The sequence below is a fragment of the Haplochromis burtoni genome, unplaced genomic scaffold (assembly GCF_018398535.1).
Source record: "Haplochromis burtoni strain Fernald_Lab_line unplaced genomic scaffold, NCSU_Asbu1 Contig_676, whole genome shotgun sequence".
Lineage (NCBI taxonomy): Eukaryota > Metazoa > Chordata > Actinopteri > Cichliformes > Cichlidae > Haplochromis > Haplochromis burtoni.
Window position 1 is genome coordinate 74,413 of NW_024583037.1, and position 71,701 is coordinate 146,113.

A 71,701-nucleotide genomic window follows, 5' to 3' on the forward strand; every position below is an offset into this window, starting at 1 on the left:
TGTAATAAACCTTTTCAATAGAATCTTGTTTTATTCATTGATTTGCTTGTTTTGGAAAACACAACATGACTCACTTCTATTCTCTGTCTATCCTTTTTATAGAAATAACAATCTTGAATATTGAATTTATTATGGAGATGCAATATGAAGAGATAATATTTCTTCATGCAAATTCAAATTGGATTCGAGCAATTAGCTTGTTTCCAGAAAAGAGCACTTGCACAGGTTATGCAAGGCAATGATTTCAGCATCTGGCAGAGTGAGTGATAAACCACTGGCACTGACTGTCTCTTTCAAGATGCATGATACAAACTCCTACTGGAGCACGGAAAAACAACACACATGGCTTGCATCAGCTAGGTTCAGCAACTTCAGATCCCAAGTCTTCCTGAAAAACTGCGCAGTGGAAGTGAAAAAGTATAATTGTCTTTCTCTCTTTCTCTCTCTACCTTTGAGTAAAACAGTTAAGAGGCCATCCCTGGACAAGTATGTTAGCCACTGCTCCCAGATGTGATGATGTTTTTGTGTAAAGTTACTTTGAATCAAGCAATCAAGGTCAAGTGGTCAAGATCTGTGATTTAAGTCAGGAGCTTGAATCCATTCATGCCTGCCACCTCTTGAATTCGTCCTGTTTTGGGTTTTTTTGAAAATGCTCAACTTTTTCTCAGTTTTGCTTCCACTGTTTGTTTGCTTTCCCTCTTTTTTTATAATTATTTGCCGTACTCCAACTAGAATCTTCTGTGTTCAGCAGTTCAGTCTCTTTTGTTTATGTACTCCTCTGCGTCCTTTTGTTCTCTGCCCAATTATCTGTTTACTCTGTCTAGTCAAGCATTCCAGCTGTGAGTGTTTCACTTGTGTTCTTTTGTTTCTAGTTTCTGTTTTCTTCGTGAATTTTTGTCAGCTGCCCTCTTGAATGGCCTTGAGATTTTTTTCCCCTTTGTGCTTGCCCCTTGCTCATCATCATGTGTTTGACCATAGCTTCGTAAGACCTGAATTTGGATATTTATGCTTCTCGTGTGCTTTGTTTGAATCAGTGCGTGCACACCGCATTCAGGCTCATATGACAATGAAGGAACCTGCCAAACTAATGCATGTTTTAGCCACTTGCGGTCAGCTGAAAAAAATCAATAATAGTGGTAGCTGTTTTGAAGTTGTTATTGTAAAACATGTGAGTAAAAATGCATGTTCCCAACATAACATATCTAACCTGGAAGAGTATATGTAATGGGGTGAGTGTTACTCAGGTTACACACAGGAGAGCAACTGTCAGATCACAACACAGTCTGCACTAACGAGGGCAAAGCAGACAACTGACAATTAAAGGGAGAGTAAAAAGTAACTACCAACAGAAACTTTATTTTTCCCTTAATTAATTTTACTTCCCTCTGTCTTCGTTTGGGGTTTTTTGGGGGTTTTTTGCCCTTTTTTATTCACCCACTATGTTAAATTGGCCAGTCACGCACCAGTATGTATGCCCATTGTCCATTTCATTAGTTACACATTTCGAGTACTAAGTTGGACCCCCTTTAGCTTCTGCAACTGCGTTAATTCTTCATGGCACAGATTCAGCAAAGTGCTGAAAAGATTGCTAGAATGATTCCAGATTTTTGTCATTATTCACATGACAGCATCACACAGTTGCTGCGGGTTTCTTGGCTGCTCATTTATGATGCGATGCTGCCATAAAGGGTTGGACATGGTAAAGAACAATACTGAGGTAGGTGGTAGTGTTCAAACGGTGGTTCCCTGGTGCTAAGGGTCCGAAGTGAGAAAACCAGCATCACTAGTCTGAACCTTTGATATGAGGCGAGATAATTCCATGCTTTCATTTTGTTTACCCCAAATTCTGACTCTACTATCCAAAGATTCTAGCAAAAATTGAGATTTTTTTCAGTTTTCTTTTGTCCAATTTTGGTGAGCCAGTGTGAATTGTAGCCTCAGTTTATTGTTTTTGGCCAGCAGGACTGGCACATATTGTCATCTTCTGCTGCTGTAGCCCATTTGCTTGTTCAGAGATACATTCTGCATAACTTAATTGCATTGAGCAGCTGTTTAAGTTACTATTGCCTTTCTTTCAGCTCAAAGCTGTTCTCCTCTGACCTCGGGCATCAACAAGGCATTCTGTCCTTTTCAGATCATCACCTGTAAAGCCTAGAGATGGTTATGTGTAGCGCAATACATCAGCATCTTTTGAAATGCTCAGACCAGCCCGTCTGGGGCCAATAATATTACCACATTCAAAGTGACTTAAATTGCCTTTTTTCCCGATTCTGATGCTCAGTTTGAACTTCAGCAGGTCGTCTTGATTATGACCAGTGTTGGGCAAGTTAGTTTGAAAAAGTAACTAATTATAGTTACTAGTTACTACTTCAAAAAAGTAACTGAGTTAGTAACTGAGTTACAAGATTCTAAAAGTAATTAACTACTTTTTTTTGTGATCAACATTTTATTGATTTAAAACAGGGTTTGGGGGAGGGGGGTACAGACATATACAGCACAACTGTAAACTGCAGTAGCAAAGCAAACATTAGCAAACAAGGCATAGGGACAGCAAAGAAAAGACACAAAAACACAAAGTTAAAACCAATTATTGCCTCTTCCAGGAGATAACTCTGGATGAGAAGATTTTCCAAGCGTCAACAGTCGCGGGTCGAGCTTTATTTAATTTTGCTGTGGTATGTTCAAAACCAATAACACGGATGAGACATCGTCTCCAGAATGATTCCATACAAATGTCAGGACAGAACCATTGCTTCGTAAAGTAATTAACTACTTGAAAAGTGACTATTGCGTTACTTTAAAAAAAAAAGTTTAACCCTCTGGGGTCCAGGGTATTATTGGCCATTTTTAACTACTTTTGATGTTTCTACATTTCACCTTTAAAAACTGTTTGTTTGCTTTGTTTGGTATCATTCTTTTCAGCACAACCTCACATGTCTGAATTTACAGTTATGTTTTCATTTTGACATACTGTATTTACACAATTGATCTAAAATTAGACAAAAAACTTAAAATCCGAGTAGAAAAAGTTATATATTTTACTGTAACAACCACAAACATTAATTAACCATATTTCATAACTTTAAATGCAAATATAAATTGCCAATTTTAAAATCATATGCACAGGTTTTGCAAACAAAGTTGTTTTCAGCCATTTCCTTTTTACCCCCTTTTTTAATAACCATTTCAAACTGTTTGCATAACAATCAGCTGTTCTGCATTCAATAAGATGCCACACAAATTATTTGTGCCACTCCAAAAAAATAATTTCTGTCCACTATAAAGGAGAACATCACAGCCTGATACCTGCAGCTCTGACTCCTGTTCTCTACCCGGAGACAGCAGTCACCTCATTGTTCTTACATAAAAAAAAACATAAAACTATCCACAACACTACACACTAACTACACACTCCAAACACGCTAAACGTCACAAATCTCTCACATCTCAAAACTCGCTCTCTCTCTTTTTCTGCTCTCTCTCTCTCTCTTGCTCTCTCTCTTTTTCTGCTCTCTCTCTCTCTCTCTCGCTCTCTCTCTCTCTCTCTCTCTCTCTAAAACTCCCCCCTTTTCCTAAACATCCAAATGTCATGTTGCCATATCGTTTTTGATTGGTCGACATGGTGCATTTTTCCACCAACACGAAAGGGGTGTTTTTTGTTTAGTTTTTTCTTTTTTTGGTCATAAGCAGAGAGTGCTTGCTAGTGCTGTCCTTAGACAGTAAACGTGACAAAACTATTCAGGAAAAAACACCACGTATATATTGTTTATCATGGCTCTGGTTTTACACGGCCTATCAACACAATTTAAAAACTGGTAAATATCACCTTGTTGGTTTGTCATCTTGAAGGAGTCATGTGATTGGCTTACCACGACTACTTTATTCTTCCTCAGTCAAACAGCAGCACTCATGCGATTGTTTTGCCCCCCTAGCTGCAGGTGTTGTGCCAAAAAGTGATCGTCACGCAGAAACTGATTGTCTGCTAGAAAGTGATTGCCGCCCGTGGGAGAGTGCGCAGGTGCTTAAAGCTAGCGCCCAGATTACCAGGTGTGCACGTAAGTGGTCAGCAGGTACACTGGCGCTGTCAAAATAAAAGATGCGCACCAGATAAGAAGTTGCAACGCACGCTTCCTTTGGAGGACAGACATTTGTTTAGAACTCTTAAAGATGTCGAAGAAGCAAGCTCCTTTAAGCAATTACTGTGATGTTCCTCCACCTCCAAAGAAATGTCAGAAGGAGTCCGAACCGCAAAAGAAGCACGTATTCTCGGAAAAGTGGTTGCAGGAGGTGAGCTGGCTTCATACAAATGCCAGCTCACTTTTCCCACTTTTCCAAGTGGGATGCGCACCTGTGGACCACTTATGTGCACCCCTGCAGATTACTTACAGCTACTTCCGTGCAACTGATATAAGGTGCGGTAAACTGAACACAGCTTCAGCCGTCTGTTTGTTGAAAAATAGTAACACGACCACACCGCATTTTCTTGTTAGTAACGGTAACGGCGTTGTAACGATAGAAATAGTAATCAGTTAGATTACTCGTTACTGAAAAAAGTAACACCGTTAGTATCGCCGTTACTTGTAACGCCGTTATTCCCATCACTGAACATGACTACATGTGATGACTTGCTGCCATGACTTGGTTAGTCTGGCTGATTGGATATTTGCATTAACAGTTAAACACGTGTACCTAATATAGTTGCTGGTGAGTACCACCTGTTGTTCCATTCCAGCCTCCCTTTGGTATTTATTCTTAATTCCTCCACGTATGACCTCAGGCTCCACCTTCTCTTTTTTTTTTTCTTTTTGTGCATGTTTATTTTTGTATTCTGTATGTTATTCATGATACATTTTGGGGTTTTGGGACTGGTTTTCTGATCAATTTCTGGTCAAGTTAATAAAGAAATACTAGAACCTGGATGCTGAGGTACGGAGTATCTGGCTCTGCATGTCACTAAACAATCTGAACACAAGCAAAGACCACAGTCAGACCTCTCCTCTTCGATTTCACCTTAAAACAAAACGGCATGCTGATTTTGTATAATTCTTTCAGGTTTCTGTATCCGCAAATCACACGCTTGACTGATTATTTCTTCCTTGTTTATTGTAACTGTTGGTTTAGCTGTGAGGCCCGCAGATCTTTCTCCCTGTTGGTTATATATCTGTTTATGACCACATCTGTGAAGTCAGTTCTGTATGCAGGCTATTTGCAGTGTAAACAAAAGGGTTCCGGTGTAAATAGAGGAATTAGATATGCCTCATAGTAAAAAACCTGGTGGTCATAAACCATGAGCATCTCAGAGTTCCAGTTTTGGAAGTCATCTGTTGTTGTTATCAGTACCGATACTACAATTTTTTAACCAATGTGAAGAACTGAAGAGGAATGTCACCAGTCTCCTTATTGAGCATCATGTGAGGTGAACGAAGGCAGAAACACACAGGCTTCGACTTAACTCCCTGACGATATAAGCACGTTTTTACTGTTTTGTTTTCACTTGAGCTTTTAGCATGAAGAAGCTGTTGAATGAGTTTTTGATGACAGCGGCAGTGCGCACACATACACACACACACTTTGGAGGGAGCCTTTTAGTGATTTTAGCGAGTTATTTAAGTTTAGGCTTTTGTGTGAATGCATGAATCTGTGTCTGTATCTCATTGTACAACTGTATAGTGACAATAAAGGTATTCTATTCGAACACTGAATCTCCTCAGATTTTATGATTTGATGATGATGAGGGGTAGATGTTGTCCAGGCAATGAGAGAAAGCCATGCTGTTAAGAGAAGGTTAGTGGTTTTCAACAGCCACAAGTGTGGTTTTTTTTCTTGAAAGAAAATCACAACAGTCACCTCAAGGCGCTTCATATTGTAAGGTAGACAGAGAAAAACCCAACAATCATACGACCCCCTATGAGCAAGCACTTTGGCGACAGTAGGGAGGAAAAACTCCCTTTTAACAGGAAGAAACCGGCAGAACTAGGCTCAGGGAGGGGTGGCCATCTGCTGCGACCGGTTGGGGTGAGAGAAGGAAAACAGGATAAAGATATGCTGTGGAAGAGAGACAGAGAAAAATAAAAAGTATGATTCAATGCAAAGAGGTCTATTAACACATAGTGAGTGAAAAAGGCTGAGGTATGCTAAATTACCCAAGAACTGGACAGGAAATCTGTGACAACAGGCCTGATGGGGTGATGAATCTACATTAGACATTTCTGGTTCAAATCATTGTCAGTATGTACAAAGGACGTCATAAGAGAGGTACAGCTGTGAGTGGCTACAGCCATCTGTAAAGTACTGTGGAGGCTCTGTCATGGATTGGGCTGCATTTCAGTCAGTGGCATTGGAGATCTTGTCAAAATTGGTGAATTATAAACAACATGATCCACCACGCATTTTTCAGCATGACAACGATTTCAAACACACTGCCAATAAAAGCACACCTGGATAGAAAAAGACACAGTGGAGCACTATCAGTCATGGATTGGCCTCCACAGAGTAAACCTCAAGATTATTGAAGCAGTGTGGGATTATCTTGACAGAGAACAGAACAAAGTGCAGAAACATCCAAAGAGAAACTTTAAATTTCCTTCAAGAAGCCTGGAGAACTATTCCTAATGTCTGTCTGTGTAGGTTCTCAGTCAAGCATGTCATGGTACCCTTAAGAGCTTGAATAAAGAAGGAAACCAGACTTCAGGCCACCAAAACTTTGAAAAAAACCTCTTGGGTGAGACATCTTCACAAACTTGTGTTTTTCTTTCTTTTTTCAAACTCTTATTTCTAAAGACTACTTAAAGAAAAAACAAGAAAGCTGAGCATTCAGGCTAAGCTGAAGGAAAAGGGTGGACATACCAAGTGTTGACTTTCAGACTTGTTAGAATTGTACAGACTCTGATTTTACCTTAGGTACTGTATTTCCAGTGTGCTTGCATGTTCCAATATACTGCTGTGCTTATTTTGCATCTTCCCAGAAAATATCAAGAAAATAGATCCAACTCAGACTTTTCGGAGTACTGTACATTAAATATACTATAATGTCACCTAAAATATCAAACTACTGAATTTCAGTTCACTGAATAGCAAGCCACCAGCTTCTCCTGACCTCTTTTGTGAAGTACACATTCAGACAAAACCAGCAGCAGTGTGTAGCTGTCATTGAAGCAGACCCCTGAGTAACATCTCTCTCACACACCTCTGCAGGCAGACCTGCCTCCACAGCTTTCCACCAAAACAACACGGTCTAGCCTCATCCATCACTGTGACACTGAGTGTTCTCCTTTTGACTGCACAGAATGTCCTTTCCTCACAGTTTGCGGGTAGTGTCAAGGGAATAATGGCTATTTATGATGCATTTATGTACAATACGATGGGATGTTGTCAGGGGCCCCAGCTTTCAAGGTTCAGTTGTAAACTGACAGTTTTGAAGGGCTTCAGGAACTAAATACCCGTCTGAAAGCTTTTATTGTTCAGCACAAAAATATGCTTCTGCTACCACGAATCATGCATCATATTCTCAGCAAGTATTAGCAAAGGAGCCCCTGAGATTTTATCATCACATCTCTGTGGTTCTTGACCTTGGAAGGGCTTCCTACAACAAAATGTAACATCTTGAGTGTAATGAATGCAATTTCCCTCGTCCTCCCGCGCTGTTTTGCAGGGTTGAGATGGTGTTATGCATATTAAGAAACTCGCAGCCCTCCCACACAACCATCTGCTATCACGCTGTGTGTTGGAAAGTATTTATCACGCACTTTTGCAATTAGATTCCTCTGATCCGGCAGAAGTTTGTTCTGATAACTTTTCTTTTAGCAGACTGTGAAAGTTGTAAACTACAACAGGGAAAACAGCAAAATCCCTTTTACATCCTGCTTTCGTATCGGTTCAGAATTCAAGGACTGACGCTCAAATGGGCATTATGATGCTGCAGCAGGCATGATAACAACACCCCCACCCCCCATCCCTCTGATCTGCTGTAAGAGGATCTGCGGGCCTGGATATGGCATGGCAACTGTACAAGGCACCAAGCTTCCAAGCACACCGTATCTGTTTGCTTTGGATACTGGTGTTGTTGCAAACCTCCCGCAAGAGGATAATATTTCTTTGTAATTAATAGCAGCCTGTTCTGTCTTTTGGCAGAGGAAGGAAGCTGGTTTGCAAACAGAGAGAGACGGAAACTTTGCTTCTTTGCCGGTCGTGGTTGATTTGGATCAGCTGGATGGAAGAGCTTCTCTCGACTGCAAGAACTGGTTGTGAAGATTTGTCCTGCTGGAATACCCTTGTGCAAAAGACTGATCTGCAATCTCACTTACCTGTAGGGAAACATAATGAATTCCAGTAATCCTTTGGAAACCAGCTCTCAATTTTACTAAACTGTTATACAGAGTGTCCAGATCCTGGCAGCTAAAAGGCCTTAAAAGTAAAGCCCAATTTGATTCATGTGGTTAATTGAAGAAAGTCTCTGTGAAAAAAGAATTCTGATTTAGGCTTAAAGAGTGTTAAGAATGGAAAATGACTCTTGCATTCGTGTCTGCAGTCTTATCTAATGTCATCGGGTTCACAGACTTGGCTTGAGTGCAACATAAATTGGCATCAAGAAGCTGTAGATGCAGCCTAATCTCTGTGAAATGCCATAATCCTGGAAGGCTTTAAGGCTCTCGACTTGCAAATACACTAAAACAAAAAGATTCAAGTTTAGCCCTAAATGCCTACATCTCACAAGCATTTGCAGGCTCATTTGAAGCTGTTTCATACATTTTATCGATGTATGGCTTTACTAGTGCAGAATACAGATTTAAACCTATTTAAAGCTTACATGTTCAAGGTTCAAGGGTCTTTATCTGTCACATGCATAGTTATACAAGTATAACACACAGTGAAATGTAGCCTGACACGCTCCTCGACATGTGCAAAAATGGGGGGGGGGGGTAGAGGAAGAACATTATATATATATATATGTAGTATATACACTGGGTGAATGTGCAGTAGTAGCAGCAAGCAGGTGAGTTCTGTACATTAATATGAATAGACATCTGACTATTTTACAGGATAGACAATATAAACATATTTAAAATTAAAGGAATTTGAAATGTAGATTGTGCCTTGGTTTAGTGTCTGGAAGAGTCCTGTCTCAGTCAATTATAGATGATGTGAGAGGGCGGGTGTGTGTGTTTAGGGCACGGATGGCTTGGGGATAGAAGCTCCTCTTGAGTCTCTCTGTCCTTGCCCGGAAGATGCGGAACCTTGATTGCAGAAGTTGGAACAGTTTGTTGCCAGGATGGGACGGGTCCTTCAGTATCTGCGCTGCTCTAGTCCGGCATCTCCTGGTGTAGGTGTCCTGAAGCGGGGGGAGAGCAATCCTGCAGCAGCGTTCTGCTGTACGGATCACTCTCTGGAGAGCTTTTTGGTCCTTCACACAGCTGTTCCCAAACCACGATGTCATGTTCTGTGTGAGGATGCTCTCCACAGCGCCTGTATAGAAAATCCTGAGGATCTTTGGAGAGACCCTGAACTTCCTCAGTTGTCGTAGGTGATACAGGCGCTGCCTAGCCTTTTTGGTCTGGACCTGAATGTGGGCAGCCCATGTCAGGTCTGAGGAGATGTGGACACCAAGATACTTGAAGGACTGCACCCTCTCCACTGGAGCTCCATTGATGATAATGGGCTTGTAGTCTCTGTGCTGACCCCTTCTGAAGTCCACCACCAGCTCCTTGGTCTTGCCGACGTTCAGCTGGAGGTGGTTGTCCTGGCACCACGATGCCAGATTCTTCACTCATCCATGTAGGCCGCCTCATCGTTGTTGGAGATGGCACCCATGTAACTCCTTTACGCAACACAAAGCTATCAACCTGCAGACAACACACATCCGGCTTCAGCAAAAAGCAAGAGCAGCTCTGTGTGTGCAGCGAGGAAAAAGGCACATCCCTCTGACACATTTCTATCAACTCCAGAGTGTGATTGTAAGAAGCTCGTCTCGGCCAAGAAGAGTGACTCAGGCTGCTCTCATGACATGTCATTAAATCACGGCTGTAGAGGGTATTAAGACGTGTCAGTGACAGCTTAGTGAAAGGTTTGTTTAGCATTGTTTTTCTTTTCAGACGAGTGAAGCATGCTGTAGGTCAGCACTTGACTGAGGAAGAAAAACAAAAAGAGGTTGACCAGAGAAATTTACGAATTAAAAGTGCACAAGAAGAAAGTGTGAAACCGTGTGTCCCTGTTGTTAAATCCACAAAAAAGATCAGAAATGATTTTATCAGTTTGTTTAAGACATTAACACCACTAAAAATTGAGTTCTCATCAGCTTATGCCTAACAATGTCATGTAACACTAGCACTAGTAGATTGTAAACACCATTTACAAACAATGCCATATACTCATCTATATGGCACACAAAACACAACAGAAGTAGAAAAATCTCAACATACGTTTAATAAAACTCAACAGAACTAAAAAGAAAACGGCTCACAAAACAAAACAAAGTGATTTAGGACAGACAAAAATGTGAATTAACAGCTGCAGAAGTGACTAATAGCAAGCATCTATCTACAGTATTACATAAAGTTTTTCTCCTTTGCAACTTTGATGAATCCTGCCCTTCTTTTCAGCGTGTCCCGGTGCAGTCCACAGCTGTTTCGCTACGTTATTGTCTCCCCTAAATCACTTCCATTCTGTTTTGTGAGCTTTTTCAGCAATTTCTTATTTTCTGGTGTTTTCTTAGGTTGCACAGCATTGTGATCTCTCAGAGCCAACATACATCTGTTAAAATCTGTCTATCAGGACTGTATGTTTATGGCCAAAATAATTATCACAGTTATTTTTAATCAACATTGAAATCGCCGTTATTTGTTCAGTAACAATTGTTCATTGATTTTAGAGATAAAATGGTTTTATTGCACTTTCACATCTGTACAAATCTTTGCATCGTTCTAAAATTGATGCAAAAATTCAACCAAACCTTAACACAGAATCATCAGGGCCCCGCTCTTTCACTCCATTCATTGTACCTGTACGATGACTGTGACTAAAACTTGTAGCAAAGAACTTTGAGAACTCTCTCTATTTTGCACACAACGCTTCGAGAGATAATTTTTCAACTACATGTTCAAGATAGATTTGGCAAGATTCTGCAGTCACCTTTCTTGAAAGCGTGCTCTTTAAGATGTTCATTTAAAGAAATTCATTCCCTTGTTATTCATCTCTTTCTGTCTAGATAATACAACTCCCTCATTCAAGTCTAACAAAGTCTGTTACAGTATCATGTATCCTGGAATAGACATGGCTTTGGCAGCAGCTCATAGAGAAGACATGAGAAGAAGAGTTTCAGTCCTGATGATTTTTGGAAGCGGGTGCAGTGCACATATCTGATACTTGACGGTGCAGGGCGACAGTGTTCATCATGCACATTTCCATGATTCTCATCAGTGTACTATCTCAATACCTTGGAGCCCAAAATGTTGAGCTGACAAGCTCAGCACCTCTGATAGAAATCTGCAACGCTCACGGAAAACGTTTTTTTTCCCTCTTGCCAATTGCCATGCTGGTCTCCTTTGCCGCTCACCTTGACATTATGTGCATGATTCCTAAGGACACTGGCAAAAGCAGGATTTCTTGTATCGCTGACATGACTTACCTGACGCAAACTGTGCCAAGGTTGTAAAATAAACCACTAGATTGTGCTCCACACATAATTATACACAAGTCAACATTGCTGGAGATAATTTACCTCGGAGGGTGTAAAACAAGTGTACCAGTGTTTATGAAAGCCCGCACTCACAGGAGAGCTGATAGAACATTGCTGAGTTTGAAAGACTGAAAAAATTATCTTATATCAAGCCTTAAAAAGCGTGAAACTACATAGAAAAATAATGGTTTTCTAAGAAATCGTTTTGCAGTGTTCTCAGTTTTGTGTGTACGCAGGATTTAAAAAAAACAGCAAAAAAAGTTTATGTCAAAGGTAAATTGTGCGTCAAAGCAAAATCAGGGCTTCATTTCACATCTGCCCCAAAGCATTTTTTCCTTTGACTCAAACTTAAGACTACGCCGCCTATATAATATTATACTATAGTCAAAGTAGATTAAATGAAGGGTGTTGCTTTATGAGCGTTCTAATCTGACATATTTACTGCTTGATTGAAGGTTGCAGTTAGGTGTGTTGCCATTCCCGCGTCAGCAAGTTTCAAAGGGTGATTCAATTATTTTGACTTTTTCGCAATTACCCAGGCCTAATTGAGACAGGAATCAACCTGATTAACCTGATTACACAGTTGCTTTATTGCCCCAGTTTGAAGACACAAAGTCCTGCATTGTGAAGACACAGCCTCGGGTTATTTATGTTTTTATTGGTGCAAAAGCTGAGACTCTGAGGAGGTAGAACACAGGATATGAAGGACACAAGGAGATTGTCCAAGGCGTTTTAGTTGTTTTTAGTTGAAGAGACAAACAGGCAGTTATTATAAGTCCAAGTAAGATTATGTGAGTGTAATCTAAATTCACCAATATGGTATTTTACAATTTTATACATGGGAACATGTACAAAACAGACACTGGGCAGCATAGCAAAGTCCAAGTAAAATGCAACCAGTTACTGGTACACTAGATGTAACCTAGCATTGACCATGACCAGCCTTTCCCCAGTATCTGATTATAAATGAATTAGCACATTACATGTAAAGTTTACACCTGAACTCTTGATCCAACACAGAATGGATCCATGCGTTCATGTTGTTTAAATCAGATTCAACCAAATATTTCAGTGGAAATCGAGTTCTCCATAATGAGTTTGAGTTACTATTGCCTTTCTATTATGTCAAGCAGGCTAGCCATTGCCCTCTTTCATCAACATAACATTTTCACTCAGAGAACCATCCTCTGAAAACCCTAGAGATCGTTGTGTCGGGAAGGCTACACGAGTCTCACTCATTATGCTTAAGGTTTCCTTCTGTTAAATGGTAGTTTTTCATTATCCAGTGTCTGTCCTGAATTCAGTATGTAAAGGCCATGTGGGACTTGGGATGTGATATTTTGATTTTTTTTAGACAGACAGACAGAGACTTTAATTGATTGATTTCAATAATTACTGAAACTTGGACTATGTTTTAATTTACATTCCTCCAATACAGCAAATCGATGTTGCAGTTGCATGTTGCTCATTGCAATTTAGTATTGGCCCCACAGCTATGGATGACTGCTTTATCAGTGTGCCACTCTACAAACTTATTTGTTTCTGCAAACAAGCCATCTTAAAATGAAGAGGTCATCTGGAGGAAGCACTTCATTATGTGCACACACTGACTCAAATGAAGTACAAAACGTGAGCAACACCAGAAGGAGTTAGCCTGGGCTCGCCAAATCACACTGACCATGAAAACCACAGCGGGACTTATTCTGGGAAAGACCCTTTGCTAAAACGTAACCATCACTCATTGCGTTGTACATGGACGCCTGTGGGAAAGGCCAGCGTGACCGCAGCTTCAAACTGTGCAGGCCCACAACAAGGGCTAAAACCTCAGCGCTGTAAATCAAAACAGTTCCTCGGAGAGCATCTTCCAGCCAAACTCATCGATATTTTCCTGGGAGAACTTCTGCATACCAAACTGCAGACAAATAGAAGCCGCAAATTCTGAGAAAGCATTTTCATTTCAATAATAATTCTAACAAGGGGTCCAAAAATCGTTTTATTCCAAGAAATGTTTTTATATTTTCTGATTAAACAGGTGCTAGGGCAGAATTGCAGAGCATTGTGACCCAGCCCTGAATTTAGCTGTAAATTACACTGATAAGAATGTGCACTTTCAGAGAAAACACATTAGATTTAGGAGTTTTTCATCGCGGGATACTGGAAACGCAGAAATTCCTAAAGAGAGTTTGGTATAAATTCTCTTATGGCATGTCAGCATTGGTTGTTGTGAGCCAAATCCAAGTTACCTCCCTCTGAGTGAAAGACAACCTGACACAATTTGTCTTCGCTGCAAGCCGTTTAGATGCAGCTCGTGTTACAAAAGAAACAATCTTCCGCCAGATCTGAATATTCGGGTTCCATGAATTCACAAAAAAAAAAAAAAAGGCACTTGTTCTTTAAGCAGAGTCGCCAGGGCACAGGAGAACCAAAGCTTTTCCAACATCTGGATCCAATGAGCTTCCTTTGTCCCATCCACAGTTGCCAGGGCCACACAGATGTGCTGACAGGGTTTTACCCAATCTTCCATCTCACGTACTGCTTTCTATAATCCTCCCTCACCAAACCCTGCAGCCTACGGAGCTCTTTAAACGTCTCACTTGTGCTTGTTTTTCCACCTTTTGCCTTGCTCTATAGTTCTCCATGCAGATCACAGCACCCTGCCGATTATGCGGCTTACATTTCCCAAACACACTCTATATGCGCCATGTAATTTGGCATTGGCAACTGTAATTGCCGTGTCATGGGGGCAAAGAAGTGCACTGTCATCTTAACAAGTTTGTGAATCAGAGAAACCGCAGCCAGACTCATTACGGTAAAAGGCAGAAAAAAATATGGATTGGCAGAAGAATTGTTTTCCTTTTATCGTTACTGTAGGCTGTAAACAGCACTTTATGCTGTTTTTTCTTCAGTCCAGATACTGTCACCAGTGCTGCATAGCCATTGATGTGGTGTGGCTCAGGTTTTGCTGGGAATTTCATTCAGTGATGCTTGAACTTCTGTAGGTAACACTGAGCTTAATCACCGCTCAAGGTACTTGCCCATTAATTAAAAACAGCCGCTGCTAAACACTTCCTGGTCAACAGGAAGAGATGAGTAGAGACTAAATAATGGTTCATCTGTTTGTCATCAAAGAACCATGAGGGATATTGAAGGTATAAAGTATATCTGGATTACTGTGGCATATAAACAGAGTTCTGCATCCATCAGCTCAACCTGTACTTCATCTTCAATCCACTCAAACGCACTTGCATTTCTTGGAAATTTAGCCCTTGTGTATCTAACTCTGACTCTTTTAATTCTTCTGGGAAATGATTCTGGATTACAAGCTGCCTCAGCACATTTGCAGCTGTTTACTCGGTTTTGTCGCTTACAGTAAGCTCTGACTGTGTGGTGTGGCATGCATAAGTCACGGATATTAGTCATCTTTCAAGCCACAGTCAGCTCCATACAGATTAACACCAGCAGAAGCTTTTTAGTCTTGCATTGATTATAGATGGGTTTCATACATAGGGGATTTTCACTTAAATGCATCCAAAAAGTTTGTACCGGTATGTATATTTGTTTTACACTGCATATTTTTCATCTTTTCATTGGTAAAGATGTTTGAACAACAACAATTAGTAATTAAATAATTAACCCTACCAATTCCTGCTGTCAGTTTCACGGATTACCGTGTGCTCCTTGTTCAGTTTCACAATTTGACTGTGAAAGTTCAAAATATTTATAAATTGTATGTTTTGGTTCAAGTTTGGCATCTTGGGTTTTTCTGAAGCCAAAAGTGACAATATTTAGTCAAGAAGCTGAGTGCTAAGTTTTTTGCTAATGCTAGCTGCCCTGGCTTTATCCACTGACTATATATGCACACAGGACAGACACATATACCTGCTAAATCCAAACAAATATTAACACACGAATGCTAGAATTGTACATGCCTAGTAGATAGCTGTCAAACAATCATGTGTTAAAGCAGCCAGCCTCCTAATGATAATACTGCAAAGTGTAGACTTAAATAAATTTAATCAAGTAAATAATATGAATAAAAATTCTCCTGAAGTTGTTTTTGAGCTAGATGGACACTAGCTATAGTGAAGAAAAACAATTGTGCTGTCACATTAGATATTTTAACATGAGTAGCTAAGGACATGAGACAATAACAGATCCTCTTGTTAAAATGGCCAACTTTACAGGATTAGAAAGCATATTTAGAGATTGGTGCAAAAACTAATTTGGGCTTGCTGTGTTTTTGCTTCAGTTTTTGCTGTTTTATAAGTTTATCATTTGGCACTAATTAGTCAATATGAGTCTGTAGGTTGGATCCCTGCATCCCATCTAGCTAACCAAGTTTGCTAGTATTACCTTCTAACTCAGCATGCAACCCTTTCATCCATATACGCCATGTAAGCTAAAAACAAACATGGAAGCAGCCAAAACACTACCAAAAGTCCAAAAGCATTAGATGACAGTAAATACATCTGCCTTATTTACTGTCTATGGATTCAAGAGAAAAAAATCATCCAGGTCCAATAATTTTTTAATGTTAATATGACTGTATATAACAGATGAAAGTTGCTTCGAGCTAAAAAAAAAAAAAAAAAAAAAAAAAAGCCAATCTGGAATTGCCTTAAATTGGCATTTTTTCTAATGGCCAGCAGGGTGTAACTCTGATTGCAAAAGAGTTCTAATCTGTGAGACTTCATTAAACACTTTCCTTAGGACTTTATGAGCTCAGCTAATAATTCCATATCATTCTGAATCCAACAAGAAGTTCATTCTTTGAATTGATGTTCTCATTTGAGTCTCAAAACAGGACAAACCAGGGGGCGAGCATGCAGTGACCTTTAGTTTCACATGTTTGTAATGTTGTGTTTCAAAACTGCTAAGCTTTAGGCTTTGCAAATAAACTTCATTGATGCTTGTATAACAACACAGAATGGCACATCTTCTTTGTACAGTCTGTGGTTAATACATTTATGTAAAAATGATTGACTTGATGTCAGTCTGTGCTTTGGCACCACAAAATATCTTACAGTGCAGACTCTGAAAGTATCACTTTCACAAAGATTCTTTGGCATATTTGTTTCTCCCTGGGGATAGAAAGAAATCAGACACTTAGCCATAGATTGTATCGCCTCTCCAAACTATTTTGTGCTGAGGTTGCTTCTTTTCTCTGCTTTTGATCATTTCCTCTCTTCAGACGTCGCTCAAGCTGGCTCAAGATCCATTGTCTAGTGCAGAACAAGTGCATGCAGTGTCTTTTAACAGATAATAAACTAGGTCAGACTATGAAAGCCAAACTGCAGACAGAAGACGAACAATGGTAAAGAAACCTTTCAAAGTTTTCGGGAATCCACGGAGATCCCTGTCATAGACTACCCCCACACCCTCTCACCCCCCCCAGGTCTGCAGTGGCAAATTTTACACATTGTAGTTCAGATTTGTCCCTTTTGCTCAACAATCAGTGACAGAGCCTGTCACTGTAAACATCATCATCATTAGCAATGGCTGTTCAGCTATGACATAATTTGTCACAGTGATTTAGCATCGATGTGACAGACCTGGAAGTTAGTTTTAGTAACTGCTCTAATCTTTTTCACAAGACAACCAAAGCTGATGATGTCACAGGGAAGTGACACATTTATAACAAAAACATTATTGAATGCAAAATAAATATGCTAAGCTCAGTGCAAGGATGTTTTGATGCTCTAAAATCTTCTTCCATTGGGAAATAAAAGTCTGAGAAATGAAGACATAAAAAAGCAAAAGTGAGTGGTGGAGGTTCTGAGGCCCAGGCTGTAGTGGGCGGTTGTTCTGCCATGAGTTTCTTAAGAGTATGACATGTACATACATCTCTTTCTCTACTGCACACATGACCTATTTTTCTCTCTTACTGCTGCTATAGGAGTTGGATGCAAACCAGCACTGCAGAGTTGGGAGTGTCCAAGCATGTGGAGGGTGACATCATTTGGCTGGAGGTTGTGTTTTTAATGCACACTACCTTTCTGTTCCTGACTGTGATTCAGGCGAGCATCTCCTCAGGTTATGACACATTCCCTTGATTCACAGAAACTGAGACTACAAGTTTAAATCAAACAAATTATTAAAATTAGTTTCCAATGTTGAAAATTTTTTTCTCAGGGAAGTCAAAGTACTGGTGTAGTTATAGCAGCCAGTTCAGACAACAGAGCAGCAGGAAATGAATCGTTACTTCCACACAAAATGACATGATCTGGACTCACAGAGACTTGAACTAAACTAAATGCATTTGAGGTCAAACATATTTATTGCTATAGGTTGGCCTAAAATCAAAAACAAAGTAGAAATAAGGCTAAACTTTGAGTTTAGATAAAATATTGGCAACCTGGAATAATTTGCATCAGCTTATAGGGAAATAAGTTTCATTTTTTTGTCTAGTAGCCTCTGGAAACGTGCATGGCAATACCAAACTCTATCAAAAGAGGGTCAAAGTCAACTCTTGACCTCAAAAATGACAATTCAGTCATTTCATTACATCACACAATCATGTAGTTTACCCAGCTGGTTTTTGACAGCAATTTGGCCGTCCATAAACACTAATGAGAAAAAGAAAGTTTCCACAGGACTCTATGTTCTCATATAAAAACAATTCAGTAGCTTGTAGAACAACCTTGAGCAGCAATAATTTTAAACAACTTCGGTTCAATGAAGTAAGCAGGCATTCATTTATGCACAGGTTTCTTTAGGCCCTGCCAGAATATTTCAATCAGATTCAGTTTGCTGTAGATTTGCTGCTGTGCTTGGGACCATTGTCCTCTTACATGACCCGGTTTAATCCAGACTTTAGCTGTCAGACAGATGGCCTCATATTTGACTTCATGATACATTGATATATAGAGGAGCTCATGGTCGACTCAATGGCTGCAAGGTGTCCAGGTCCTATGGCAGTAAAACAAGCCCAAATCATGACACCTCCACACCCCTATACACCCCTGCTTTCATTTAAAGCAGGGGTCTCAAACTCAAATGAGCCGTGGGCCACTTCTGGCACCGTCATCTCATTGTAGGGCCACTTTAGTGTCCAAATAGTACAAAAAAAACAAACACAAAAACACCCACTAATATTTCCTAAAATGTGGTGTTTTGTTTTTTTTATTTAATTCGAAATATTGTGTAAGAAGACAAAATTGCAAACATGAACGCAATTTATTTCTCACTCTTAACTATCTGAAGCCTTTCAGTTTCATTTGTCATATGCAAGTTAGTGCAGGGTCAACATTGCAATGAAATGTCTTTGATGAGCAGAAGACAGTCACTCAGCAGTATAGTACAGTAGTTTCATTGAACTACCAAATAAACAGCTCTTTCTGGCCAGACACGTGGCAGCACCTTTGCTACAATTTTGTTTGTATTTAACAAAATAAAAATGCAGGCATAAGCGTACACATTAGTTTTTGACTCCAAGTGAAAATTGTTTTCTTTCCAAATAAATCTCTCACTGAACTAACACAGCCAATCCCTCAACATCTTTGCACTCTCTTCTTACCTCGGCCAGGTCCGCGGCTCCGAACCGTGGTAAGGAGACCTCTGGCTAATACTTTGGGTTCCGTATCGGGCTCGTAGCCGGGAACTAGCTTTACTGTCTGGGTCAACTTTGCTAGTGAGAGACAGAGAGAGGCATTGAAAGGCTGCTCCAGCAGAACTTTATTGTTTTGTAGGAAAACACGAACACAGTGTAAAATCTAGTCTTAATAGCTTACTGGGCTCGTCAGGCACTCTTTTTGGCTGCAGTGGTTATTTTTATATTTACATGCTTCCATCTCCCGTTTCTGCTCGGTAGCACCTCGTACTTTTCACTTTCCTTTTTCTCCCTCCCTCACGCTCAAACACACACAGCGGGAGGGGAGGTCCCACGCGTTCTCCCTGCAGCAAGAACTACACCGCCCATGAGGCTACAGTCTTAAAGGGCCATGCCTGTAACATTCTGCCGTAGTATTAAATAATTTTTTGTATAATAATTTTTAAAAAATATTTCTTCACATCAATCCGCGCGGGCCGCAAGTTTGAGACCCCTGATTTAAAGGATCATCAAAATGTAAGGCAATTTGGCAGTACAATATTATAGTAAAAAAATAACAAAAATTTTGTGTCTGCTGTCACTCGTGTACATCTTCTTCAGTTTGTGTTCCTTGTGTTCCCATGTTAGTGTGTGGCTTCTTGTTAATCTTGCTATTCATGCTGTTTGTACTTACCTCATTCTCCTGTCTCCTAGTCGCTTCACGGAAGCCATCTTGCAACCTCGCCATAGCCTTGCTCACCTAGACGCTGGTCTCCTTCATCCTGCTGCTGCCGGTAAAATCCTCTCAGTTACTACCACTCTCACCTGCCTGCCTACCTGTCCAACTGCTGGGAACCTTGGACTCACCCAGACCTCAGTCTCTCGCCTTCCCCTCCTGCTTCTCCACCTGCGAACGATGCCCTTACCTGCCATAGTTTCCCCCATCAAGTTCCTGCAATGAGCCATCATGTCCCATCACATGTTATTTGTCACTTCCCTCTTAGCTCTGAGTCTCATATTTGTCTTTCAAACATTTGTTTCGGTTTTTCACTATGGGGAACACTCTCTCAGCGTTGTCCTCAGAAGCCTCTATGTCATTACTACAGCCAGCATTGGCTGGCAGTCATAATGCTTGCGTCAGAGAGGGACCACCCTCCTCCCTATAAATGGTTGTGACGCAGCGTCACCGGTCATTCAATTTCCTCTTCTCACTTCTCAGAAACCTCATCTCTCCTGACTGTCAACGTGAGTGCTAGCTTAACTGTCCACGTGAGCAAGCTAACACCTTGGTCGCTAGCACGGCTATCGGTTTCCAGTCGCCTGCTCTTCACCACAGAGTGGAGAGTGTGTTAGCTGGCACCACGCACCTAGCACAACAGCTAGCTGACCAAGCTAACTGTCTTTGCTTCACACGGTCACCAAGCCAAGTAGCACAAGCGCTAGTCATCACACTAGCTAGGTCATACTAGCTCACCATAGCTAACTGACCGATTTAAAAATAAAATAAAATAAAATCAGCATTAGCTGTCCAGCCATTCCAAGCTACCTACACCAAGCTTCCTTAATATGGCAGACTGCAAACCACTGCCCAGAATTTGCCCATGCAGTTACAAAATTTCAGCTTCAGATACACATGATGCTTGTGTGATGGGCCTCGGGCTGAAACACACCCATGTGGCTATTTCCACACCGGATTCATGTGAACCCGGTGTGCGAAGGCTTTACCCTGAAAAGCCTTCGTCGAAGGCTAGCCTGTCAGCCACACCAGGCACCAGCTGGGGCGAGATGGATATCGTCCTCCTGTTGGTGGACGATGCCGAGGTCAGCTGCGAAGCCTTGAGGCAAAGCTGCCTGATTCCCTCGAGGCTAATGACAAGCTACTCAGCGAATCCTCTGAGGGAGCGTCGGAACATCACGTTTCGGCCAAGGATGATGACGTTTTCTTTGCCCCCTCTGCTTGGAATTCTGCGACACAAGGGGCCGATTGTGATAACCCTGGGACACAGTCCCGCAGCATGGAGCTATTTGACATTGCAAAACGAGCAGCTGAAAAGCTGGCAATCCCATGGACCATGGTGACAACGGAGACCTCCACCTCACGATACCAGGGTAAAAGGCTCCCCAAAGCAAAGTGCTTGTTACTAAGCAGGTACTGCCGCTTTTCTCCGAATGCGTGGACGAGGTCACATGCTGCTGGGCAAAGCCATTTTCGTCACCCAACCCCGTGCAGGAAGCGGCGGCGTTTGACTGCACTGGAATGTAGAAGAAGGGCCTCTACCAAATTCCCACAGTGAAGAATCTGGTGGCTTCTCATCTCCACCCAAACCAGAAACTTTCCCTGTCATCTGGTGATCTGCAGTCCTCCCTGGCTAACAAGGCATATAAATCGGTTGCCACTAGATCTGCGAAGTGTGTCAGCGATATTTATGCACTGTCAATATACAAACAGTGCACCCAATTCACGCGAGATAACTCTAGAGTCACACTCTGGCCAAATCTGGCCTTTGTGCCCAAAAATCCTTATCTCCAATGCACCCCATTTGAACTAGAAGCTTTTTTTCCCTCCTCCTTTCTCCTCCTCTGAAAAGGAGTGGCTACATACTCTCTGTCCAGTTAGGACTTTATGTACCTATATAGAGAGAACAAAGGCTTTCAGGAGGACGGATCAGCTGTTTGTTTCCTGGGCTAAACCACATGTAGCCTCTCATAGTTCATGTTTATAGTCCCTGCTCACTTCATAGCCTTAGCTCTGTTTACCTTGTGAACCTCGTCATAAATAAAGTTATTTTTTCATCACTTCCTGAGTCTCTGGTTGAATCTCTCATCTTGGGCTGCTGAGCCGTGACAAGTTTACAGCAAAGGTCTGAGAGGCAACCAGTCAACCATCTTGGAAGGAGTGCAGTTCTTCTCAGACAGATTGGGAAGATTTGCAACTAGTTGCACAATTACAAACACACTGCAGTCAGTCTGGGTCTTGCTTTTTTTGCGCTGTCATGAGTGTTTCTTTTTGCATAGTTATTTGCCTACAGAGAGTCTACAGATAGGGGTTTTCAAAGCACAAAGCTCAACTAAGCATATGTCAAATACTGATGGGCTGACAAGTGAGCCAGAACAGAGAAGGGAATATGCAGACCAGGTGTACCATTTACTTTGGGCACTACCTCCATCTGTCAACGGACAAAGCTCCATAACTCCACAAGGTCTACCAAAATACTGCCAATACAGAAGCATGTTCAGCTGAGCTCAACTCTGCAACATGTCTCTCTCCAGTAAACTGGTTATACTCTCATTATTTTCATGGTCTTACACTTGGTTACTCTTGTTTTAATGTCTTAACTATCTCTGAGTCTAAGTTGGACCCTGAATGTAAGCTTGTGATGTGCATTTCTGTGTAAATGGCAACAGATTAGGAATAGATTTGTGATTTTTTTCAAATTTATCACAGTTAAATGCCGTTATATCACAAACAGATTGAATGCAATTGCCAGCTTGATACCATACAATTGTAAAATGATTGACCGATAGTAAGCTGACTCTATTTTACCTCCTTTTTTCATTGATGTCTTGATGCACCAAAGTTGCTTTGAAAATGACAGCTGACCTTGATTGATTGATTGCAGATCTGATCCTCGAATTCAAAGAGACCATTTCAAAGGGAAAGAGATTGGTAGATTATTGCACACAGTAAAATTAATTTTGGTCACACTGTGGTCTGCAGCCATGCTTTTCCCTAGCATGACTTTTCTGTTGTTTGGATAGCTGTCCACAATCTATTGGACTGCACAATACACAACTAAACAGTGCAGTATGTTTAGTGGGTCAAGCATTGAGTCCACGTGGATAAATGGTGTCTTTTTTGTTTATGTTTTTGAATTCTTTGCTCCTAAATCACCCTACCTCAAAGTTGAGAGCTGTTTACTGTAACTCTGCACCCACCAACTTACTGACCAGAAGTTATTTTGCCTGTTACAGCCACAAGTTGTTAAATTTCACTGTTTGCTGATTTCCACAATCCTGCCAGTCTCTTCCTGTGTGTGCCTGCCCTAAGAGTGCCGGTGTGGATAAAAATTTCACTAAGTCAGAACCGAGCATACCAAACTGAATTAAGACTAAAGTTGTAAGTACTAAAGCATGGCTTATCTGTGCCAATTAACCCCCACAAGCAAAGCATGTAGCTAACAGAACTTAGGCTCCTAAAGATTTGGGACTGAATCCTCAGCACATACAGCAATTTGGCCTAAACATTAACAGCACTGGAAATCTAAACCTTGCCCTTCTATGCAGAGCCGCTAAAGTCACCATCTGTGCATCACATGGCCAATATACATCAGCTGACTCAGAGCTAATTTATATAGAAAGACTAACCTTAACAGACACTGCACTCTGGTTCACAAACCCTAGATGCACTTGGACCACAAATCCTCTCCGTCTCACATCTGGAAACAAAAGAAAAAGTAGTGCAGACATATTAGCACTGCCAATGTGTCTCTGGGTCATAAATCATCAATTTATGAATCATAGATGTGCAGCTGAGTCTGAGAGTGAGCTTTGTGAGGAAGATCTTTGCAGTTGGAACCTGCGAAGCACAGACGTGCCTTTAAAGCTTCACAATCTGAATGGTGCTCTTTCTTTCCATGTCTGCACAGGTAGACGGTGTGGGCAACACCAAGATGACTTTTCGCCACAGGTGACGCCATTCGTCACCCGATACAGCATAAAGGTCAAGGGAAAAGACAAACAGGGGGTCTGGAGACCTGAGCAGAATTTGCAGACAAAGTTTCACAAAGAGGGGTAAGGGGAGGAGGGGGAAAGAGGAAGAATAAAGGTGTTTCAAAGGGCAGTTTCAGCTAAAAACATCTGGATTAATACAGCTATGGGACACATAACCTCAGTTTAAACACTAAGATCTAACAGGATGTAAACAAAGAGGAAAAATAAAGCTAAATAATCCAGAAAGTACATGCAGTAATAAGAAGAGGAACAAGAGGAAGAACATGACCGGGGTCAGAAGCATTAAATGAATTCATCTTGGTGTGTGCAGATAATCTGTTTACTTACAACACAAACATGCTCATCATCTGAAATCCTCAGGCATATATTGCTATCTGCCAAAACATCCAGTGAATTACGACCGTTCTGCACTCCGCGAGAGCTGACTACTTATCTCACTGTGGACACTGACCTCGCTGAGACATAAAATAAGGTCACCGTGAGTGCAGCTCGCCTTGATCTGGACACTTTGCAGCACACATTGCTGGAGAATTCGTCTGTTATTGTTAAGACAGGCATCTCGCAAATATTTAAAGCTACAGTGCCTTGGCCACAAAAACAGAGGCCGACTCGATATCTGAGGGGAATTATAAATGTGTTCCCGTTTCACATGCAACTTTTGGACGAGTCTGAGTTTTCTCTGAGAATAGAAGAGTGTTTGGGATCCTTCAAAGGCCAAATTCACCAGTTTATGAAAGCAAAGCAGGTGTAAAATGCTAAAACAGAGAAATTCCTTTAGATCAGGGATGTCAAATTCATGACACACACAGCCCACTTTGATGTGGACCGGGCCAGACTGGTGAAACTACACGATAAACCTATAGAAAAGGTTACACATAAGGTTCTGGTAGATCGTTGCACAGACTGTCCTCTAATTTTAAAATTTTAAAACAGAAAGCTTTCATTAGTTCAAAGAAAATGTCTTGCTTTGATGTAGTGTGGGTGGCAGTCAGGTCAAAGCTGTTGTTGACCCAGCGTTTTGAGTATGAACTTTTTGTCAGTGTTTAGTTTTCCCGTGTATGTTTCCTGTTTTATTGTGATAGTCTTCTGTCACATATCCATTATGTGTAGTTTACTTCCTCCATTTTATTAGTTAGAGTTATTCCTGCCTGTTTCCTCTCCTTCCATTATCCTGTCTATTTAAGCCCTCAGTTTGTCTCTGTCATGTCATCGTCATCATCTCCTCCTGTGTGTACACGCACCCTGTCTATTCAGTCATTTGCCTTCATGCCAAGGACCTCGAGCAACAAAACTGTGCATATTCCAAGCTGGCCTGCTGAGTCCTGCTTTTGGATCCTATCTCTCTGTTTTCCACACACTTGACCGTGACTGAAAATAGAGTTAAAAGTTCAAAATAGGTCCACTAAACCCGTCAAGTCTTTGCCAGGCTGCTTCAGGCCCCCAGGCCTTATGTTTAACACCTCTGCTTTAGATTTTAAACGGACTTATTCATTTTTTCAAACTGACTATACCTAAATGGCAACTGTGCAGTGAGAAAGATAAGGTCTCATTCAATCGCCTACGGGAGCATCGTCTAGTGTCTGGCAGATCTGGAGGCATGCCAGCACCCGCCCTGTGAAATCAGCATCTCAGCGCACGGACTTGACAAGTGCGCCTCCCTCTGATCCCCCCCCCCCCCTTCCTCCTCCCCTCCACGCGTTGTTTGACATACCCGTCGTTACAGGCTTCGCCTCTGGCAGTTTCTTTTTTAAAAGGCAAGCTCAAAGCCGCAGATTATACATTCTGCTCGCAATCTGCGCGGGCGAAGTAACCTACAGTGAGAGAGAGACACAGAGAGAGAGAGACAGAGAGAGAGAGAGACAGAGAGAGAGAGAATCAGCGGGCTTTCCTTTTTTCCTTTTTTTATTTGAAGAGGAGCAGCCTGCGCGTAAACGGAACCGGGCATCACTTAAGGGAGATTTACGTGGTGTCTGGATAATTTCATTTGTTTGTTTGGCTCTTTTTTCAACTCTTGGTAACTCTGCGGGGTTTTAAGGAGGACGGCAGAGTGAGAGAGCACGCGAGCATCGGATACGCTGCCACTCACAAGTGAGCGCGCAGAGGCACCTGTGGATGCCTGATGTTCGGACTGAGACCAGAGACATAGAAAGGATTCTCCGCAACGCTTAGCTGATACTCGTCTCCACCGACTCGTCACCACTCCACTCCATTCCAATCCACGCAGTTTCACTCCAGACCCGCACCCACCATGCCTATGCGCCTCTCCCTCCTGCTGGTTCCGCTGCTGACCATCGCCGGCTGCGACTCGTCCTACGTGCCGTGCGAGCCATGCGATCAGAAGGTGCTGTCCATGTGCCCGCCGGTGCCTGTGGGCTGTCAGCCGGTGAAGGAGCCCGGCTGCGGGTGCTGCATGACTTGCGCGCTCGAAGAGGGCCAGCCGTGCGGTGTGTACACAGGGCCATGCACGCGCGGGCTCCGCTGCCTGCCCAAGAACGGAGAGGAGAAGCCGCTGCACGCGCTCCTGCACGGCCGCGGGGTGTGCAGGAACGAGAAGTTGTACAAACTGCTGCATCCGTCAAAAGGTAGGCTCGTGGAGGGTTACCTGTGAAGGGAACATGGAGAGGCGGTTACTCTTAGTGCTGTGTGTGTTAGTTTAAAGATAAAGGGACAAATGGGAAATGTGGGTTACGCAGCAGTAACACTTCCATGTTCTCCGTGACAGCTCTGATAGTGTCATCGCGCGAATTCCTGCTTCACCCAAAGATCTGACGGTGCAAAGAAATAGTAAACAGCTGGAGAGAGATGTTACTCCTCCCTTGTCAGTGCAGGAATTTTGATGAAGCCCACAAGAGATGCACAAACTCCCTTTCAGAGAGCGAGAAGGATGAATAATCTCACTGCGCTTTCCGCTCTCCTGCAACTTTGTTTCTACTCAGTTTGCTTCTGAGGGGTTGATGGGAGTCTCCTCAGCACTTGAGCTGACCCCCGTGAACTCTTTGAGCTGTTGGTGTGTCCCGTGGTGATCAACTATAGGGCCCTTGTGGGTCTGCAAGTCTTAAATCAGCGGCGTCCCGTTTCTCCTCCCCTCCCTCTTCCAGTCAGACGACATAAAAAGGGAGAAGATTACAGGTGGTTCTCAGCGGAGCTCCTCTGTGGCTCCAGCAGAGCTGCCTTAGCTTGCACTCACTGTCTTCAAGGTGTGAAATCATGTTTTGCCCACATACCTTCCTCTATGGTTACCTGTCTCTTTTTTTTTTTTTTTAGTCTTTAGACCTTTCTTCCTTTCTTTTGTCAGTTCGTCTACCACCTGTGCCTTTTTTCACACACCTGACCCACCTTTGTTTTTGTCCCAACACACAGCCTTCTTCTCCTCTTTCCCTGCCTGGCTGCTGTCCCTCTACATCTTTTCCAACCTATTCTTCTTCTTCTCCTTCTCTCCGCCACCTCATTCACTATCCCACCATCTCCACGATTCACCGTTTCCATTCTATCTCTTGCTCCGTTTTTCCTGCAGAGTTTCAATGGAAACATAAATATTCCTACTCTGTTTTAAACGCCAGCGGGCTGAGCAAGGAAAAAAAAGAAAGAACTTGAACTATTTTCTTGCTCTGTGATATTGGCATAAAGTCCAGTAACAAGAGGTGGAAAATGGGAAAAGAGCGTGAATCAAAATCTTACTTTTGAACTGAAGGTCAGCTTTGATCCTCAGCCAGAAATGTGTTATTTGCTTACAGTGCTGTTGTGCAGTATGATATACGATCGATACCAAGAAAAGACTGGGCCAGTATTGCTGATACTAATACCGATACATTTAATTTGTAATAGCAGCTTATGTAGAAGAGTGCATTGAGAGAGAGAGCTGTGATTTTTACTTCCCACAATAAAACACACCTTTCAGCTTTTTATGTATCTTGATACTGTTTTTTTTTTATCTAAATCTACCTGTTATTTTAAATGTGTCATAAGCTATAAATAAAATACATGTGCCATTTGTCAATAATTAATTTAATACAATTCAGTGAAAGACATACTGAAGATAGAGGATAGAAACAAAGCATCGATCCTATCACTAGTATCAATCCAATACCAATACCAGTGTTGGTATCGATACTATGGATATCTGGATTGATCCGTTCACCTTTACTTATTTGCTCCCTCTCGTCAGTCTTTGTTAGTCCCGTCCTGGTCTCCTCTTCTTCACATCTATACACAGTCTTCTCCCTCCACTCCCTCCCCCTCTCTCCGGCTCGGCGCTGCAGGCAGGCCCCGGCTGTGCAGTGATTCAGCAGAATGCAGGCTGAGCGTGGGTTTCTGATCCCCCGTCTGTCTGTCCGGCAGTCAGCTTCATCATGAACTCCCCATCTCCTGCTGGGCGTTCTGTTGACACATAAATTAAACAAAAAAACCCACATGCACACCCATGAGCTCATGCCCCATAGAGTAAAAATGCTTTGCAGACACCTGACAACCCTGGGCTGTGGATATGCGTACATATATGCATTCATAATAGGCATGTACAGCTATATTAATGCACAAGTGTTCGTGTGTGCAGTCTGACCATATTTTCCATATTTGCTGTTTGTCAGAGAGCAGAAAACCTGTGACACAAGCTGGCATTTAAGTTGTAACAACAGCTAAAAATAGGTAGAATCTAGTTTTTACATTTGAAAGGATGTCTAACAGTAACATCTGGACAGATGTGGCAAGGGAGAATACATGGAAAGATTAGATAGATGAAGATGAAGAAAATATTTTTTTAAGTCATTAATTCCTGCAGGGAGCTGCATAGCTCTCCAGGATCACGAAGAGGAAAAGAGGCAGGAACAAAGGGAGAAAAAGTGAAAGATGTGATCAGTCAGCACACGTCAGATTAGACAAGCTTGGGGATTAGCAAGTGAAGACTTGATTGGACATACTGGCGCTGAGCTGCCTCAGATTTCCCTGGGGAAAGAGAGAAAAAAAAAACATTGTCAGCAGGAAACTAGGGGGAATCTCTTTTTTCCAAGAACCTGTCATTAAGGGGAATGGATGGATGACATCATCATCACGAGCTTCATCATCGTCAGTCATCGAGGTTTTAAGCATCATTTGCAACTACACAGTGACCTCAGTTCACCACGCAGTTAGCTTAGTAGCTTAGCGACCATGTCACTGGCAGAACTACAGAGGTTTATATGTGGAGTTTTCAATCTGCCAAAACGAAAGCGGAAACAAGTGCGTGACACAGCAGTGGAAATGGGCCAACGAGGGCTTAGGACACATGCACAGTTAATGCATGTTTCAGGACAGAAACCCGATGAAATATCAGTTTATAGTGCTGTTTGGGGGGAAAAATAGCCACAGTCACTCACTCTGGCCTCAGTGCAGTCACTGCAGCTGAGGGTGGGGACAAGGGAGAGGGGCGAGTGCTGAGGTTTGTGCGACTCCCCAAAATTTAGCACAGACCAGTGTTTTTGCACAGATGAAAGATACTTGTACATGAAGCTTTCTGTGGGGGTTGGTACCCAAAATGGGTTGCGGCTGTTTTTTGGTGGCTTGCCACATGACAAGGGTAATAGCATGTTTTCATGGCCATGGGTGCCAGGGTGAGACTAAATATCTCATTTAGGTCACTTGCTATAAAAGTTTTAAAACCCCTGGTCTACATATACCCCAAACTGGCAGCCTGACTTGCCATAAATGTAGCTTATGTTGTCCCGTATGTCAACACATCCAATCTGAATCTGGCTTGTAGCCACTAACTGTGCTAAATAAGCATTTAGCTGGGGCAAGTGAAATCATCACGTTGTGTTGTGACATTTCCAAATTGGAAACTGCTGCCTTGTGCCCTCTTGAGCTTTTTAATTTGGCAGTTCAAGAAGTTGCAAATCCAGGTTGGAAGTCATGGTGCTCTTAATTTTGACCCATCATGTCGAGCCGTGTTCACACAGGACTAATAGTACAGCTGTTGACTTGTTGGAATGATTACTACTGCTGTTTTTGTTTCGTTTTTCATCTTTAACGTGTAAGCATCCAGTGGAAATGGCCCACCATTACTGACTGCAGATGAAATGTTGAACAGTAGTCCTGTGTGACTCAAATTTTTGCAGTAAAGGAAGCCATGTTTAACAGAGACATGCTTTACAGTTGTTGGGCTGCAAATCTGTTTGTTTAGTTCCCAAACTGTGGGATGTAGAGTAGGGCTGCACGATTAATCGTTAGAAAATCGCGATCTCAATTCATATTTATGTGCGATCTCATTTCCAAATGACAATGATTTAAAAAAAAAAAAAAAGATGACGACGATTGTACCGCATTTTGATCCGGGACGTAATCTGCATGAAAACAAGCGCTCACTCTTCCTGCTCAACAAATGACAAGGGCGGAGCCTTATACCACGTGATACAGAAGCTGGCTGCTAAAATTGGAAGGGAAAAAACAAGAACTTGACAGGAGAAAATCCGTCCCGGCCAACTACCCAAACATCAATAACGGGAACCTTATACAGCGCTTCCCTATACCCGTCGAACTCCCACAGGCACAAAGAAATTACGGAGGCTATCACTTATCACCTGACCAAAGATATGGCTCCCATCAACACTGTGCAAAACCAGGGATTTAGGAAAATGATCAACACCCTAGACAAACGCTACACAGTGCCGTCCCGCAACTATTTTTCTATTGTTGCACTACCTGCTCTATATACGCAGTGTCGAGCAATGGTGGAGACGGAATTTCAAGCAGTACAACATTTTGCGGCAACGACAAAATGTGAGACATTTGTTGTTTTTATGTTTATTTATTGTTTTTATGTTCAGTCTCAACTGTTACGAAGTTAGCGAATACGAATAAGCGCAATAAATATTTATATTGGAAAAGAAAATCGTGAGAGAATCGTGATCTCAATTCTAAGCAAAAAAATCGTGATTCTCATTTTATGCAAAATCGTGCAGCCCTAGTGTAAAGGATCAGCATTAAAAAGATTTAGTTAAACTTTTTGTTATTGAAAGCATCATGCTGGCATTTATTTGACACTTACTGACATTTATAACAGCTGATAAAATTAAAAATTAAAATGTAAAGAAGAAACACGGGAATTGCCATTCAACCAAGTCACTTTCCACTGACTGTGTACTGTTTTTCAGGTTAGCTAACACCTCATCTATTCATATCAATAAATCATAAAAAGACTTTTTATTTTGAGTGCATAAATGTGTTCATACTCAAGGGTTCAACGAGTAACCAAATGATTAATGTCTGCTCATAGTGAAAAATTTGAACATCAAGAGCAAACACAAATGATTAATGCTTGCTAGGTTTCTGACACAGGCAGATATGTTCCATGTGTAAGAACATTGTTTGATGTTTGTGATATATATTCACTCTTTGCCAATCTAACTATATCTGTATTTATAAAAGTAGATAAAGTAGTAAGTAAGTAAAGTAAAGAAAAGATGGAAGAAATACCCTTCAACTATGTTATGAGTGTTGATGTTGTGTAGTGTGTCCACCAGAGGGCACTATGCAACTTCCCGATTGGCATAATGTGTTTTTGAAACACACAACCAGCTGATCTGAGTAGAACAAAGTCTAAAAACAGTCATCCTCAACTTGCCATGATAAGATTATTTTTAAACTACATTGTGTCATTATCTTATTAATGACTCACTTAGCATTTCTATAGGGAAATTGTGCATGCTTTTTGTACCTGAAAGAAAATAAATATTGGTCGACATATAGGATATTTACATCACCAAATATTGATATTGTTACCTGTCTTAAAACCCTGTATACTGGTGGGACTCTACCAGTTACTATACTAAAAGTGAGTTGGGAAACTCAGAACTTTTTTCAGCTCCTAAAGCAGGACATGCCAGAAAAAGATTGTGTATTTCTGCTTTATTAGCCCTTGGAGAAACACGCATCTGCACATGCCCAAGCATGGTGCAATACACTTTTTGGTTCAGTGCAAAAACTGTTAGTTTTATTGTGCTAAATTACATTCTTCAGTGTTATGTTGTTGGCAGTAATAATGCTCCAACAGACTCTGAAATCCAGCAACAACAGGTTTTTAAGGCTTTCGAAATTTTCCAAAAATAGCAAATGTTTTATACCAAAGGAACACATGGGGCCATAGCCGCAATGCATTTTGGTATAAATAACACTTTTTTTTCCCAGAAAACTAATACCTATGGGCCGAATAAAGCGATCTACCTCTTTTGTGTCTTGTTGCCTCCCAAATAGGTGGACAGCCTCATGATGACATGCTACGTGTCCCAGTCCCACCACAAACAAAGGTGCCCTTATATGGAGATCACATTAGCAGTCGCAAGGCCCAGGCCATGAAGCAGGCCAAGGACCGTAAGAAGCAGCTGGCCAAGCTTGGGCCTGCCAGCAACTTGGCTCCACTCAGCATAGATAAACTGGATCCTCATTTTGTAAGTGATGTAGAGATTACAAAGATGCATACCAAGGTAAATAAAATTAGAAAAGAAAAAAAAACACTGACTGTTGGTTTTTTGCAAGATTTTGAGCAATTTTTTTTTTCCCTCTGAATGAACAAACTTTGGCTCTACAAAATCAGATATTGCATACCACTGCATGTGGCTTCTCAAATTTTCCAGATAATTTTTAACCAGAATTGAAATATTTTGCATGTATATGCATTGTAATCAAGCAGACATTTAGATTTATGTTCTGTGTGACTCTAGGGCCCCTGCAGAAGAAAACTAGATAATCTCATCCAGGCCGTGAAGGACACTTCTCAGGTCTTTGCTCTCTCACTGTATGTTCCCAACTGTGACAAGAAGGGCTTCTTCAAGCGCAAACAGGTACAAATGTATCCAAAAGTTAGAGTGCACTGCTACTTTGATATCTGACAGTCTAACAAAGTCAAAATGCCACAACAAATGATTGGAAAACAAATTCTTTATTCCAGTCTTGCTTTCTTTACCCACAGTGCAAGCCATCTCGCGGTCGCAAAAGGGGGATCTGCTGGTGCGTAGACCGGTTTGGCGTCAAGATCCCCGGCATCAACTACGCTGGAGGAGAACTGCAGTGCAAAGATCTCGACAACAACAGCAATGAATGAGGGCAAACCGGTTGTACTCATTGAGCCCTATTTTTTTTCGTAAAGCCTGCCAATCAAGCTAGCACACTTTATGACTGACAATCAGGAAAATATGGCACAAATGGTTTTATACTGTATATGTTCAGGTGTGATGGATTCTATCATCTTTAAAAAAAAAAAAAAAATTTAATTTTTTTTTGTAATTTTGTAAAGGGAGCCAAATCAAAAAGCTTGCTTAAGTGAATCTGCACATGTAAAGCTCTATTCTGGCTTCCCACTGAGTGTGTACTATTTTTGAGGTTAGCTAACACCTCATCTCTTCATAACCATAGATCATATAGAGACAGTATGTTGTGTGCTACGACTATTATAGAATTTATTCCAAAAAAAGACAAGACATATTTTAAATGTGGCTAAATAGCAATATTTTTTATATCTATATATTTGCAATGGTGATGATAAATATGCTAGGTGGCTAAGTGGGAATATCGTCTAGCACTCACTGTGTCACAAATCAAGTACTTCCATAACTTCCATTGTTATTTTGAGTGCTAAATTAAGGGTTCTACAAGTACCCAATGGTTAATGTCTGATCATGCTTAAAAATTTGAGCATACAGGGGGAAATACAAATAACTAATGCTAGTTAGGTTGCTAACACAGGTAATTTTTTTGCTTTTTTTTCAGGCACTAATTTATATGAGCTATTTGCCTATCCGGTCGTTAAGTCTGTCGTCACTAGCCGTGTCTGGGCCTAAACTCCGCTGCAGGTCCATATATCAAACGATCACTATGGCATTACTGAGAGTTGAAAAACTATCTAAAGTCTTTCATCTTTAATAAAATGATCAGCGTTCTGCTCTACCAGGTGTAACAATTCAGTTTAACATCCAGGCATCCATGAAAATGAAATTTATGACATTTAACGGAGTTAGAAGTTAGCAGGAAGTTAGCTCGCTAGCTTCTATCTAAATACAATATAGCATGTCCTGACTGCGGGGTTTTGGAAACAAATTAAAACGTACAGCTCTGCTATCACTTCCAACATAAATGAAGACAGAAAACTAAACAGCAGTGACGTTTGTAGGGTTACTGAAGTTTGGCTAGCTGGTATATAATGATGTGCTACGTGACCGCTAGCGACATAAGCTATGTTAGCATAATATAAACAAGCTAACTTTTTTTCCACTCGATAAAAGTTAAAGAGACAAATGTAATCGCATGGCAGGATGTTGTAAAAGGACTTCAGCCAGGAGAACAACTGGGATAATCCATCCACAATACGAGGTTAGTCATTCATATACTGCTGCATTGGCTGGGCTGTAGTTACATCCTAAGGTTTTAAAAACTGAGCGTAAATAAATGATTAGCGGTAATAAAAGCCGAGGGAGGTCAACAGTGATCACTGACTGTTTTAGGAGCTTTTTGAGATTAAATAGAAGAAAATACATAACATTAAACATGTTAACAACACAAAAGCCATATTAAACGCAGACTACTTTAGGCCCGGAAGTAGGATTCGTCAAGTCATCACTTAATGACCGGATAAAATCAAAATTTATGGCATAAAAATACATTTAAATTTAAATAGGTGAAGCAGAGATGGGAGAGTCTGAATGTAAAGAAAACATCACCCTATACGTTGGCCAAATATTGGTATGGAGATCAGTCTTAAGACTCTTATATCCGTCACGCACTAATTTATCTGCATTTAAAGTAGAAGAATATCTTCAGTGTTGAAAAATTTATTATTTTGTGGTCTAATGACTGATAACTTGTACATTTTCACAAATTCTACACTGTCTAAATGAATGCAGAGTGTAAGTGCAGATAATGTACAACATGGAAGTGTCTTAAAGGATGTTTACATATTGTGACACAGTGACTAAGTTGGCTATAGGTGTCCACTGTCACTTAAAAGGTGACAGTGGTTGATTCTGTTCATCTGGACGTAGCGTTTTCAGTGGGAGAAACGTTTCATCACTTCCAAGTAACTTCTTCAGTCTACTGGTACTTGTTAGGCATTTTTGTAGCTCAAAATTAGCTAACAGTGACTTTTTTTCATTATGGTCATGCAGCTAATTTTATGATCAACATAGATTCAGAAATGAAAAGGTTTGCTATGAGAAGCTGACAAGCATTAATGAAGTTTGGCATTTTAGTAACACAGCACATTTATTTGGCTGAGACAATGAAAGTTATATGAGAAGATTAGTAGCATATACTCAGATCATTGTTTTGTATATGATGCTAGAGGTAGCAGCTGGTTAGCTTGGCGGATCGAAAAAAGAAAAAAAAAAGGAAGTAAACCTGTGTCTCCAACGCTTTCTAATTAAACAAGTTATGTTTGTTGATTGCTTAATTTGTACAAAAACAAGGGTTTGCAATTTAGCAGAGGTAGGTTATGTGCCAGATTGTTATTGCGCTGGGACTAGTAATTTCATCATCTCAACTGGTTGTCTCAAGCTAAGAAAAAGAAACCTATAAAATTCCATCCTAATCAGCTAAGTCTATATCTTTTTTTTGTCCTCCAGTGCACTTGGACTAAACTTATTTGTGGCTGGTGCTATTCTCAGCCGAGCTTTGTATGCTTGTGAAACAGGATGTTCCAAGCAGGTTGCATTTTTGATAAATAAGCCCTTATGAGGAAGGACATTAGGTCCTGCCATCTTAACCCGTGAGTTTTCTTATTGTCAGATTTATGCACATTCTTAATTTTCTGTTATTGATGTTGGTGTAAGCTGAGACAGACCCATAGAACTTTCACTTTCCAGACAGCTGTTTCCACTGTTTGTAAATGTATGTATAAAGTATGCGTGCATGTTCCTGAGTGTGACTGTACGTGTGTGTGTATGTGTGTGTGTGCTAAGCGTACCATACCCTTGTAGTTCTCAGCTTCTCAAAAGCTCTGATTTCAGTTCACATGAGCATAGTCTGCTCAAACTACTGTCTGCCAGACTCGGTGCTGTGCGTTTCCCTTCACAGCTCGCACACAAATCATATGCAAAGGCCCCGCATTGATTATTTTTTCCATGTGAAGGGTCTTCACTGCCACCACACAGGCAAATGTGCTGGCCAATGGTGACTTGCTCTCAGGGTTCATCGGGTACTTCATTTTGCGAAGAGCAAGGTCGCTGAGTTTTTATGTAAATTCAAGTGCCTTCTGCCCCACGCCAGTTTGAATTTTGATTTGCATGTGGCTCCACAGAGCTGTTGGATGAGGGACAGATCAAGCCCAAAAGAGGAAAACAATTTTAGGTGTGGATGTGGTTTTCACTCTTCAGTCGGTTGCTGACAAAGACTATCGTGATCTTCCAGTCAAAGTGCTGCTATGACGACAGAGGAAAAGATTTATTCTATTGTCAAGCATTTGCCTAATTTGCTGTTTATTTTGTTGTGTAATCCTAATATTCAGTCAATGAAATATAGAAATGTCTCCTCGCTTTATCACGATGGTTGGGGAAAACTGACAGCGGCACATCAGCCTGTTTTTCTCAGTGCAAACCTCTGTCATGCTGTTGATTCAGGCACACGTGTAAACACAACAACACAGTAACACTCTGAACACTTTAATGTGAACATTATGGTGAAATATTTATCAGGTGTGTAATTGATGTACTCGTTTTTTTGTTTTTTGTAAAGGCTAATCACTATTTAAATAAAGTTCATGTACTCACAAAAACTGTACGTCTGCACTTTTGTCACGAGTATTTAATGAGGGGCCTCCATGGTTAACATGTTGAGTCAGTAGTTGTGTGTTTTGCGATTTGCTATCTCTGTGACCTTGACGCTGTTAAAGACAGCCCTGTGAGTCTTCACGCAGGTGGCTTCCATCTGCTGTCAAAGCAGAACGGCTCTCTGTGACATCACTGAGTGGTTTTGGCTGCTCTCTGTTGCAGCGAGAGCACTTATGAGATGACAAAGAGAAGTTAGCTTGTCTTCATCAGCTCTCTGCAAGATCTAGAATTCTGAGACCCTGAACAATTATTCTCTGTCATGTCTTAAAGACCTCACGCTACCATTTTATCCCAATAAAGTACTTCACTCTTAGACTGCAGGGTTACTCGTGGTTCCAAAAGTAGGATGGGAGTTTAAGACTTCAGCTATTAGGCCCCTCTCCTGTCAGGAGACAGACACCCTCTCTACTTTTAAGATTAAGCTTAAAACTTTCCTTTTTGATCAATCATATAGTTAGGGCTGGATCACATAACCCTAAGCCAACCTTTCGTTATTTTTTCTTTTTGGCAGCTAGAGGACCTCACATGATGCCATTAGGACCCTTTCTTCACTCCCCTGTCTTTCACTCCCCATTCATCTTATTACCTTCATTCCCCAACCACTCAGAGTGAACGCCTGCCTGTCCTAACATTTCTTCTTCCTACACTCTGTTGTTGGATGAACACAATTTAATCATGGCACCTTTTTCCACGTGATTTAACCAAGTACAATAACCCATTTTTGACCATGTCAAACCAACACATTTGGCATTTGGTGGTTTAATGTAACCAGATTACGTATCAACGTAGTATACTCACATTGACTTGAAGTGATTTATTGAAGTACGTAAAGTGAAATTTGTTTTAATTCATTCTACACAAGTGAAAAACTTTAGGAAAACACAATGAAATCTTGTTGTTTGAACAACTACTTTGTTAATCAAGGCAATTACTGCTAGTCTTGCTTAATGAACCAATATGGGGGTTGTTGATTTCATAGAGACAAACAACCATTTGCACTTACATTCATGGGTAATTTATAATCACCAGTTAACCTAACTCTAAATACACACTGCAAACCAGCCAGATTGTGGATTTGAACGCAGGCCCTTCTGGCTGTGAGGCAACAGCACTAACCATCACACCACCAAGCTGTCAAACCAGGCTTAACAAAAGTAGGAAAGCTATGATTACACGGCTTGATGCAGAATTTTCTGTACGTTTTTGTCCTTGACAGGTTAAACCACAATAAATAGCAATAGCATACACGTGGTGTGGGTGTAGTTGTCTGCCTCTTAAAACTCCAGCGATTTTCCTGTAGTTTGACATCTAATGTGATCTTGTGAATTTCTCGAGTCCAGGCAACTAACCACTCTTACTAGATTGTATCATGTCATCTCAAGAAGAACAAATTAAGCTGCTGAATTTCATGCAGATGCTACATGTTTTAATTACGTTCACCATAGAAACATGAAATTATTTAGTTCAAATTACAAGTTTGAATCTTGTACATGTAACAACCACCCAATTTCATTTTTTTTCTCCTTCTCATTGTTGCTTTGCCCTTGCCCACAGGTGATTTTTCCCTGTTGCTGGGTCTTGACCTTATAAAATAAAGTGCTTGGAGATCACTGTTATTGTGAGATTTGCTAATAGAGGACAGGGTAAATCAGGTTTTCTGCAGAATGTGATAAAATCCAAAGACCATGTTTTCTTCACACTTTCAGACCTGCAGTTTTGCTTGCTGGGGTCAGTATGAACAAGCTACAACTGCAAAGTCAATAAAGTATGCACCAAAATATAGATTATTTCAATTCAAAACGGTATGACTATATTTAATGTTTTCACTTGGGGAAATGCAGGCTATGGTATTATAAAACTGTCTATTCATACAGTAATGTGCAAAAGTCTTGACCCATCATTTCATAGGTCATTGTTAAGTGGGTTAAAACTTTAGAAGCTAGAAAAATCTGGCTTCTATGAAGAAAAACATAAAGAAATGAGGGATGGCTTGAGACTTTTGCAAAGACAGTCTAAATCTCCAAGGTTTGAACATTGTCAAGTTCACTCATTCATTCTGAAAAGCTTTCAAGTCATTCACATCACATGAATGATGACGTGCACAGATTGATTGTATCGTAGTTTTAATGGCATTATCTGTTTATCACTTACGGTCATGTCCTTCGGCTGAACATTTAATGCACGCTACTTCCAACAGGTACTACATTTCATCTTTAATACTTTGTATTAATAGCCAGGTGTACTCAAAGCCTTGTGTATAGTATTAAACCAACAGTAGTCTATAAGCTAGAGCATTAAAACACACGTCGAAACATCACATATGTTGAAGGCTTTTCATTTTTCAATGCATATAGTACAAAACACTGATAACAAAGCAATCCGAGCAAAGTCAAAATCACTAAAGCATAGTCACCGACGCTCCAGATGACGCCTACTGAATATCTAAGTGGGAAAAGGGAGTCTTATCTCCACTCACTCCCCTCTAAAAGTAATCTGCAGCTACATCTTACGCAGCAAGCTGGATTCTATCATTTAATCCTTTTTGGTGGTTAAGACTTCAAATGTCAGTGTCATTGTACGAACTAAAGACACATACGCACAGACAGATAATACATAGCTTACTCTGATGTTCTTTGTTCCCAACCTCTTTACAGTTTTTCTTTTTCCTTTTATGTTTTGGGATGTTTGATGCCACTTTAGATCTGGGCCATGTCAGGGAGCTCCAGCTCTGTGAGGTACTGGCTGCAGTTGGGGTCACCCCTCACGGTCGGAGCCGATGGGATGGGTCGGCCAGTGTGTGGGTCGACACACCAGCACTCCCCCCTCTGACCATGGAGAGACATCTTGCACTGAAAAACAGAATTTATGTTGTAGTTTTGTTACCTGCACGTTTCATGCTAAGCTAGCAGTCTTACTATACATGTTTTATAAAGTGCATGCACAAAAAGAAGCTTATCAGGTCACAATGTGCAATCCCTCCTTTTTAGTAATTTGTGTTCAATTAGTTGAATTGTTATTATCATTATAATAATTATTAATACTGTTATTATTATTACTATTATTATTATCAGTATTATGATGAGAAAATGACTGTAGGATTTGATATGTCAGTGCAACCGATTATTTTGTTAGAGATAGTGGTTGCGATGCCCACCTCCCCTCTCCATACCTGCATATTATCAGTTGGGTATAACCTCTGGGCTTACCGCCCTCTTTCCCAAAAAGCCCAGAGTCACCTGTTTTAAGTTATACTGCCCCCTCTTGTCGCAGTTGGGGATATGCAGGGCATACAGGTCTTCCAGAGGACCTCTGTTATCTCTGAAGGGCATCTTGGATATCCGCTCGAGGACCTGGTCGAGTTCCTGCTGACACTGAGTCTTTAGAAAAAAGCAAACATAAGAACAACAAGCCTGTCACGTCCACAGCAAGGCTGTTATAATTAACTATAACTACATGTGAGTCACCTGCGTTTACAAAGGGCTGTTTTTTTCTTTCTTCTCGTAATAACAATTTGGATTTTCCTAAATCTTGGCTATTCACAGAATAATATTCAGAAAAACTGAAACTAACATTTTTGTGTTATTGTAAGGTCTTTACCTTATACCCTGCAATAAAAAGCACCTTGAGAATCAAAATCAGAATACTTTATTAATATCTGAGGAAATTATGTGGTCACAGTTGCTCTGAGACAGTAAGAACAGTAAGTAGATAAACTAAATTAAATAATACAATATATTGCAAAGTTACAAAACACAACAAAATAGCTCAAATTATAAATATCCCAGTATGTTACACAAATTAAATACATATGGTTGACATTGAGGTGTCCCTCTTGTCATACTGCACTTTGTTATTTTGTCTCTCGAGGATGTGAAAATAAACTATTGCGGTGTGTACGTGTGCTTTAGATGGCGATGAGGTGACTGTTGTTAGGATTTGACAGTGTATCAGTAAAATTTAATTTTCAAATAAAATAACCAAACAAAACTGAAACTGTGAAGCCAAATCACAAAAATGTACAGCTCGCTACTGCAAAATTGGCTCTACAGACATATTTTAAACAATTTGCACTATATGAATACTGCACCTTGTTTCATTTATATAGAAGTAAGAGTAGTTTATTGTTATATGCACACATTAATATAGACAGGGTGTTTATTCTGTAGAGTGCAATCCTTATTTTCTTAGACTCGTTTCAGATAGCAGTCATAGAAAGATTTGAATACAATAAATAAATAAAAATACTAAATTATTATAAATAAAGTTAAATAATACAAATAAGAAGAAGAAGAAGAAGAAGAAATGAAATAAAACTAATAAATAAAACCAGGATTCGAAAACACTAGAGAGACAGTACAAGTAATACATGTACAAACAATACAAACAATGACTTGAAGAGACTTGAGTTGTATTCATACTTTTATACTTACATCGTATATTTGTATTGTCTTTTATAATATTATTCAATCGCTTTTTACCGTTAGGGAGTTTTGTTTTCAGTTTTACTGTATGAATGGAGAAGTTGACCTTGACTCTTGTTGTACTGGAAAGAAAGGAATTTAATTCAATTCAACTGCAAAGCTGTAGCAAGTGTAACCCATGGGCATCCATAGTGGCATTTAGGTGTGCTGGAGCTTCAAGGCTCCCTCTGAAAATCAAACATCTGTTCATTCATGTGTCTTCTTAATTTTCATATTTTAAAAATTTATTTTAAAATCAATTAAAACCAATTTCTCCAATGCACATCAACAGCAGGTTTGCAAAGCTATTAGCACATTTTTAGCTACAGCTAAAGGTCTTTCTGTTTATGAAAGTCACTTGTGAATAATGACTCATCGGTAACCTCCAGAAATCTTGTTGAGAAGTTCTAAAGTTCCCAGCAAAGCAATTTAACATTTACCTGATTGTTTGAGTGGACAGATGATGGATAAAAATTATGAGGTTTTCTCAAAAATCTCACTCAGAGCAGGTCAGGGGTATTAAAGGTTGAGGGTTCGTCCATTTAAATATCTTCAATGTCGTCTAAAAGAACCTGCAGCACCAGAGGGGGGCAGCACATGTCTGTGAAGTCTGAGTGCAGCTGTTCCTCCACACTCAAAGGGACTACAGTAGATGTACTCAGTTTATACAATCTTATATCAACACTAAGCTCTGTTGCAGGGCATAATTCAGGCGATTTCACCTCAGCGTCTACATCTGATATGTGGCGCAAGCTTCATGTGATCCCAGTGTCTCAAAGCAAAATCTTACCAGACTTTAAAATAACCGAGTATTGTAATGATCCCATGTGTTATTAAAATGTAACACATCAGTGTAAATACAGCTGCTAAAATCACATGAGTGTGACTTTGTTAAACCTCTACAGAAATTAAACAGACACGCCACTTCGCCTTGCCTGTTTGGGCCGAGTAGGTTTCACCTCTTCCACCTTATTGGTTTTCATCTTGGTCTTCATCTCCTGTCTGTGTTGGCGTACAGCGCTTTCCTTGGGCCCCAGCCAGGCGGCCTCTTTATTGGGCTTTCGGATACCGGGAATCTCGCTCGCGCCATGCTCTGGCTGCAGCTCCACAGCCTCTCCTGTGGATGATGGGTAATGACACAAAAGCAGCAGATTAAGATTTGATTCTAATGCTAAAAAGATCAAAAAGCTATAAAGAATTTTGTTTTGTTTTTTATTTTTTAACGGCTCAGTAACATTGTGCGGTTTAGCCAGGAAAGTTCTTATGGCTATTGTTCGGGGACACGTTGCTGACAACCTAGAGTGTCTTTGCACTCTCAACCACTCTGTTTCCCATTAACTGTCATTCTCTTGGTAATGAAACGGATTTTTCAGCTGCTGGAAGTGACAGGAGACACACTCCAGATTGCACAGATCATTTTTCAGAGCAACAAAAGAGGTGCTTAGAAAACCACTGATAGCCTTTTTACAGGGCAGAGGTGAGATTGACCTCTGAGACTGAGCTCCATCAGGAATAAATAATAACAGCATGTCCTTTGGAGTAACAGCAATAATTCCTAGCCAGATGGTGGAGTTACACCCAGGACCCAAGTATTAACAAAAGTCTAAATTGTGAATTGTTACTAGGACGTGTTGAAACAAGACTTCAAAGCTAAAAACGGTTGTAAGATACAATGTCATCTCAAACAGTGTCTTGGTGACATAAATCAGCCTAATATCCATGTAAAGTAACTAATTTCAGAATTTATAGACTAAATAGGAAATAAAAGACATATATTCACAAAAAACAGATCAATAATGTTATTCATTGTGTATGTAAGACATAGTTAGATAGACAATAAACACAATGTATCATTGTGGAGTTAAAGCTTCAGACTCCTCCAAATCTTTCACTGTTTTCTTCAGTGCATAATATGGTCATCTCAAGCACACGGCTCAGTTGAGCCAATCAGGGAAAGAAATGCTCTTAAAGGTAGGTTGGCAATGTTGAAGATGTAAAACAGCTTGTTTCAGACGATATATGATAAAAAACTGTAAAGTGTGACTCATGCAAATCTACCCTTGCATAAATCATGAAACTATGAAGCACAAGGTTCAACATAATCTGTTTGGTGTTTAAAAGCATTAAAATGTTTTAAATGCATTTTTTCCACTTAATTTTGATATAAACACAGAACATACTGTATTTTACACATCTGTGTTTGTGGCTGTTTTTTTATTGTTTGTTTTACTTTTTGTTGCATTTTTACAAGCACGTCTCCTGAGCTTGTGATAGTTTATTTAACGCATTTGACTTTTCCACAAAATGTGTCCAAACCACTGTGAAATGTATCAGCACAATCAGTGAGTCACTGGAAATATTTCCTTTCTCTTAAGAGAGAAGAAACCCCACATTCTTGACCAGCTTATGAGCTGAGAAATGTTGGCTACTACTGAACTTGCGTCATGATGAAGTTTCCATGGTGGCTTTACAGTGTGAATCAGTCCCACGAGCAAATGTTAATGATGCTGATAAAAAAATACAATAGATATAATCAAATATGTAAAGTTACACTGTATGGACAAAAGAGATGGGCCACACTTGTCACAGGTGCATAAAATCAACCATGCAGTATACATTTGTGACAGAATGGGGCGTTCTAAAGATCTCACTGAATTCGAGTGTGATACTATGAAAGTTTTTCCCTCCTTGTTATTCCAAGATCAGCTGTTAGTGGTATTACTGCAAAGAGGAAGCATTTGGGACACATAGCAACTCAGTCATGAAGTAGCAGACCAAGCAAAGTTACAGAGCGGGGTCGCTGAGTGCGTAAAAATCAACAACACTCTTTTCTGTCAGTAACTGCATGGCTTCAAACCTCCACTGACATTAACATCAGCACAAAAACTGTGAGCGGACAGCTTCATGGCATGGTTTCCATGGCTGAGCAGCTTCCTGTAGGTGTGATGTGTACGAAAACCAGTGCTTTTGTCCATGTTGTGAAGGGGTGTCAAACGTATGGCCCATTGGCCAAAAGTGGCCCAGTGGATGGCTTTGGAAAAATGTGGAAATTTTAAAGAAGGACACCATAAAAATTGGACCTCTAACAGTATTTTCACGAGTTTAACTGTTTTCTTGCTGACAAAGATTTAACCTACAGCCTGTCATACAGCAGAGTGAAAACTTTTTTTTATTGTTAGTGTTCAATTTAAGACTGAAATGTTTCTTTTTTTTTAATCTTTACAATATCATTTTCTTTTTTTTTATTGAAAATGGAATATTTTCTGTGCATTAAGTACATTTAATTTACACAATAAATTTATTTTTCATTTCCATGACAGTGTAAGCCCAGAGAGTCTTGCCGATGGGTCTTTGACTTACTGCAGCAGCCTTTCTTTTTTCAATTTGGAGAAACTGAAATGTATCGCCAGAACTGCAATATTTGTTTCTAACCCATTTAAAGGCTGAACGGTGAAATAATTGACAGAAAATTCTTTCTTAAAATGTTTTTTAATCAGGTGTTCTAGCAAATTAAAAAATAACTAATTAAATATTAAATCAAATACCTGAGTTTTTGTTTGCGTCACATCTCCCACATTCATTTTTTTTTTACTTTTATTGCTTAAAAACATTTTATTGTGCAATTTTCTTTTTATGTTTTTCTATGAAAAAAATCACATTGATGTTTGAGAAGTCTCGAAAACTCACAAAAACTCATGTATCAAATGTGATTCACGAAGCGTTCAGAGGTTTAGACATCTCAGGGATTTCCCTTACGTAAAGTAAGGGAAACATTTTTTAAGCTTTACTGCTCCAGCCCACTTAGGATTCAAGTGGGCTGTACATGGCCAGTGATTTAAATGGATTTGACACCCTTGATATTCTACTACTAATGCTACTAGTTGTACTGGTGCTACTTGTATTACTTCTACTTTGCCAAGGATTTATCATGGTGATTTTGACTGAAATTAGAAGATCCTAGTAAAACCACTTACCCCTGCGTCCATACACATCAAGCTTTTTTTTTTTGGTTGTGCACAAGAGACCTACACAATATTAAGCAGGTGAGTTTAACAGCGGAGCTAATCGGTAAATACATATGTCTTTTAAAGCCTTGATTTGAGTTGGCAGCCCAAACATATAATACATAGAAGTCTATTTTATGCCACTACATTGATTTAATTGTGGTGTCTTTAAAATGAACTCCAAAATACAGATTTTCAGTTTTCTTTCTAAATGAAATCACTAAGCATGCTACTTGAATAAAAATGTGATCATCTACAGGAGGAACTGCTGTTGGCTTTTCCCTCCCAAAGAAAATGAGTGGCTTAATTCCTGAGAAGAATTAAGCCAAAGTTCAACAACGTTTTTTGCTTTTGTTTTTAATTTGGGGTGACTGTTGCTCAGGAGGCAGAGCAAATCAGCTGCCAACTGAAAAGTTGGTGGTTTAATGCCCAGCTCCTCTAGTCCGCATGTTGAAGTATCTGTGGGCAAGGTACTAAAACCTGAGTTTTGCCCATTGAAGTGAAAGTTAACCTAAAAGTGCTCGCATGAATGGGCTTGTAGTAAGAGAGCACTTTCAGTGCACAAATAGAGTTGAAAAGTTCTATGTAAGTACCAGTCCAAATATATGACTAGTAGTTAAGTGCTTAGCTAATAGTGTTTACTGATGAACATTTAAATATCCAAGTAAATGAGAAAGTGGGTCATTAAATAAAGTAGAATAAATGGAGTAGCACGTAAAATTACTAACACTAGCAAATAAATGGTAAGCTAAAAATAGATCAGATCCCATTTAAAATGTATATGGACTGGTACTTATATAACACTCTTCTACTCTAACTGTGAGATCAAAGCACTTTCTTACTACAAGCCTCAGCGTATTGCACACACTTCCATAGAAGTCCTCTTTTACCTATCATGTTAGCACCTTGTCTAACATTTTAAGTACACGCTAATCAGGGGCAACTTGGCCAAAGTTTCTTTGAAGGCCATCTTAAGAAAGGAGCCCAGTAGTTATGTTCCAATCCATAAAAACTCTACATTGGCGAGGAATTAAACCCAGGCCCCCTGTGTGGCAGGTGAGAATTCTTCCATTGTGCCCAAATGAACACAAATAAACATGAGAAAAGCTGTGTGGGCGAATCATATGAAAAAAAAAAGGATCAAAAGAAAAATCACCAAATTCGGTAGGATTAATCCTCTGTGTCGATTTTAATCCTTTTAAAGCAGAAATACACATTCCCAGAGGAGCAAACAATGCCCTCAGTGACACTGGCGTTAAAACAGGAACCTTAAATTTAAATTTAGGGACAACAAGTCCCTGTAGAAATTCCTCCAGGCAGCTTTCATTTACTTCACCCGTCTCTCCTCAGCTAGGAGTCTTGTTAAACATTAACCTAAAAGCACAAAAAAGCTCTCCAGACAGATGGAGCAAACAAAGAAAGAGGCCATCAGGTCCAGCCCAACTTGTTGTCTCTGACAACAGAACATACTTTGGAGTTGAGGGTTGGCAGGGAGTGGAAGAGGAGCGTCTTTCCAAACCAGCAGATTTTCGATGAAAAGATGTTACATGATGCGCATTCTTGCTGCTACAAGTAATATTTCACAAGGTGAATTTATGAGTCAGGACACTGTGTCTTTTTGCTGAACTTTTGGTGGAAATCGTGTATTTCGCTTATGCAGGGCTTCACTTGACACCTGAACGAAAGAAGGGAAATAAGCAGAGACAGTAAAGAAGGTCAAATAGTTGGCCAATCAAGTGGATAGTTCGCAGCTATGCAGACCAAGCTTTACAATGCAGACTTGTGGAAATGTATTTAAATGAAAGCGGCGATGGTGGACTGAGGAGGCATTCCCTGTACCCTGCAAGAGGTAAATTTAACATCCGGTTATAGAATATGATTACAAAAGGCCTAAGAAAGAGCAGGAGAAAGGAAATTTTAAACGAAACAATAACAAGGTGCTGGCGCCCGTTGCCATCAGATAGATCTAGTGTTGTTGGACTTGAGTTCCCCCTACGATGCTGCACTGTGCTCTCTCTGGATTTTCTTTGAGGAAAGCATTTCTTTCCTAAAAGGGGCAAAAGTCAGATGTTCAGATGAGATGTTCACTAAAAGTCTGGGCACGCACAGACACACACATGAATACACAATCTATAGCAGTACGCTTCCTCTTCAACGCACATACGCACACACAAATACAAAGGGTCAGGACCCCACTTTTAGGGGGCACTAGGCCTCTGCAGTACAAGCCACTCCATAGCAGTGGGCTGGAGATCAGCAGCATCAACAGAGCAGCAGGCCTACTGTCCAGTCTACTGCTTGAATTAATCCCTACACAATAGCCTGAGAGGCTTCCTTTCTATATCTGATCCATGTTGAATTCCCAGGTGGCACGTAGGCCAGAAGTGTCATGTCTGATTGTCCAGATTTTGGTCAACTGAGCAAATGACAGACTTGGCCAAGCCATAGAGAATGGAAAGGTTCAGAAAGGAAATCTCCAAGCACCAAGCATTCTTGCTCCATCGTATACATATTATAACTGAGTACTGTGCAAAAGTCTTGTGGCACCCTTCATTTGTTTACGTTTTGCTGGGAAAATTTGGAAATAGGCGCAACAATCAAATAAAATATGCAAACATACATGGAAATGCAGTATATAAACCACGAACAGAGTTTGTGCCATTCTTTCCAGCTTGGAGGTAAATATTTGGTGAGGCCACCTTTATTCTTCAAACACAGTCCAAACTCTCTCAGGCAGCTTTCTTGTCCTTTCTTTAAGTAGTCTTCAGGAATAGTTCTCCAGGCTTCTTGAAGGACATTCAAATGCCTCATACCTCCATCTGACCTGTTGCCACTGATTTTCAGTTGAGTTCTTGTGTAATTTTCAGACGTCAGCCTTTTCTCCCTGTTTCCCTTCCTTATGAATGGCTTCTTGACAAAACATTTCTAATAAGCTTTAATGAAAAGTATATTGGCCAGATGTATCTTTCAGGGCCTTTCAGGATTTTTTTTCTATTTCTTAAAACATGGATTTTAGGTATTGTTCATCTGCTGTAGCTATTTTGTCACGACTGACACTTCTTCGTTTGTCTGCCAGTTGTCCAGTTTCCTCATTTTTTTTTAATAACACATTGCACACCATGCTGAGAAAAACCAAATGTTCAGCTAACAGCTTTTTAGGGAGCACCATGTTAGTGCAAAAATGCTATTTTTTTGTCAGTCAAACTGCTCTATGTTTGGCATATTTTGTTGATTAAAGAAATTGGAACAAATTCAGGGTTTTTCCAACAGGCCAACAGTAACAAAATGCTTAAAGATACAATTTAAAATAGGTTCTTTGCTAAGTTGTCTGCTACATATCGACACAACACTAACCATTTTTTGAATTAGATGTCTTTTCTCATGCTTGAATGATTCATATGTTAGTGTTAAGTGGCTTTGAAAGACTTCCAGAAAGCCTGGAGAAATATTGCTCAAGAAAAATAACAACAAAGTCTGGCTCCTTACAAAATATAAGGAAATGAGGGGTGGCTCGAGACTTTTGGACTACTGGAGGTACAGCTACTGTCCATTAAAAATGGGGCTCTAAACTTATAATAATGTTAGGGAGCTGCAGACATCTATATTGAACTTCTAACTGATTAACTGCTAGCCTAACCTAAGCCCAGTATGAAGATACGAGCGGTCAAAAACAATATTTGATTTATATTTGGCAGATCTTGCACTTCTGCTTTTGCAACTCTAGGTTCTTGAAGGCTCCTTCAATTTTCAAAATCGCACGCCTTGTTGATTTCAATTTCAGAAAAGTCTGAGGGATCCAAATCTGGCAAGTAGGTTTGGGTTGGTATTAAGCACAGAATGTGACCATGTGGCCAAATAACAATCACAATGGCATGAGCAGTGGTTAATGTAATTTCCAACAAATGACTCCCCATCAAGGCATGTCAGGACAGTGCCCGTGGTCAAAATTTAGACTTCCAAGGACTGACTCAATACAAGCAACCTTTCTGAAAGTTGTACTAGAAATGCCCACCTTGAACTTTAAATCAAGTAAGTTTTGAAAGGTTCCAAGACTGGAAATCACTGTAATTAACTCAAACAATCCTCTCTGACAATTATTTCTGTCTGTTTAAATCTTTGCTGAAGTGTAACTCCAGAGACATCCACTAACTAGGTCAAGCTTCATACACAGATATACTATATGCGTTACTTTTGGCTACCACTTACTCAATTAGAAGTGTGCATATTTTGTGTGTTTGCACACAAAGGTAAAAGGGGAAAAAATTAAGAACAAATGAAGCATCTCTCTGACTCTCAGTAAGTGGAAACAACAGTTACCCAAAAATGATCTCTTTAAATTTTAGAGGCTTTAAAAGGCACAGCTTTTCTCTGTTAACTTCTTAAACATCGCTCTAAGGTGTGAAATAAATAGGTCATATGTCAATGAGTAGATTTATTACAGACTATAATCCATTACAAGACCTAGTGGAGCTGTTTTCTGGAAACACAAACTCAGCAGAGTTTAGATATGTTTACCTTGCAGGCTTTTTGGCCTGCAACAGCCATCTGAAAGCAGGCTGTTGCACAGGCTCCAGCATGTATGTATGCTCTGTGGTATCCAAGACTAGGCATCACTACCGGCAGCCCTGGGTGAACTTTGGGCAGATTTTACACGGCCTAAACAGAGGCAAGCTGTAACACGACAACGCTTAGAGTGCATCACGCTGGCAATAATACTCTGCTACAAACCTTGTACCTCAAAGGTCTACTTTTTAGGAACTGATCATGGTTTTCGTGGTGATGTCATTCTTATCCTATTAATCTTTCAACTAAAGTCACAATAAACAATTACATTATAAAAACTTTTTAGCATTTTTTAACTATAATGTTTATGGACTATAGCAAGTGGAAAAGTGCTGAAACAAGCAAAGGAATAAAAAAAGGCTGCTGGATGGTACAAAAAAATCTAAAAGAATGCACATTTTGTACTTTTTGACAAACATTTAGATAGAGTCATGATGTTTGCAAGCCCTGAAATACACTCTGTGTGTTTTGGTCAGTAACAATGATTGTAAACTTGACTTTTATCTGTTTAGAAAAAAACTAAATAAGGCACCATTAAATAGATTTCTTTAAACAATGACAACAAAAACAGTTTTTTCTTTGGCTAGGACATGACTTCGATTATAACAAAAATATTATTAGACTTGTACTATTAACTACTGCCACTAGACTATAATAGTTTAGGCTTGTAAATCAAAGAATCTTCCCCGATTCTCTACACAGTTTTATCAGAATTAGCTATTGTTTATCTATTATTTAGAAACATGAGTTAATCATTAATTTGTTTTTAAACAATATTTAGTTTTCACTGTTTGCTAACTACAAGTTACTAGGGTTGGTACTTTCAGCTGCTCCCTTTTTCCCTTTTTCTAAAAATCTTCCCACTTATTTGTGCTTGGGAGTACACTAGCCATCAACCTTCCATGTATAATGCATGTGTTAACCACTACACTACAGAGTTAGATGTTAATCAAAAGTGTCAGTTCACAAACTTCTAATTATCTATCATTGTACCATTTTTTTAATAAAATAAAGGTTGCACATATTTTGGTGCTCATCAACAAGCTTCTGCCATAATTCTGGGTGGATATTTGACCACTCTTCTTGGCAAAACTATCGGTGTTCATTAATTTCGTTGGTTTCCTGGAATGGACCTGATATTAAAATGTAGTCAACAAATTTTCAATAGGGTTGAGTTCTAAGCTTTGGAGCTCCAGAAGAGATTATAGAAGATTAACAGTTACAGATTCCAAGATCACCCATTCAAACAATTGTACCTAACTACAACTTATTTGAACGTGTCACCGCTTTGTAATGGTCTGAAAGAAGACCCTTAGGTGAGAGGAAATTGGTTTGGATGTGTAGGGTCAGGTCTACCATGACCTGGAAACTACATCAGTGTTGACAGTTAGAGGGTGCTGAACAAGAAAAAAGCCCCTGCTTAAAAATTAGCACCTTCCAACTTGGCTGAAATTTGCAGTTCCCCATATTGACAGGTCAAATGTCTTCTAGGAAAGTTTTATGGTCAGACGAGACAAAGATTGAGCTATCTGGCCACAGTGGTAAGAAGTGTTTTTGGAGCCGTCAAAGTAAGACTTTCAAACCAAAGAAGACTATACCAACTGTCAAGAATGGCTGTGGTAGTATCATGTTCTTGGAGCTGTTTTGCTACCACTGGTACTGGTACATTGGATATAATTGAGTGAAGAAGAAGTACCTTCAAATCCTTCAACTTCACCTCAAATCATGAGCCATATGGTTGAAACTTGGACACATCTGGGTGCTCTAACAGGACAATAATCCCAAGCACACATCAAAACTGGCTTTGGAATGGAAAGCAGGCTAACATTAAGTTTCTGGAATAGCCTTCACAAAGCCCCAACATCAACCCTATTGAAAGTTTGTAGACTATGCTTAAAGGTTGGATGCCAATTTAAATGAACTCAATCAATTCTACCAGGAAGAGTGGTCAAATAAAAACTTACACTCTGGAAAAAGAACAGATCAAAGAAAGCATTAAAAGGCCAAACTTGTGCCTTTGAGCTGATGATCTTCTTACGACAACTGTAGGTCTTTCTCATACTTTTTAAGAATTTGTCCTTTATTAAAACAAGCTCAGAAACTGCCCCCATTTACACTCCCAGTTTCAGTTGCATTTCAGACAGTGTTTGTATTGTCTTAAATCACCCTTGACCAATCTGGAGGCTGGGAAGTTATTCTGGTTCTCAATAGGCAAGAGGAGATTCTTGGCACGGATATGCGTGAAGTTGACGCCTCAGGGGGAGATGGCATAAATACCCATTTTGGGCGAGATTATCTCGGAGCTATTTCAGTCCTGCAGGCTCCGTCTGAATGCCCCTGCAGGTACACAGGAATGCCCCCTGTCAGCTAACAGTGTTATTTCAGCAACCAGATGTCACAGGAGTCCCCCCCGTTCTTTCCACCTCATTTCCCATCTCCATAACAGCAAAAGTAACACTGGAAGACGGTTGTTTTGAGTGGTTGGTTGATTAACAGTACGTTTAGTGAGGTGTTGTTAAGGGGACAACAGCATTTGCTTCACTCTTTTGAAAGCTTGTGTGCAGGAACTGGCTCTATTTGGAGCTTTTTTTTATCAACATGTTCTCTTTCGAGGTTGTAGCTGTATGATTCCAGTCAAAACAATTAAACGCCCATCCAATCTGTTTAAAGGAACCTTTATTTGGATCCAGGTTTCTGTGGGAATGGAATATCAAGTGATACTGTGCATAAACACAGGGTAGTGGGAAAAATGTGGGTGTTAATTTTAAATAGGAAGACATTTCAGCTCAAAATGAAGTAAATAGGATAACTTTGTTGCCATTTTGTTGTGTCTGAAAAAACGTACGCTCTGATATTTTATATCATTATATTCTTAGAATCCAATTTTCTAACCAGGTCACGGGTTCATTTATGGAACATTATTTTGCAAGGGAGTATCCCATTTCTTTCTCCCTTTTTCACCACATTACAGTGACCACTTTGACATTTCAGATCTGTTAATCTTCACGGTCTGTGTCAAGTGCCAGCAATCATCTCAGGATCTCTATCCTAACAGTTTGATCCTGTTGAATCCAATCCAGGATATTCAAGACTCCACAAAAACAGTTGGATATTAGGTTTATCAAAGTAGGCTTCAAAGAAATGTCATTACAGAGTATAAATTTCTTATATGAAAACCAGAGTGGGAAAGATGCACCAACATGTTGATCTGAATGGTTTCAGTATAAAGTCTGAGAGCTAAATATTGTCTAAAAGCATATCCACACTGTCATATATATATAGCATACATATAGCAGATTTTAAATCAGATTTTGACTTCAAGTGGTCTGACTAACGCAACTCAAGAACTTGAAAATTTGTATTTCCTTTATGTATTTCATCTCATAAAGGGGAGCCTTTTTACTAGCATATGCTAGACGATTTCTTTTTTTTTTTTTTTTTGGGGGGGGGGGGGGTGTTAAAGCAAAAGCTATATGTCTTTGAATGTACAATTAGCACATACGCTTTCAGTGTATTATACTTTACTTATCATGAGATGGTTATAATAATACACTGATGCAGACAACTATCATTTAAACCAGGAACTCAATAATCCCGCGAACAGAGCTGAATTGTATAGTTTGTGCAGTAGATCTGACCAACATGCATGAGCTTAATCTTAGAAATCCTATCTCGATCAGGCTGTAGACAAACGTATTCTTTACACACCTAATTATAAATGAGTCAGTTTTCTTTCACTCCCAGTCAAAAACCTCCATTATTTGTACAAAGAGTTTTAATACGAATCTAACATGACACTGAAAGGAATTTTCAGTGATGAAGCAATATCTGTTACCAAGTTATGCTATTAATTAGGTGCTTTGGTCAGAACAAAGCACTGTAACCTCAACCACAGACACATATGCCGAAAGCATCACTGCAGTCTTTATCTCACAGTAATGTGTTCCTTTCCTATTTGCTATCTTGTTTTGAGTATTTTCACTGATATTTTTCATTCGTCTCTTGTCATAAGCCTAATCAGACTTTTGGTTTTGATTGCAAACAATAATTTAATATCACCCAATCTTCTATATCTTCCTATTCTAACTTTTAACAAAAAGCTGTGCATTACTTTTTTTCTTCTTTTCTTTTCTTTCCTTTTTTCCCTACATGATTATTCTTGGATCAAAGAAATAGGTGCTCTGACCTTTGGCCTCTTTGCTGCGGGTCACTTGTAGTGTTGATTAGAGAGATTATAGGGACTCTGCAGCTGCTCTCGGTGCACTCTTGTATACCTATGATCAGATAAATTCTTTTGAAGAAAAAAAACTGTAAAAATGCCACCTCTAAGTAGACACAGCTTGCTGTTCCTTGTCTTTGTTCCTTTTTAAAAGCTGACATGCTAAATGGACAAGAAAGAAGATGATGTCAGGATGATGTGTATTTATATAAACATCCAAATAAAGCAGCTGTACTATTTCGTCATTTGATTCCTTGCCCAGATGCCAAATCAGCTCAAGAATCACCTCCTAAGGGATCAAATAAATAAAACTACTTAATTATTATATTAATCTTTTTTCCCCCCAGATTAATTCCTGGAATAAAGTGAATGCAATGGGTATTAACCAGAACATTTAAAGGCTGCTCTTCATCATCCAGAGACCTCTGTGAGCTACTTTGTGTTTTTGCTTTTTGCAGATGACTTACGTATCGCAAAAGCTCAGACTCCACGACAAATCAACCTAGCACCTATTAGTGTAGTATCTTTGAAAAAATGATGGGATGAGCAGCAATTTATTCTTTTGTGACTCTTGAAATTAGCCTCAGGAAAGTGTTTCCAGCCTCACTTCGGTAAAAAAAAAAAAATAATAATCTAACTTTCTTTCATCTTCTGGCCCCAAGAAAGCTCTGCATGTCACTTAGACCACTCACTGTAATGCTGCATGAGTTTCAGACTTCACTCTTCCATCTGCAGCAGCATTAGCACCAAAGCTTTTATCCACAACATCTCCAGGTTCAGCTTTTAGAGCTTATTTCTAAGCTTTTACCAGTTTTTTTGGACACGTCGAACTAAATCTTGAAACCTTCAACCCGGGGAAACAGGCGTCAAAAACCTCAGAGAACGCAAAGAAATAGTGATGTCTAACAAGCCTTTACACGATGTGTCCATGTAGTCTGCTCTCTGGTTTTGCTCTTGTGTAACTCTCAGTTCATTCCTTTACATGCACTATTCACGTGAGCATAACCAAGCAATTATTGAGGCTGATGATTAAATCATATAAGGCATCACAAAGCTTTTTTTGACCTCTTGTGCTCAGGGAGTGGGGGTTACACATGAGTCCTGTTTTTGGTAGTTTCTCTATGTTCCAGGACTCCAGTGCCCAAAGTAAACATGTGTCAGTCTGAAGGTAAACTCTGACAAAGCATGGATTTTGGAAATGAGTAAAAATCACACCCCGGTTGGCCCCACTCTACATTCATTGACTGTGTTTTGCGGCCTCAAATTCAGCCAGTTAATGAGGCTGTTTGCTTTTCTTCCTCAGTGTGACCTGCCCTTGTTCAAACACAAACCACATAAGCCTCGCTGGCTCCAGGCTTCATTGTGATCCTCCAGCGTATACATCCAGGTAGACGGCCTACAGTTAATGGAGTCAGTGTCAAAGCCAGTCTATAGTTAGGTCTAGTCAAAGCCTAAAGTCCACTTTTCCAATCAATGCGGCATTCCTTCAGCGTTCTCCCTCTCTACTTATATATTTCTTTCTCTCCACTCCGCTGGGGGAAATGTCAACATCAATACTACACTGTTTTCTGTGTCCATCCCACTGAGTACAACTTCTGGGGCTTTTGCAGGTGACTAACTCTGCTGCAGTGTTTTAAAGGCAGCTTTTTCAGGAGGGCCAGCTGTGTGGTGCACAGCTGAGATGAGCTGTGCAGAGTGGCTGTTCCTTTATCTCTTGTGTTTATTTCTCTGCGTGCACACTAGAATGACCCAATGCACATTACATCCCCCGCCTTGCAAAATGCTTTAAAAACTAGTCATTTGCTGTAGCACAAATTATAAAATGACACCCCACAAATGCGTGGCAATGCAAAGGCCATGTATGAATGTAGCAATCTAGCAACTATGAGATGCTGAAATCTGCGTGAAATACAAACTCGCAGTTTATTTAAAGGTGTTTAAAAGAGGGGAAACATGGTTTAGTATCATAAATATGCAGTGAAGAGGAATATGGACAACTTCCCTGCTGAGTCCCCTTTTCAGCCAGATTAGGGCTTAGCCTTCATGACAATGCAATATTTCTGCACTGTTTCTCAGCCTGCAGTCTAGACAGTGTCATTAAAAATTGATAGAAGAAAAGCAGGTTTCCGGTAAACTGACTGACCGCTGGTTTGCTCCCGCTGCTCCTGGCTGTGGGCGCTTGCCTCGGTGTCCACTTTGCGCCGACATTGCCCCTGGCCCTGCACCAGTTGCTCCAGGGGAAGCTCCGAGTCGGGCGTCGGGTAGCATCGCAGACCGGTGGAGCACCTCGGGGCGTACACGCCACACAGCTCGCCCTCTTGCCGGGCGCACACGGGGCAGCACCCGCAGCCCGGTTCGCGCACTATCTCCGCGCATGTCTCGGTGAGCTTTGGGCACAGCGCCTGGCGCTCCGCGGTACAGCCCGGGCAGCGGAACACCATCTCGGCCAGAGAGGCACCGGCCAGAGACACGGAGAGGATCAGCAAGCTGCAGCCCGCGTACAACAGCATCGTTACAGACATGAGGTTTGGGGGAATTATCATGGGGCAGTGGAAGGCAATCACAAGTGTGGGGGTGTGTGTGTGGGGGGAGAGAAGGAGCAGAAATGTGCACGCGAACAGGTGAAGCCGGGGGGCTGGGAGGTCTGCTGGGTCCTACACATTCCCAGGTTTGCTCTCGGGGCCAAAGAGAACTTGTGTTCATTAGGGGGGAAATAGGAAGATTGTGGGATTTCCTTCACGGGGAAGAGCAGTTGTGACACTTTCTCATTATATTTCTCGATGGCGTGTTTTATTGGAAAGATCAAATCATCATCATTATCTTTAAATGACCTGCACTGCTGCTCCCCAGCTGAACCAGTTACATCAGACCTTTTTTATGGCCGTATCAAGGCAAAATTAACCTCTTATAGGCGATTACTGGCAAACTATTCACAAATGAAAAACAGGTTTGTTTGTTTTTTTACCAAAAGCCATGTGAGGCTTGAAGTTGAGCTCAAAAAAGAGAGAGAAAAAGACAGCTTGCATATTCAAAGACTTCTTTACATTAGCCTGTTTGTTTCAATCAGCACCTTCTCCCCTCAACTCCCAAGAATGTATAAACAAACAAACAAACAAAAGGACTATGTGCAGAGTATTCCTTACATGGAAAGACATCCCCACAGTGGCTGACATGTCAATTGACACTCAATTAAAATTTGCCAGCTGCTACCAGCCTATATACCTGTGTACAGTGATGCTACTGTGTGTGTTACACAGCAGTGTTTCCTATTGATTGGCGAGGCCAAGCCTTGAGGTGTCGCGCTCGCCCGCTAAACAAGCGCCATATTAACCCCGTCCAGTGCACCAGACTAATAGGTGTTTATCCAAGGGCCCAGAAATAGAAACGGCATGTGTAACCTTACTCCGCAGATATAAATGCAGATTATTTTGTTTTGTGGGTACCCACTGATTTCATGCTATTTAGCCCCATTCAAGATCGGCATCCCTGGCTCACCTTGGAGGTATGGGGAGGGAGAAAGGGCACATTTGAAGCTGCTTTATATCTCGGGGGTGTGAGTTAGGGGGATGCATAAAAGGCTGTTTGCACATAGAACCTCATATGTCATTTTACAAAAACCATGGATGGAAAAGCAGTGGGGAGAAAGCCGGTAATGTGTCTGGGATGGTCACCAGCTTATAGGCCTAACACGCCACAGTATCTGCCCCTGTGTGCAAAGTGATCCCCACCAAGGTCAGTTACTTAAATTCCTCCCCATGGACTTATTAAAAAAAACACAAACTCTGGATAAATTCTACATTTATAGAGACAAATATGGGATCACCGATGTGCTATGTGCTTCAGTCTGTATACAGAGGGAGTTCTTTATGTAAGAGCCCATCCCGGAAATGGATACAATCACCCAGGGGGCACTTGAATAATAAATAAATAATAGTTATACAGCAAAACATTATTATTCGAATACATGGGAAAATAATAGGTAAGTAAGGAACAGGTAAATAACAGTTAAGTAAGGAACAGGTAAATAATAGGTAAGACTGTTCTAGGCCAATAATAGGTAAGTAAATACTAGATAAGAAAGTACTAGGTAAGTAATACGTAGGTAAATAATATGCCAGCAGTCGCTAAGTAAGTAATAGGTAAGTACGCAATAGGCAAATGAGTTTAAAAAATGTTTCTAATAGAATTTGCAAACAATATAAAGAAATTAAATGATTAGCCCTGATAAACAGCTGGCTAGAATTATGGCCAAAACATTAGAAAAGTCTAACTAAACTCTCACATAAGCCAAAAAGAAAAAAATATTAATTAATGACTAGATTTAGTCAAATCATGAATAAACTGAACAGAGTTGCAGATAAAAATAGTACATGAATTACTGAAAGAGTAAGCCAGTAAACATAGCTGAACAGTTCAAACTGTTAGCAGAATTTTTGTTTGAGAAAACAGTAATCTGGAAGTAGTTCAGATCACATTGAGATCAGATCAACATGAGACGTGTTGCTGATGACAAGGCTCTTGAATCTATCGGTGAGGTCATTGCCGATATATTAGATAGGAAATGTATATGCTTCAATAGCACTTAAAGCACATAAATACCTAATTAAAACTAAAAATTCCTAATTTGAATAAGCCAATAGAGTTCCATCTATCTTGAAAAGAATCTCTCATTGTTGATGAATTATTCAAACTCCTATCTAGCCAGTGGAGAGATGAATCACTATCTTACCCATTAATATGATGTATTTAGTTAATTTTACACTGCTAGGCCTCACTGCAAGCCTGTTACTTCACAGTCATCTCTAATTTCAAAATGCATTGTCATTTAAAACAAATAAGAATAAAACCGAGTTTACTAAGGTTATTGGACTCTCCTGGCATCTTATCAGTGAAAACAAGTCCATTTTTTACACTTTGACAATGAATGAGTGCACTGTTTAAAGTCTGGCTTTGATTACTGACTTAAATACGGTTTCCCTTTACTTGGATTACTGATTGGATAAGTAAAAGCAATGAGCAGGGAGTTAGGAAAATAATATATCATCCTGTTAGTGGGGTTAGTGGGAGTTACCAAGGTCACACAAACAGCAGATACGCAGCTGGATTATGACTTCATATTGTAATTAACTGTCAAAACTAGTAGACATGCATGCATGGGTAACCTCTTCCTCCCAGATGAAGGTGATCCACTTCATACATTATGTAAAGGTTCAAAGGTTTGCTGATGCTGACCTCTAGTAGCACTATGACTAAACTGCATGTGGAATGTATTGTACTTCATTTTTGCTGTATGAGATTTAGAAGGGTTACCACCTGGAGGTTTGAAAACATGTTTGATAACATCAGTGTCACTGAATCACGGCCATGAGGCTTTCATTTATTGTCTGTGGTACAGTTTTTTTTTTTATTTGGCCAAAGTAAAATTATTAGCATTTGTGCAAATCTCACTTTGGATGCTATTTTTTTTAGGTGAAAAGAAAAATGTAAAATTAAATAAATAAAACTTTGGGACTAAGGGGTTAACTGAATATGCACTCAGGTCTCTTAAGCGGGTAAAATGCACAGCATCTTACTGAATGGAAATGTTTACCAAATTACAGAGCATAAATCCTTACATGGAAATGTTCGCTTCACAAGTCCCAAATGGAAAAATGCTTGTGTGTTTGTGTGTGTGTGCGAGAGAGTATGTTTGTTTGCTGCCTAGCAACAAGTGATGCATGTGCAAATTAGGAAAGTTCCTGCTTTATTTGCTCATGCAAATCATTGTAAAGTATCTGTTATGAAGCCAAAAGTGTTACCCAATAAAACAAAAGGGCTGCTGAAAACTGCTTTCCTGGTTTAGATCAGTTAAGTGTACAGAGGTTAAAGCTTGTCACCTGGTTACATGCTATGTAATCACTGTACATGGACGTGATTGTCTTGTAAACCTTCACAGTATTCCTGATTATATTCAGATTTATATTCTGCTTTCTATTATAGTTGACCTACCTGCTAAAATCAAGCTCATGTTGGTTCACCACAAATTCAATTCAATTTAATCTGGTCTGTTTTGATATGAGTAGATGCAGTGCAAGCTCCAATGATGCCTCTTGGACACCCATCGAACTCTGTTTTTTATTGGTTGCCATGGCTGGAATCTGATTGGACCAACACCTGCCAGCAGCTGTAAAACCACAGCTACCACAGGGTCTGTGTCTTATTATATGGGCTTTTAAAGGGAAGAAGCCAGAAAAAGTCTTTAGTGCATGACCTTTGAAGGGTCCATGTAAGATTTGCAACACTTCTGCCTGACTTCATCTTAACTTTATGTATATATATTTTTAATTTTATTTGCTTTTGGTTTTCAAGCACAAAGTTAAAACACATATAGTATATACTGCTACTTATGCACAGATGCTCATTTTCTATGGTTTTGACATCTGAAAGTTGTATATATCCTCGCTGTTTGCAGTTTTGTATTTACTTCTATTTAATACAGACCATTATATGGAATCTAGCCTCTTTGCTGCAAGTGCTCCACCCGGTGGCCACAGACGTTTAAATTTCAACTATACATCATGTCGAGAAATGTTTTAGCACATGACAGAATTTTTTATTGATGAAAAAGTAGAAAATCTCTTTTTAAAAAAAGTTCTTATGCATTTCTACACGTATGTTTCTATTTTTGTGCCTTTTAAGTAGAACGAAAAGAACTGCTTTTATAGGCTTGCTCTGTCTTAATCGTTCTTTCAGTATTTTTTGGCCATAGTTTACATCTTATATATGTATAAAAATATGTATTTTTGAATTATTGTAAGATCATAACAGAGCTATTATACTTTTGTATTTTCTTAAATCAGTTTTATTTTTGTTTCTGTTTTCTTGTTTTTAAAATTCAGATTCAGTCAGTTTCCTGATCGGGTTTGCTCATTTTAGTTTAGTTTTTATTGTTTAAAATGTTTTGTTTAAAAATTTTAATACTATATAGAGGACATATGCTGAAGTCAAGATTCAGGAAAATCTGCATAGGTATTAAAATAAAAAAGCACCACTTTTTGAAGCCAGTACTTTAAGTCTTGCAGACATAAGTATCAGGTCATCAAAGCCTCATCAGGCAAGCTGTAATAACAAACTTTACCAAACTGACAAAGAGGAAAACTAATGATATTTATTTTCTCTAAATACATTTTTAACGTTTTAGTAAAGTTTCATTTTACAAAAATCATCTCAGTTAATTTTTATTATTTTTAAGGGCCACTTTTTATTCTTATTTCAGTTAACAAGTTTTAGTTTATGTTTGTTTAATTTTAGTATAATAACCTTGAACTTGTGGGGATAGGTTAATTGATTAATCTAAATTGTCACTAGGAGTGAATGTGAGTGTGAATGGTTGTCTGTCCCTATGTGTTAGCCCTGCGACAGACTGGCGACCTGTCCAGGGTGTACCCTGCCTCTCGCCCTATGACAGCTGGGATAGGCTCCAGCACCCCCCGCGACCCTGAAAAAGGATAAGCGGTAGCGAATGGATGGATGGATGGAACCTTGAACTGAACGTTTGACCTTTTGACTGTATGCAGTGACATTTATATTTATCTTTAATGTGTGCCTTTATTCAAACTGTGAGGATTTTTACTATTATTATGAATAATAATATTAAGAAGAAGAAGAAGAAGAAGAAGAAGAAGAAGAAGAAGAAGAAGAAGAAGAAGAGCGATTTTAAAAAAGAAGAAACTTGGTATAACGAGGCTACCGTACACGCTTTCAGTTCCGTCATGTGACGGAGGTAAAAAATGTCAACATCACTCTGCGCTTGATTGCCACAATAACAAATGAGCACCATAACGTGGCGTTTCTTTGTGCGCCAAAATTAATATGCTCTACTATAACTAACACCTTGATGTTAGCAATCCGGCTGTCGGCTGTCATTGCGCAGGTATGTCGTTTTGCTTACTTATCGGGATACTTTAGCCGAGCTAACTGCTAGCAATAGCAGAGTTTTGGATGCCTATGTCAGTTAGCGTGTCTCTAAAGCTTTGAACGCTAACTACATTAACGCGGAAAAAGTGCTTATTAGCCCGAGGCTGTGGTATAGTTGTCTGTAGTCGTCTTTTGTTTTTATCAAATCCGCTGAAACAACAGCACGAAACGTACTGAACGCGTGCAAGACAAGCTTTTCTGTTTTTAATTTCCGTGAGTTGTGTACTCAGGACTATTTCTTGAATTCTTACAGGATGGCTGCACTTCAGACGGGCCACTCTCCTCTCGTACATAGCTTGGCCACGCTTCTCCGAAATAACGGTATGTGCCAGTGTGACACTGTTCCCTTTACGTACAAGATCCGTCCAAAAACAGCAGCATGACACAGGATCATGAGGCGGTTAACTCATGTTGACAGCTTCAGGACCATCCAGGTTCGCTCTGTGAGGAAACATAATAATCTAAGAGCCTTCAACCCTTCCCCCCACCCCAAAAGCTGATTGCGCTTTAAGCTATTTCAACAGACGATGATAACTGAGCCAGCCTAATCCCCTATTCATTAATAATGTAGGGGTTTTACAGTCTGTTTACAGATAATGTTTTCCTTTTAATTTGTCTGAGGAGTTATTTGAAAGGGGGTGTTATATTATTGAGAGAAATCAACCATCCATCTATTGTCTTCCACTTATCTGATGCTGGGTCACATTCACAGCAGCCATACTTTCGAGTCCCTCCTGGGGGATCCAGAGGCGTTCCCAGATTTAACCATGCACGATAAAGAAATGCTGTTGTTTTAAATGAAAGAAATCTGTCAATAAGCATTGTGTGCTTAAATTGTAAGAAATAAATGTGTAAAGTTTCAGAACAAGATTTAGTTGCTCATCGCTGAGACTGTCCTGTAATTATAAAACTAAGTTTTCGTTAATTTATAGAAAATAGGAAATCATTTTCTGTGCTTTTCATTTTCTGTGATTTTCAGTAAAAATGGCATCAAGGTAATTTTTACTATGGGCCCGCTGTAAAAAGAAGTTCCTGGAGCAGATAGTGCTAAATTTAAACAATCTTTTCTGTCATTTAAATGTTTATCTATTACTTAATTTCTGAATGTCCATGTGGGAGGTTTTTATCACTAGAACAAAAACTTATAAACTTATTAAAAAAATTGATAAAAAGTCCAAAATTTATGCCCTCCTTCACATTTTTCGAAACTGTCCAGTGGAGCCTCTGTTGTAATGATTCTGTGCCCGGGCCTTAAGTCATTACCTCACCTCTAAGGCACAGTCCAGGTAAAGGGTGTATTCACTGCCTTACTCTTTTGGTTGTTACCCAGAAGTCATGACCACAGGTGAAGGTTGTGGACGTAGATGGATCAGTAAATCGAAACTGTCTTTACCACAACGGCCTGGTTCAACAGCCGGGTTTCTGCTGACGCCGCGCTAAACCGTCCGTCGAGCTTCCCAACACTTGTGAATGAGATCCCATGATATTTGAACTCGCTCGCCTTGAGGCTGCCTCTCTTTCCCAACCCAAATAGAGCATTGCACTGTTTTCCCAGCAGTGAACCGCTTCGTCAGACTCAGAGTCGCTGGCTTTCATGCTCTGCTGCAAACCGCTCCAGTGCATGCTGATGGTCATGCACTGATGAAGCCAACAGAACCACATCATCACCAAACAGCAGGGATGCTATTCTGAGGTTCCTCCTGTCCACAGAACTCTCCAATATGAACTAAATACATGAATGAGAGTGGTGTTAATAGTTCACTGATAATGATTCATTTTCAGAAATGCAAATTATTTAGCCGACATCAGACCACTAACAACAGTATAATAGTTTGATTATGATTTTTTGTGTGTCTAACACACTCTCAGCCATTTGCCAAGTTTGTGATCACTAAAGCCTTTTTTCCACTGGCACCTACTCTGCACAGTTTCTGCATTTTTCAGTTACAAGTACCATCTCAATGTGGGTGGGGTCGTTACAGCAAGGCTGCCCAAACATCTCAAGACCTCAGTAGTATGCGCCACAAACACAACACAGCAAGTGAAGGTTTTGGTGGGAGGCGTGTGTAAACACTTCCCTTGTTACCAGGTTTAAAAAATGGCAGGTTTGAGTCTTGGGAAGGAGTCGCACTCGTGTCTCTTTCAGTGTAGTCGCTGCCTGGCCGATTAGCGGCATGCCGTCCGTTGATGTCACATTTTTGGCTCAGATTGGCTCGCTTAGAACCGGGGCCAAAGTGATACTAAAAAGTATGTGGTACCAGCTACTACCACCTAATGGAAAACCTTAAAAACTGAGTCGCGCTGAGTAGAAGTTGGTGAAAAAGAGGAATAGCTACCTAAATTACTGAGCTCCACTGACATCCAACAACAATAATATTCAGGTGGATGCTTCCAAATCTGTAGCACTGCATTGGAGCTACTCATTCATTCTGTAGCTGACTAACTTGCAGAGGTGGGAATCACCATACATCCCACGATACGATATTATCACAATATTTAACACACGGTACGATATTATTGCAATTTTTAAAAATATTTTGCGATATTCAGATTCTGTACATAAAGGTAAACTTTATCAATATTCATTTTATCTAATATCAAAGTCTCACACTCAGTCTTTCTCACATTTCAGGCAGTTTTATTGTTGACAAACTGAACGGTTTGTATTACAGTCTAGTCCAACTGAACTGAATGCAACCATCTGGTACAATTATAGCTATTTATAAAAACTATGCAGCCCATTCAGCAACTGAAGAATTTGACAATAAATTAAAACAAAATAGAATTTTACATTAAATAAAAAAGTTTTAAACTTAATTAAAATAAAACATGTCTTAAATTAAAATAAGTAAACTGTCATGTTTATTGCTGCCAAAAAAAAAAAGTTAAACACATTTGGACAGTGTCAGGATTCTTGCTCAGAAAAAGGATCAACATGCTCTGAAGTCAGAGTTCCAGTCCACAAAAACTTTTTTTGTAACTAAATATCGATTTCTGCTGTCCCTGTATCGATACATTATTAGCAAACAAAATATCACGATACTACACAGTATCGATTTTTTCCCCCACCCCTACTAACTTGTCACTTGTGAGTCAAATCTGGCTGATTACTTTAAGCATGAAAGCTCGCTTTCACCCTTCAGGTGACATGGTGCTGGACGGCAGCAGCACGCTGACCCTGCCTGCTGCCACCTTGCAGCAGCTCACAAGGCTGTTTGAGCAGTACTTGCTATCCCGGAGCCAGCAACACGGGTTCCTCGCACTGCCCTCCCACCCAGCTGACACCGCTTCGCTGCTGCAGCTGCAGTTCCTGTTTGACATCCTGCAGAAGACAGTTTCCCTCAAGGTTGGTTTTAACCCAGAACTTGGTTCTTTCACATTGAGTCCCAAAAAGTTGGCCCTGCCAACTAATTTCTGACTCGCTGTGTGTTTGCAGCTCATCAACCCGCTGGGTGTGAGGCTCAAGTCTGTGTTAAAAATTTTCCCTTTCAAGTCTCTGAAGTGTTTGGAGGTAATGTGTGAATCCTTCCTACTTTCACTTCTTGTTGTTTAAGGTCACAGGTCTTTTACATTATAACTCGTCTCTGCTTGTTCTTCCTCACCAGCTGAAGAGAATCCCCCCTCACTGTCTTGAGGGCCTCAGAGGAATTTACTCCCAGCTGGAGGTTTTTACCTGCTCAAAAAGCCTCAGTTCCTTGGAGGTACTCCCAGCCGGTAGCATGAGCAGGTTTCTGGGAATGTGAGAGGACCAAAAAGCTCAGTGATTTATATGATGTGCATTTTTAGGAGCTGCTCTCTCTGTGTGGAGGTGATCTGAGCTCAGCACTACCGTGGCTTGAACTTCACACCCTGAACTTCAGCTACAACTCCATAGTTTGCCTTGACCAGTCACTGGTGAGACAAGCAAATACACAGATGTGTCATTACTGATTCATAAGCATAAGGTTTCTATCCAACCTCAACTTCTTCAAATCTTACAGAGTTTACTGAATGTCCTGAAATCTTTGGATCTAAGCCATAACAAGATTCAGGAGTGTGCTGAATTCCTAAAGGTTGGATTGCTATCAGCATTTGGTTACATAGAATCTAAGCTTTATTTGTTTATTCTGCAATTTACAGTAATCTTGTTTTACTTTATTTTTGCTTTCGCCCAGGCTCTGACTGAGCTGGAACACTTGAACCTGGGCTACAACTGCCTGCAGAGGGCGCCAACGCTCGGTATGAGTGCTAGGGCCAAGCTGGTCACACTTATCCTCAGGAACAACGAACTGGAAACCATCAACGGTAGGAACAACTGTTATCAGTCGCAGGCTTCCCGTACTCTTCTTAAAGCCCAATTTACCTTCTCAGCAAAGAGACCAAATAGTGATGAAGCTGGTAGACGAGGAAGCAGCGTGAAGATACACAAACTTTATTGCCACTGTTTTGTAAGATAGTTTTCTTCATCACGCAGAGACATTTTTAATAAGGGAAAAGAACATGAGAATTTAATTACACAACTTAATGTTTCGTGATTTTTTTTTTCCTTTAAAACCAGTGCTCTTGAACTTGTGCATGAGTTTGAATTCACTTGCATCATTGGCATCTCTCATCAAAACAGGCGTGGAACAGTTGTCTTCTCTCCAGCATTTAGACCTGGCCTACAACATCCTGCTGGAGCATTCCCAGCTGGCTCCTCTCTCCCTGCTGCACTGCCTCAACACAGTAAAGATGCACACATGCACACATTTATCCTTAGATGATCAAATTTACATGACACTTTGTTACTGCTCCCAGTGAGGTCAAGCGATTAGGGCTCATTGTTTTTAAATCTGCTTGTTAGCAGGTTTCTTCAACCATTTTGGATGGATTTGCATGAAAACGTTACAAAAGTGGGGCTGGGCTAAACTGTTGGAATTGATCAGGATCCAGTATTTGTTTTTTTGTTTTTGTTTTTGAAAGAGTCTGTAACATTGCGATACAGAGGAAGCATTTTACCTCACATCTCTAGAAAATACTAATGAGGTTGACTTTGAGGTCCCCCAGCTGCCTGAGCTTATAGCGGCATAACTAAACAATGGTTTAGAGGTGCAATAGCCATTTTCTGAGTTTATGTTATAGAAAAATAAAGTTGTACTCATCAATATACACAGATTAGTGTGTAATTACATCTTCCAACAAACTGATGTGTTCTTATAAACTTAGATTTAACCCATTAAAAATGCACAGGTGCCGGCACTGGTTTGTGCCACAAACATCTTGAATACAGTGGACGTCGCTGTTCTGCCTAATCATATTTTATCTACGTGGTTAGAGACTGGCCACATACATCCCAAAGAAGGAGAGAACTCGTAGCCATTCCCATGCTGTTCAGGCAAATTTGAATTTGTATATGCACCTTCAGACTCTAGATATGAAGGTTCATACTTTGTGTTTTATCATCTAAGAAGGGGTCCCCTCCACTGACAAACTGAAAACAGGAAGGAAGGAGGCAACACCACCAGTATCTTAATAGAATATCATCCTCTTCTTCCTCACCTCAAGCCCCTGCAGAACTGAAGTCAGGGCCCTAACACAAAAAAACCTGCTTATTTATTCCAGATATTGTCACAGTTACTTAATGGCAACAGATTAGATGCAAAATCCCCCCATTTCTGTACAGCTGATGAAAGCTGGATGAACAATGACAGCTGGTTATAAGCTAATGTTATGCCAGCTAATGTTAGGCTTTATCCCTGTGACAAACAGTTTGATTACATTCCCACATTGTATAGCAGTTTATTCACTAAGCATCAGAGTCCAGCAGTGTTGCATCCTAATCAACAAAAGTTTCACTAACAGCAGCTAACAAAGGCTAACCGAAGCTAACAGCAGCAAAAACACTGACAGAAACGTTCAGGATATCTTGAACAACTCACTTCAGTATCGCGCTAATCAAATAGAAGTAAACTTCATTGACTCATCGACTTGTATCAGACTCTTTTCACAAAGATTTATAGCCTCTCCCACAGTAAATAGGCATGTACATATATTGACAGCTGAGGTAAAGTGTGGACTGACAGTCTTTACGATTTGATATCACTGTGTTGGTCCTACATCATCATCATAACAATAGTGGTCCAGCATTAACGTCGCAGCTGACCAGTGGCATCTGAGCACTTAGCTAACATTAGCCAGGAAGTTAGCTAATGCTAATAAAAGAGTTGAATTCAGTTAACTTCAATCAGCAGTCTACTGACATCTAGTGGTGAGGTTTTACACAAAAAACTTTAAAGTCATGTAATCTAGCCTAAGATTTTCTGCCTCCTTGTCTCAAACTGGGAGGTTTTTTTTCCATAGGAGAGTAGCTAAGAATGCAAACTCTACTGTCTTTTTTCAGTTGAATCTGGAAGGAAACCCACTGTACTTCCAGAAGACCCACCGCACCTCCACAGTCAGACACCTCTCGCCAAAAGCTGCCAACACCAGAGTGAGTGATAAGAATTGTAACTGAATGTATTATGCATATATATACTTTTAAAGTTTACCTTACATTTCCAAAGAAGGATGAAAATGTGATGTGAAAGTATTGTTTTTAAGTTCTAGTAGCCTCTGGGTCATCTGTTCTCCAATTTGTCACAAAGTGCAGCTTTGCTATTCACACAAAGGTTTGAGCTGCAGTGTGTTTCTGTGCGAGTGGCTGCAGAAGCTTCCCAGAATTGCCTTTCTTGTTTTCACCCAAAATTTCAGGCATTCCCTTTTTTCTTTCTTTATAGCTCAAACTTGATGGCACCCTACTGTCCTCATCTGAAATATCAGTGAGTCTCACTCTTAACATCACTTCATCATCTCACAGTTTAAAAGCTTGATACTAAAGCAGATTCTCTTCAGAGTGACTCAAAAATTCATGCGGTGTAAATTGTTGCCACTTGCTACATTTATTTACTTTGTATTAGGGCTGCTCAATTAATCGAATTTTTTTTTTTAATCAAGGTCTTTGTATTGAACAAAGAATTGCTTCCAACAACAATTATGGCAATATTAACAAACAGTCCTGCCCCCCACCCATCCAGAACAGTGTAACTAAATCCCAGCCAGAGAGGAAAGAAGAGATAAAATAAAATAAAATTACAGATACAAAGTAAATAATAAAATAAATGAACAACAGCAAGGGAAAAAAAACAAAACAACAACAAAAAAAACAAAACAACAGAAAACTCACACGCACATTGAGCAATAGTATCCAGACTTAATCTTTCAAAGTAAGTAAGAAAAGGTTGCCATGTGTCATAAAACCTCTGAACCGAACCTTTTACAGTGTAGCGGATCTTTTCCAGCTGAGTATAGTACGTGACATCCTTAACCCATTGCCCATATACAGGTGGAAGTGGCTCTTTCCATTTCAATAATATCATTCTACGGGCCAAAAGAGTGCAGAAGGCCAGAAGATCAGAGTGTGATTTGGAAAGACTAGCATCACAAGGCGCCACCCCAAAAATAGCTATAAACGGGCAGGGTGCAATTGGAACACCAAATATGTTGGACATGGTTTCAAATATGCTTTTCCAAAAGCCACCCAGTTTTGGACATCCCCAGAACATGTGAAATAGGGAAGCAGGCTCTCGTTTGCACCGGTCACATGTGGGGTCAAACCCATCCTTGATTTTGCTCAGTCTAGTTTTAGACCAATGGAGACGGTGAACAACTTTGAACTGAATCACCACATGTTTAAGGCAAATAGATGACGAAGAAATTCTATTGATTATCTTATGCCAAGTCTCATCTGCAATCCGTTGGCCAAGATCACTTCCCCATCGTTCCCTAAGTGATTGCAATGTGGACAGCCTAAAATTACTTAACAGCTCATAAACATCACTTATAACCCGCTTAGCATTTGGTTTAAAATCAAAAATATCATCCAAAAGGGATGGAGGTGGACAGGACGGAAAGCAGTCAGTATTAGAAGCAACAAAATTCCTGAGTTGTAGATACCTGAAAAAGTGTGACTGAGGGATCTTGAACTTGTTCACCAGCTGTTCAAATGAGGAAAAGATATTGTCCGTGAAAAGAGCAGTCATTGACGTTATTCCAAGCTTTGTCCATATGTTAAATGCCTTGTCCGTTAAGGATGGGGAGAACATGCAATGTCTATGCGGTGGTGCATTAAGAGAGAGTTCAGTCTGTTTAAAGTGCCGTCTGAGCTGATACCAATTAATCGAATTGTAATCACGATTATGATCTGGGCTTTCAACGATCATTAAAAATGACTGAGCCGATTATTAGCCCCTCCCTCGTGCTTTACTCTCGCGCTGCTCCGTGTGGCAAATCGAGCGCACCTCTCTGCATTTTGAACACACGTCACAACAAATAAGAGCAGCGGTCCCCAACCTTTTTTGCGCCACGGACCGGTTTATGCCCGACAATATTTTCATGGACCGGCCTTTAAGGTGTCGCGGATAAATACAACAAAATAAAACTAGTACCGGTACAGAAAAAAAGAAAATTTATTCATAACACACGTGAAAAGACCCAGGAAAACAGAGTAAACAATAAAAACGATAACAAAATAACGCTGAAAGCCGATAAAAACCCTGAAAACTATACATTTCACACCTGAGCCTCAACTTTCGCGGCCCGATACCGGTCCGAGGCCCGGGGGTTGGGGACCGCTGATTAAGAGGACCCGAGGGAAGCTCGGAAAGCTAAGCAGAAGTTATGTGGAGAGGAGAGTGACTGCTGTTGGTTGAAAACAGAGGTAAAAAAAAACTTCAGTGGTGTGGAAACATTATGGGTTGGCGGAGTCAGACGTGGATCAAGTAGACATAGTGTGTAAACTTTGCTATGGTGTCGTAGCTGCACCACAGAGCAACACCGCAAAGTTCACTAAACATAGATGTTTACATTTTTCATTTATTTCTTATATTGCAAACATTTGCACTGTTATCAGTATTTGCACACTATTTTATATTATTTTTTGACAATCTTTAAAGTCATCATTCAATACATTATTATTGTTAAATAAATATCGTCAAATAATCGAGATCTCAATTTCAGTGAAAATAATCGTGATTATCATTTTTGCCATAATCGAGCAGCCCTACTTTGTAGCAAGGTATAATCTACATTTATTTGCACTGTATTTGGAAAAGAAAATGTGGAATTAATACTTAAAATCATTTGTGGTAGTAAAGTTGGAGTACTCTTCTCTGCAGGTTCTGCCAAAACCAGGGCCGCTGATGGTCCAGGTGCAGACTTTGCCTTCAGGTTACACCATGCCTGCAGAACGCAGTTACCAGGAAGCATCTAGTGGGATGGGGGAGCTGAGTGACAGCCTGTCCCTCGGCGAAGCGGTTGTCTCAAACCTTCGCAGAAGGAAAAATAGGGTGGGAGTGATGCTCTTTTGGGTGTTGATATGCTTTTTTTTAGTGCTTTTCTCTGATATTTAATGAAAAATTGTCAATTTTTGTTTCAGAGTAAGGTGAAAGTGCGGAGGGCCAGTATATCCGAACCCAGTGATACTGATTATGAGTCCAGACCCTTGTCCTCCACACAGGGTTTGTTGTCAAAACATGTTTGCCGTCTAAAGTTTCAACATAAAGGCAAAAATAATGATTTACCTTGTACTGTAGTAATGGAGTATGCTCTTGTTAAATATTGCTAAAGTATCAAATAACCTTATCATATGCTCAACTAAGAAAAGTCATGCAAAGTCCAAGACTAAAAGTATAGAGGTGGATACGAGCATGAATGTTTTTTTGTTTTTTGCTGTTCTTTTTCCTCTTCTAGGCATCGTCCTTCAGCACCAGCAGGAGATTGAACGCATGTC

General features: G+C 40.2%; 3 protein-coding genes across 6 annotated transcripts in view; 2 read left to right on the forward strand and 1 right to left on the reverse strand.

The window, feature by feature from the left end:
* The first annotated feature begins 25,659 nt into the window (after positions 1–25,659).
* On the forward strand, positions 25,660–33,791 carry igfbp5a (insulin-like growth factor binding protein 5a). Of its 2 annotated transcripts, none has more exons than XM_005949759.2 (4): positions 25,660–26,512; positions 32,154–32,383; positions 32,621–32,740; positions 32,869–33,791. In XM_005949759.2, exons 1-4 carry the CDS (start codon positions 26,179–26,181, stop codon positions 32,998–33,000), a joined length of 816 nt encoding a protein of 271 aa, XP_005949821.1. In that variant the 5' UTR covers positions 25,660–26,178; the 3' UTR covers positions 33,001–33,791. The 2 variants fall into 2 exon arrangements, with proteins under 2 accessions (XP_005949821.1, XP_005949822.1); XM_005949760.2 differs by having other exon boundaries at positions 25,661–26,512; positions 32,154–32,347.
* A 5,030-nt stretch (positions 33,792–38,821) lies between these two features.
* igfbp2a (insulin-like growth factor binding protein 2a) lies at positions 38,822–56,565 on the reverse strand. Its single transcript, XM_005949761.3, has 4 exons — positions 56,105–56,565; positions 42,111–42,292; positions 39,952–40,092; positions 38,822–39,564 (listed from the first exon to the last, which is right to left on the reverse strand). Exons 1-4 carry the CDS (start codon positions 56,502–56,504, stop codon positions 39,412–39,414), a joined length of 876 nt encoding a protein of 291 aa, XP_005949823.2. The 5' UTR covers positions 56,505–56,565; the 3' UTR covers positions 38,822–39,411.
* A 5,088-nt stretch (positions 56,566–61,653) lies between these two features.
* LOC102292671 (serine/threonine kinase 11 interacting protein) overlaps positions 61,654–71,701 on the forward strand; it is a 38,773-nt gene continuing 28,725 nt past the window's right edge. For 2 of the 3 annotated variants that reach the window (XM_005949762.2, XM_005949763.2), the window contains exons 1-14: positions 61,654–61,873; positions 62,171–62,238; positions 65,061–65,263; positions 65,354–65,428; positions 65,523–65,618; positions 65,704–65,811; positions 65,898–65,969; positions 66,072–66,201; positions 66,518–66,621; positions 68,276–68,365; positions 68,652–68,693; positions 71,088–71,258; positions 71,348–71,429; positions 71,662–71,701. The exon at positions 71,662–71,701 is cut by the window's right edge and continues 464 nt beyond it. In XM_005949762.2, the coding sequence (XP_005949824.1) occupies positions 62,172–62,238; positions 65,061–65,263; positions 65,354–65,428; positions 65,523–65,618; positions 65,704–65,811; positions 65,898–65,969; positions 66,072–66,201; positions 66,518–66,621; positions 68,276–68,365; positions 68,652–68,693; positions 71,088–71,258; positions 71,348–71,429; positions 71,662–71,701 (1,280 nt within the window). In that variant the 5' untranslated portion in view covers positions 61,654–61,873; position 62,171. The remainder of the gene's footprint in view (positions 61,874–62,170; positions 62,239–65,060; positions 65,264–65,353; positions 65,429–65,522; positions 65,619–65,703; positions 65,812–65,897; positions 65,970–66,071; positions 66,202–66,517; positions 66,622–68,275; positions 68,366–68,651; positions 68,694–71,087; positions 71,259–71,347; positions 71,430–71,661) is intronic. The other variant, XM_005949764.2, reaches the window with a different exon arrangement.

What these genes read in the sequence shown, in the direction of transcription:
- igfbp2a (XM_005949761.3), bottom strand. Translation starts at nt 56,504, where the DNA reads ATGATAATTCCCCCAAACCTCATGTCTGTAACGATGCTGTTGTACGCG. An exon ending in AACCTACTCGGCCCAAACAG is followed by an intron (nt 40,093 to 42,110) that starts GCAAGGCGAAGT and finishes TTTTTTCTAAAG; the next exon opens with ACTCAGTGTCAGCAGGAACT. An exon ending in GGCAGTATAACTTAAAACAG is followed by an intron (nt 39,565 to 39,951) that starts GTGACTCTGGGC and finishes TCTGTTTTTCAG; the next exon opens with TGCAAGATGTCTCTCCATGG.
- igfbp5a (XM_005949759.2), top strand. Translation starts at nt 26,179, where the DNA reads ATGCCTATGCGCCTCTCCCTCCTGCTGGTTCCGCTGCTGACCATCGCC. An exon ending in ACTGCTGCATCCGTCAAAAG is followed by an intron (nt 26,513 to 32,153) that starts GTAGGCTCGTGG and finishes CCTCCCAAATAG; the next exon opens with GTGGACAGCCTCATGATGAC. An exon ending in GCTTCTTCAAGCGCAAACAG is followed by an intron (nt 32,741 to 32,868) that starts GTACAAATGTAT and finishes CTTTACCCACAG; the next exon opens with TGCAAGCCATCTCGCGGTCG.